Here is a 60444-nt window from a genome sequence, read left to right on the forward strand (position 1 = left end):
CAAAATTGGTCAAGTTGTTTTGGAGAGTTTACATACATGCATACATACATACATATATAGAATTATATGTCATATATAGAAACATAAAAACATACATACAAATAAATTCATGAGATTGCATAGTAAATGTATACATATACATGGAATAATAAAGGAATGACATTATATCAAGCTTACCTTTTTTCATACGTTTTTGGTGAAATCGTTCGTGTATTCATGGATATGTTCGTGTATTGGCGAAGAAAATGACGTGCCACTTTTTGATAAAAAATCTCGGCGCCAGCCTTTTTCCATACAAAATTCTATAGATTTAAGGCTGACCTGCGCCGAATGTCATACTCTCGTGAAAGCATATATAGGGGTATGATGCTTGGCAGCTCGGTTCAAATTGGACGCGTGGAGTGATGCGCTCGCCGCATCGGCCGCGTGCAATAATGCATATCAAATTACATAATAAGAAATGATACTAGGCGGTGCAGCTGTGCGGGTTATACTGCGAGGCTGCTAGCTATGGTTGATTATTCTAAAATATAGGAGTGGCGCAGATCCGTGTGTCGGTGTAGTGCCTACTCATATATCAATGGTGGATGCATGGCAAAATATAATTATAATGAGAATGTGCTTCGTGCACTTTACCTATAAATAATACAAATGATTATTACAAATGACGGTATGGCAGGCCGTCATATGAATGAGTGTTCTCAATGAGACATTATATTTATTATATAAAAGCGATATAAAGAAGGTCGGGGTTAACCTCGAATAAAATATAATAATGAAATTAATATGATATAGAAACGGTTTGATGGTAGCCGTCTTGCGATAATATCTAATTGCAAAAAAGTATGTACTGGGCGATGCATACTGATAGTAAAGGGTTACCACGGTGACTATTAATTATGAAATTTAAATCAAGTATATTAACAAATAGCAATAAGGCTATAAATAATGATTGAACTTCTTTCAATAATAATTAATTTGTAAAATAACTAAACATATTGCTTGTCAACTTTGTCTTCCATGTTGCAGATTCTTGTAAACCGTAAGCGGAGCAAGTTGTAGCGATATTATATTGTAAAACTGTGACGATCGACGGATGTAAGTTCGTATAGCGGTCGAAATCAATAATCTTCATGTAAAACTGTGACGATCGACGGATGTAAGTTCGTATAGCGGTCGAAATAAATACTCTTCATGTAAAACTGTGTCGATCGACGGACGTAAGTTCGTAAACCGGTCGTTCTAAAACTCCACAATTATTATCTGTAAACAGATCCAAGTTTGGTATAACTGTTTGATACGATCACGACGACAACGATCTAATGATGTTGATGTTTTAAGATTTTTATTGTTAAATAACAAAACCTTTATAATATATTTGTACTATGCACATGCAAAATGATCGCGCACGAGTACTGTACTGAATATACTCTGGTGGATTCTTGATGATTCGACGCGTGGTCTGAGGCTGTGTGGCTCGACCGAGAGTCGCTGCATTAGTGTCCCTCGTGGCGATGTCGTCTTGAATTTGCTTAGGTGATGCAGTTGCGAGGTGTGATGTTACTGTATAACGTCTTCGGCGATACGGTAGTGTCCCTCCTTCTGTTACCAATGAGGCTGCCTACGTGAGATAGTTTCGGGGTTTGAGGTTACTGTATAACGTCTTTGGCGATACGGTAATGTCCCTCACTCTGTCTTACCGGGTTACTAGAGTAGTGTATGTGCTATGTGGTACTGAGCTATGGCTGGTTGACGTTACGATGTCGTTATTGATGTCTCTCATCAATCGGTAGTACCAGAATCACGACCGAATGTTGCAGGGCGTTGCGGAGGCTGTAATAATGCTGAAGTGATACGTTCATGCAGTGAAGGACCCAAATAATGGATTTCATCCAGGCTGGCATCACTATACATATATGGCGCACTAATCGCTTTATACGAGAAGTGTCGTTTGTAGCAAAATGTTCGTCCTTTTAGGGACGCCTCCTTAGCCCAGTGTTAAGGATATTATAAGAAATATTGTAGTAGGACACCTAGTTTAGTAATAAGACTGCGTATATCTCTTTGAAGTTAATTATCACGTGCAAATAATGATCTGAGTTCGAAGCTGGTTTAGGTAATCGACTGTCGGGTGTGTGCCTGTTGTAGAGTTAAGTATATCCACTGTATAGTTATAGATTTAAGTATAACGTGATACGCGAAGCGTATACAAGGTTTATAAGCTAGTTAAGAAAACGTTCGATTTAGTGATAAGTCTTAGTTATAAGAAAGAATACGATTATACGTTTATGATACATGATATATATATTCATACTTTATAACCTACTACGGTAGAAAATATAGCAAATTATGCTAAATCCACTTAAATGATTCCTACGCGGTAATCTATGGGTTTAATTGAATATTATTCCACTATGTTTGGAATTAATACGTATTATCTTACGATAAAACGACACTTTGCGACAGTGGATATAGCAACGAATAACGTTGTGCTTGCATTAGGCCGCCTGATGGTCGTGCACTTGAACTGGTATGAGAAACAGTGATTTAATGCAATGATAATCCAGGGTTAAACCCATTGACTACAGATTTCCTCATCTATGACTGATTGACTATTTATGGGACTTTGATCCTTGTTTTTATTATTATTGTTGTAGCATTGGCTACTTTATAAACACCGCAGTTACGACTGTGAAACCCACTGGACCACGGTCTAGTTTGTTGATTTATTTTTAAGTCTAATCGTCGATTTGAATAACATAGTTATTACTGTGCTATCCGCTAGACTACGGTCTTAATTTATTTATAAGACTATTAGTCTTTTATACACCTCAGCTACGGCTGTGATACCTGCTGGACTTTAGTTCTAGTTCATATATTATTTAATAAAGTGCTAGCACACTATAAAATTGCACTTCCCATGCTCGAGGAAGGTTCACCGATCTATGGTTGGAATCTACAGTTGATGGCGGGCGCGGGGCCATTTCAACCTCCTCCCCCTTTTATATTTTTCAAAAGAGTTAAATATATAAAGATGGGTAGGAGCGACATCCTTCAGCTACTCGTAAGAGGTGTTAAAGGAAATGGGACCGGTATCTCATACATTCGATTATTATTATTTCAAATATATTAAACAAAATATTTATATTAAAAACGCATTTAAAAGATAAACCTGGTTTTATTTGACTCCTCTATAGTCGATTGAATTTATAGTCTCTGACGCTCTAAAAGAACACGGTTATTACACAAAGTCAACGTTATATGGATCCTAACTAACTAGACGAAATCACGAGCCAAACCGATATTTAAATATAAGAAATATAAACTTAAAATTATATTTTAAGTAAGATAGGCAGGGAATAGTCACAGAACATATTAGAAGTCGGTTGTAAATCTAACCGAAACGAATATATTTATATGTATACGGTTTCAGTCTCAAATTGTATCGGACGAAACATTCCTAAATACTATTTATTTATATTGTAGTTCTCCTATTTGGCAAAATTAAGTATCTTCTTCTTTAAATAAATAAAATTAAAAAAAAATAATGTATCAGTACAAGATGAATTAATGTTGGTAATCAAAAATTAAAATGTTGTCAGGATTATACTACATGCTTAATAATATTTACGTACACAAGAATGACTTTATTTTTATTTATATTAATTTTAGTAAATTATTTTTAAGTACGTTCAAGTCTTTAGACATTTCCTTTAAATACATTAAAGTAAAAAATTACTGAAATTAATATAAATAAAAATAAAGTCATTCTTGTGTACGTATGACACTACTAAATAGCTATAGCTAGTGTATTATAAATATAATTTACTTTGAAGAAAATACATGCGATAGAAAATTCAACACGCCTTTGTGTTAACACCTGCTCCTCTAAGTCACTGTGTAAATAAAGTATAAGGCTTCATTCCAACAGAAAAAGTGTGGCTTAAGCTAGCTTAACACTGGAAATTTGATGAAACTGTATTAAATTCTAGTAACGTATTTTTAACATAGAATATTCCTAAATTTAAATCAACAACAATTACTGGCAGCTTTTTTTTCTACTTTCATAAATATTTCTTATATTTAAAAAATATATTTTTTATACTTACTATATGCGGTCGTGCATTGTTCATCGGATTGATTTGAAACTTTGCGCAGTTGTTCTTTGGTACTTACGACTTCTGCCATAGTATGTTCAATATATAACACGGTAGAACATTATTATAATTTTACAAGAATTAATTCAGTTCTTATTTATCTTTTAGATATAAATCTAGAACAAAATGAATTCGTGTGTAACTCTAAAACTGGTACAGAACATTTTATATTATACTTGTATGTGTAATATTTTATTTAGTAATTTAGAAATACATAACAAAAGCCACAAATGGTATCATAAATAAAGTAAATCTCTTTTGTTCTACATTTTTATGTTTTTTTATAAACAAACCAACCTCATTTAAAAAGTCCGTTAAGTGGCAGACAGACGGATGGAGACAAAAAGTGACTTTCTTTTATAAAAGTTAGTATTTATAGACTACATTTCAAATAAAATTATAATCTATAAAATAGTATCGATAACTCTTATGTTCAGCAGCGCATTGTCAGGTTAACAAACAATGTATAAAAGTGCATTTTTGATTGTAAGATGTCATGTTTAGCTATATATGTATAATGGTAGCTTTCTTCGATATCAAAGGAGTGCAAATTCTGTCCGTAATAGTATTATTTATTCTGTGCTACTACTTGCACTAGATGACCTGCAAAGAGCGCACTATAATTTAACTGAATTTTCTCTTATTTACGTTTAATTCTCTGTGCGATCAAGCGAATATAATAATAATGAAATAGCCGGTTTGTTAATTTCTCATCAGAGAAACAAAGTTGGAATTATATATTAAATTATGCAACGTAAGCGAAATTGAACTAATTTACAATTTAAAACGTCAGCAATAAGCGTTGTGGCATTTCGGGATACTCTGTGTTTTATGTTCACTGTTTTTTGTTTGAACTTTATGGGCTTATTAAAATAAGTTGGGTGTATGCTAAAATGTTTGAGGGAAGGCAAAAAGTTCAAAAAATGTTTTAATGACAAGATTTTACCAAAGTTATGGTGTCCTGTTATAGAAAATTACCATTATTGTGATGTAATTTTTAAAACAAAATTACCCTGAAATCGTATGTTACAGTTATTTTATTTACTTAAAGCGAAATATAATTTCTTCGGCCGACCGTCATCCGATTAAGATCTTCAATTTAAATCGTATCATGGCATAATCGGCAGTTGTCATGAAACTGCTGATTATGCCATGATATGATTTGTTTTCTGTTTGTACATTTAGTCTAAAATAACGACGCTACACTAATTGTCAATGTAATTGCAGCACGTAATTATTTCCGGGTTACGATCACATTTAATATCGGCATCGGGACGCATCGTCATTGAGGCATTTTAGGGGAACGAATACTGACTGGTTTTATTAAATAACAATAATAAAACTTCCAAGTTAAGTTCGATTAGTATTATATAAGAATTTATTAAATTTTATCGCTTCAGCAAACATCCCTGAAGCGTTACATAACCGATATAGCACCATCAGTAAAAGTATTGTATAATTTAAAAGTATAATTAACCCACCGAGTATATACATATACACCATATAAAAAAGGAATACAGTAAGTGCGGAATAATGTGATATTTACAGTCCGTGCACACGCATACCTGTAGATAATCATATCTTTTATCGGTAGTGATAGTAGCAGTTAAAGTTGATACAACTACATTTAACAATTGTAGTTATATTAAAAAAAAATTATATTTTATAATAAATTATTAATTTACAAAGTGAATGTAAATATCCATCTTAATTTTGTTAAATTAATTTATCATTATGGTATAAAATATCGATAACGATAATTATTGATTGTCAATCACTAGTGTAATATTTTAGGATTCCGTATCCAAAGGGTAAAAAGTACACTATTATTAAGACTCCGCCGTCCGTTCTCCGTCTGTCTGTTTGTTTGTCACCAGGCTGTATCTAATGAACCGTTATAGTTAGACACCTGAAATTTGAGCAGATAATGTATTTCTTTTGACGCTATAATAACAAATATTTCAGGGGGCTCCCATACAACAGACATGACTTTTTTTGCCGTTGTTATAGATAACGGTACGGAACCCGTATGCGAGTCCTACTCCCATGCAACGAATGGAGTGAAAATACTAAGAAATGACAAAAAAATATTGTTTCAACAGTGACATGCAAGATTTATGGAAGATTCGAGTACAATATCGAAAATGTCATTTATTCAATGTTTCAATTGATAGGATGGCCAAAACTTTTTATTGAATATTAACGCTGGTCGATTTACGACTTTCTAAACTTATGGAAAATACAGTGAAATATTACTCTAGTAAAAGTTCGTGAAGGTTGCTCGTGTCGCGTACTTTTAGAAACTAATATATGCTTATGTATACGGAAAGAATTTTCATACAATTTCCGTAGTGATAATTCACTGTCAAAGATGTTTTCCTTGAAATTCTTTGTGTAGTTTAATAAGCGACTGAATTTATTCAAAGTCATTAAATATGTCTTACGGTCGGTAATGTGTGATACTTGACTAAAAATATATATAAGCTAAATACCACGAACTGACTGAAATTATAGATTCGAATGACTTGAAAATTAGTATACTCCTTTCACGGCGTAGTCGCGCACCACGAAAGGAGTTTTGGAATTTACACCCACGATTTAACTTTGTATGAATTTTAACCTTATAAAGTTGGGACGGATTATTAATTATATCACATTTAAGGGGTATATCCAATCTGTGCTGTAATGGTTCTATCTGAGTACGTTTCTTTTCTTCGGTAGTCGATATTGAACTAAATAAAAAAAAAATTTAAAAAAATATATAATATGTTTACCTACATTATCATTATCATATAAAAGACAGTTACTCTTTTCCAAACAAAATTAAACCCAACTAGAAGTAATAAAAGCAAATATGCAAAATACCCTCTCATTTTGTTACTTTTATTTCTAAGTTGTGTATCAAAAAACTTTTTTATTTACGTTTGATTATTAAGTAATAACATACCTATGGGACCTTTGGCTTAATTTTGCTAAATATCTTCTTTGATATATATTTTTTTCGATATTTGACGTAATAGATACGCGTAAATCCCTATGCAAATACTCTGTCGCCTAATAAAGCAGTGCGATACTAGACGTTGTGCTGAACAGACATGTGACACTTTTCTCCACATTTTCAGGACAGGGTGTGAGGTGTCCGCGCGGCATATTTATCGATAACGCTCAATTGAGCATGGCCAATGACGTTTATCCACCTCTTAATAAATGCTTTTCATTATAAGCCCGTTATAATTTATTAAGAAATAGTGAAAGAGCCTCTGAACCTCTACTATTGACAAAATATTTAAAAATCAACCAAATTTCATATTTCACCCGCGCGTCCATTACACTCCCCTCTCGTAGTCACATTTTTTTTGGTGGTGTAGTTTTTGAACTACATATAATAGGTAATATGAGTTTCATTTTGTGATCATAATTCATTAGTGCTCAACGGTAAAGTGTCACTAAAACACACACATAAGACCAGCGTGATGGAACAAACTCAACAAGCCTTCTTCTCAAAAAAAGACTAAGTCCAACAGTGCAACATTTACAGAGCTTATTTTAATTTGAAAATTAATTCAAATCGCTATAATCATTTTTTCCTCTCGTCTCAATAATTATGCAGCTAATGTTTAAAACAGATATTTATGTTAGAAGTATGGGTGACATGCGATAAGAGCTGCGATTTATCACGAAAATAAAATGTAGTAAGATCCAAAATATTTGTAGTGGATTTACAAATAACCCCCAATATCCCCAATAATGTTTTTAATTTTAAATGTTATATACTTATATATAAGTATCCAGTTGTTGTCTTAATAAGTAGAACTGAAAAAAAAAATTTATATACAAATAATTTAAATTGAATACATTTATTGGCATATATTTGAAACGAGTCTCGTGAACAAGACGTTCGTAGAAAATGTCAAAATATCGAACTCCACCAGATAAAAAGAAAATACATGGTAAATATCCCGTTTTAAATACATAATAAAAATAGCCATGTTAATTTAAAATCTTATTTATTTGCATGCTTGCCAAAATCAAGTATAACATTGGCTATTTTGATTCTCGTCCAATTTTAAAATCAAAAGGTAGTAAAAAAACTACAAATTATTTTTAATGATGTATATTTATTTTTTACAGTTAAATAATAACTCATTACATTTATTTTTAGTATCACAGTTCCAAAACTTTATCATTACATCGATACAATGAATGATATAGAATGTTGATTCTAACAATCAAAGTGTTTAATTATTATTAAAATATAACAAAATGGTGCGATCAATAATGAGAATTTTTTTTCAAATTTAGAACAAAAACTTTAAAGGTGGCCATAAAGCAGTGCAAATAACATTTTTAAATGTCTCATCATCAAATAGAATATTATAGCTGAACTCATCTGATACAACAAAAATAGTTTTAGTATAAAATTAAACATATGATTCGTTTTATTTAGCACATCAGATATCAATTGAATACGATGATGAAAAAGAAAATCCCTTTTAAAATATCTTACAATAATCCCTTGGGCATGTTACGGCCACTGGTATTTTGACTGAAACGAAAGTCATTATCGAATGAGGCTTATTAGTACGCGCAAGTACCGTACATAGTTGGTCTCATGTAATTTAATTACACAAACATTAGATAACGCATACTTTTATTCAAAGTATACTTTGGATTGTAAAATATTAAAGTTAGAACAAAAAAAAAGTCTTTTTATTATATTTTAGTTATTAAATTTAAATAACGTGTCTTATTTAACGGTAAACCACCAAATTTTAACAGCTGATTTTATTTACAAATGTTGTACAATAGAAACAGTCATACTTATATAAATCCACAATGTATGTCCACTATCTACGGTCTTATGTTTAAGAATATTCTATTTCACAATTGTGTCACTGCTACCTGCAACAATAAAAATGATATCGTCATGTTTACGAAATCGAAAATAAAACCGATTCGAAATAAACCTATATTAAAATAGTCGTTCGTAGTTATTCAACAACTCGACCTACTCTACTAAGATGCTTTATATATATTAGAATTCGCACAATGGTCGAAATTCAACCAAATTAATTAATGAAAATTGAAGGATTTCTTTTTTCTTTTCTTTATTGATGACAATAAAACTTGTCAATTATATAAAAAAAAAAAAACAAAAGAAAGTCAGAATAATTTTTCATATCTGCCATCAAAATAGAAATTTACTCCTCCGCTCGTGTCGTAGATATCAAGTTTCCACGGAAAAAGAATAAAACTTTTCATTCAGGTATTGCATTCACACAAGAATGTTTTCAGTTCGATGAAATGTATTGTAAATATTTTGTTGCATTTGATTTCATTGAATCTATTAAGTATATGAATTTACACTGAAATACTGTATTTAGAAACATACGTTATTATAATAATTAAATATCGAATCGTTCATTGCAATAATTTGAAGTTTATCACATACGACTTGATTAGTTAGTATAGCAAATTGTTGTTATTATAAAATTTCTTAAGTCTTACCTTGGATAGCTAGCGTGGACATCAGGATGAACTGGTATATGAGTGGCTATACGTGAGTGTGCGTGTGGGGACAAAGCTGCCGCGTTGATTGCCCGTATGCGCGCGCGCAGCCTTTCGTAGTGCTCCGGTTGATATTGTGCGGCTATGGTGACAGCGCTGCCTGAATACTGTTAGACAAATCGTGTTATGTAACCACTTTTATAATTTCGATACTCACGTTCATAGTTTATTTTATCTTAAATTGTATGAAAGAACATTGCAAATTATCATTTTTAAATACAACGTTGTCTGTTAACACATTTATCATTTCCAGAAAGTTAAGTTTTTTTCTTTATATTTTATATTCACAAATTGAAAGGGTGTTTGTAAATGCTATTATTCTAGTAAATGAATTATTTCATATTTATTTTGATAAACCATTTATCATAAAATATCCACAAATATGCAACGGAAAACTATTTTTACTTGTTTTGTGAAAAATAATACAATTTATACTTCGCAATACTTTAAACTTAAGTACGAAAATTACGAACATCGTATTGCTAATGAGATTAATAGTTGGTATATTATCAAGAATTAACTTCAGAACTTAAAAAAAAACCGCCTAAATAGATTAAATTAAATTGTTTATTATCAAAGGCATAAAACACTAAAGCCTGATACATTAGACGTGTAATATTAATTAATCATACGCTCATTCTTTGATACCTTTAATGCAGCTGCCGCCTGCTCGTGAGTCGCACGTGTTAGATCTCGTCCATCAACACTCAGTATTCTATCACCCCTGTGAAGCAATCCATAAGCCGCTCCTTCGGTTGACACGCCGGATACAAATACGCCGCAGGTATCGTCTTCCGGACCAATGCTACCATCGACTTCACCTCCTAAGCCCCCAACTATATCCATTCCCAATCGGGAACCCGTACGTACCAGTCGCACCATGCGCACACATCTGTTCAATCATAATTAAACAATAAGTCGTTATTACATACGCTAATCAAATTACTGAATCATACACTGTATAATTCAAACTATTAACTTATTAGGGTTGACCTAACCCTGTTTCTCACAGCTTTACGCTTATTATTCACGGCCCGTGCCGACTTTGAAAATAAAAACAACGATATCTTCCATTTAAAACCCTTGAAATTTTATGAAAATTCTTTTCTAGTAAGCCTCTGAAAGTACTAGTAACTTAGCTAAATTTCAAGTCAATTGGAATTATAGTTTCGGAGATCGTGACGAGTAATTATTGATAAACAAACCGAAAAATAATGCCGATAAAGTTGTATATTATTGCGTTTTTGTTTTGTATGTGTTACAAAAGAAGCGGAATGAAACTTCTAGCATTCCGATTGTACTATTATATTTCATAGTTGTACACAACGAATGTTAATTGGATCTGCCTAAAATATGAGACAGCTTTGTCCACTCAAAAGACTCATTTTATATTTATTTATTTCAATTTTATCCCCCTTATAAAGATTTCCTCATAATTATACAACATTATGTATAAAAAACACTCATCGATCCGATCTTAAGAATCTTAAGTTGATAAAATTTCGAAAAGTTAAGAATATTATATTAATAAAAGTAAAAAAATACGCCATTAAATAAAATAGCTTAACCAAAATAATAAATATTTTATTTGTTTAAATTTTTGTACCAAATAAATGTTACCTAACTTAATTTTACTGAAAATAGCGACGTTTTGAATAGGTGCCAATATGCATTCGGTTGCTACTAAACGTGCACAGCATTATAAAAATACCTGGGTATTTTATTGAGCTCCTCTTCGGATAGATCATGAAGGGTGGAGCAGGATGTGGCTTGGGTTCTTGCTGTGAATATAATATTATATCAATCATAGCGTATGTTTAAATTATTTTAATTTTTTATAAGTACAACAACTATTGTGTGGTTGCAGTTGACATTCGAATCATCTAAACTCTTACATATAGCCCATCGCAAGAGAAGTAAAGAAAAATAAACAAGTTTGCAATTGAATTAACGTGATATCATTGGTCGTGATCTTGAATAAGTTATGTGAAAGAGGTATGGATTCGTAAAAAAATTACGTTGGGCGTCGGTGAATTTATCGGAACTTTAAAAATAGTAAAATTAAATCTATCTTCATTCCTACTCCAATCGTGATAGGCTATAAATAAGCTCACTTATCAAAATCAGGTATCTATTTCAAAAAGTGTAATGGAATAAACAGACTAGGTATCCATTTAGCCAGAGAATAAATCGGCATTATCTTAATAATACTTATTTCAATTAATATTGTGTGATAAATGTATTTAATCTGTTAAGCTTACTAGAATACAATGGTGCGGTCCGAGCAACGGGCGGAATAGACCCAGCGGCTGGCAGAACCACTAATGTGACGTGATCTCCTGTACTACGCAACGCTGAGACGGCCATCGCATGAGTAACTCCTATCAACGACGTTTCAATTCCCTGATTACAAAAAAATATCTCATACGATTTGTCAAAGTTAACTACATCAATTTTATGTTTCTACAAAATTATATGTTTACACTCTAGAATATTTTTTATCCACTTATTTATTTATTATTCAAAAGACACGTGAGTGAACAACCCTATTATTACTTCTAATGTTTCCTTCAGAGTTCACTTGACTGATTAAATTGATTGTTACGAATGAAGGTCAAAATTCTCATTTTAACACATCGTTTAATCGTGATCTTTTCAACCAAATAACTGATATTACTCATATTAAAATGATAAAATTTCGGATTAAGCTTATAGCTTTTGTGTAAAATACTTACATTTTCATCTTTGACGGCTAAAATTTTATCTCCTAGCTTTAATCTACCGTCATGGTGGGCGGCACCTCCAACAGCAATATGAGATATGAAAATGCCTTCACCTCCTGCAGCATCGTCCGCTCCACCGGCGATACCTAATCCTAATCCCCGTATTCCACGACAAAGTGTTACAACCATTGCTCTACGAGCTCTTCTAACTCTCTGTCAAATAAAATGCAAACATATAATGCACGTCATTTTTAACTACAGAAAAAACTATTATAAATTATTATTTTTCTTTCATGGTAACTGTACATTTTGATTTAGCTATAACAATGGTTGTATAACTATTATTTTATTAATATTTGCTGTTTTTTATAATTTTATTTAATATGATATAGGTAGCGGCAATAAGGCTTTAAGAAATATCAACCATTGCTTACATTGCAATGCGCCCGAAACCTTGCGATCTAAGACGTTATGTTAAAAATATATATTACGTAATAAAATGTTGTTGAAAAGAAATATAATACTTACTAATCTCACAACATTTCCAGCCTTTTGTAATGCATCAACTGCAACAGAGTGTGGAGCACCTTCTACGGAGATGTCGTTTACCTAAATAATCATATTCATAAACAGAAAATAAACATTAATTGACGATATAAGAAGCCGGTACTATCCAATATCGAATTATGAGTTTTTAAAATTTCCTCAATTATTTTAAGACCGAATATGCCTTATAAGTTAATTGCTGTATAATACATTAATTTGAATAATATAGACCTCGATTCGTCGGATGTCGAACACGATTTAACTATTTTATGAAGCAGATGGGTCACGATTTTGTAAATCTATACCTTTGTTGTTGAATCTTGAATATTTTAAAGGGATCAGACAAGCCATATATTGCTACAAATTGTTACAGACCGTTGCTTCTATGTATGGGTTTGATTTCTCTAACTCATTTACCCTTTAGAATATGTAAATAAGCTTGTTGCTTTGCGGTTAATTAGTTGCCTTTGTTGATGTTTTTAAAATAGCACATTTTTTTTTATATATCATGTTTTGAACGAAAATTATTTTCTAAGTCGTAGGTACGATCCTGACCCCTCGGCCTATATAGCTTTGATTAATACCTTAAAAATACGCATTGTTACTATGAGTCTTATTATTATTATTGATTATGATAAAAATATACTAATGATTATACAAAAAAAATGGTACTCAATAAATTAATGTATCCTTTACTAAAAATGTTTAAGTAAGCTTATTATAAAACTGAACAAAACAAAGTTGTAAGCGCTGAAACGAATAATTTTGGTGGATCGTACAACAAGAAAATTTCACGCCAAGATCTACAATAAAGCTTGAAATGCTATGAAATATCTTTCAACACTGCGAAAGTTTCGAAATTTGACTTAAATACTTTCATAGCGGCATTTAAATCATGAGAATGCTTATTAATATTTATATTCTTATCTTTACGTAGCACATTGATTTAATTCTACGTCATAATTTAGTTTCACAAACTTTCGATCTAAATAGGTTAGCATAAATCTGTAGAATGATTATATTCAAGCGAATAGCAGTTGATTCATTGACATTTTTGGTTTAATTGCTTCGAGTACCGTTCACGTTTGTATGTTTTCAAGAACGCTTGATGTTACGAGTGTATTAGGTAATACGAAAAAATTTTTTTGAATACAGAACTTTAAAACGTATAGGCTGCTAATATTTCTATTTACTTTAAACATAAAAAACATGCTTATCTCATATACTTTTTCAGTCATGTATTAAGCTAGATAACAAAATACAATGTGGAACATTTATACGTCCCCTGATGTGTGTATACGTTGGAATACAACAGTTCGAGCATAAATTCCCATAGCTATTTTATTCATGTAATCTCTAACCGGCCTTAAATAATTCAATGCCTCGGATTAAATATATACCTGCAGCAAGATGTCGCCGGTTTGCAGACGGCCGTCGTTCTTGGCTGCGCCATTTGGTGCTATTCGAGTAATGCTGACGTCACCGCCGCTCTCACTACCCGCTATACTCAGCCCTAGGCCACTAATACCCCGTTCAAGTGTCACATCCGTCGTTTCCCAAACATCGTCGGGATTAGATGTACTATGATGCATTAAATACTGCAACAAATTTTTTACATTATGAAACAGAATGTTAATACGGAAAGTAAATCAGTTTGGTTTTTAGTTAAAAGGTTTATGTAGTTTTTAACAAGCTTTTTTGATATCGGTTAATTGAAAACATTAGATTACAGTCTAATAAACACATATTTCATACCAAGATACTTTTACTTATTTCGGAAGACGCTTTATATATTTTTTAATATATTTATGAATTACATAATTTTGTAACCAATCTCAAACTTGTAACTTTAATTATATGCGCGTCATTTTCTGTTTAAGCTAAATAATATGTTTTCAAAATAACAGGAGATTAAATCTTAAGTTTTTTCTTTAATTTTTTTGTTATTTCGGAGGTTCTTTGGCACTATTGGTCCAAGATATGTATTTATATAGTCACGTTGGCGAAGCAGATCATTGGCATTTATTTATGTCATAAGTAGACGGACGGGAATAATATTGTATAAACCAATATCTCTATTGAAAAAAATTATAAATGCAAACGTATATAAAGAATCAAATAAAGCAATTAACAACGTACATATTATCCCTGTCTTAGGTATTATCTTAAATTCTTAACTAATTTTAAAGATCGTATTGAAGACATAATAAACTCAGTTTTACGGTCGTTAGAATTTATATTGAAAAATTCAAAAGTTTTTCGGAAAGATTCATCTGTGGCGACAGTTTTTATGTCGTTTTGTTTTGTGAGAAACAAACTCGCGCTGTTCTTGTGTCTCAATACAAATAAAAAAAAATGACAGTGTTGAGTCCAAAACTCATGCTTTAACCATTAATTACGTTCTATTTTCTATTATTTACCTCAATTAAATTGTTTTGTTTTGTGGGATGGTGACAGACCACTAATGTGTGACTTTATTGAACTTATGTAGGTTTCCTCACGATTTTTGCCTTCATCAATAGATGAAATGTAAACTTTTGTGTGTGTATGTGTTTTAAAAATTTAGTAAAACATTTTAATTCGTTATTTTAAATACTATGTTATCAAAAAGAATTTTTTTTTTTTTTTTCATAAATGGGCAATGTTACATTACAAAATTTTTATTCATCTTTGATGTAAAAATATAAAAAAAATTAATATACCAAATTATTTGTTTACATTAGAAATTATTGTGAAAATATTACAAAGTTTGTTTAATAATATTGTGATTGTTATAAAACGTAAAAGAAAATTATTAAACACGAGTAATAAGAAGAATTTCTTCGACTTCACGAAACAAGTTCGTTTTCCAGTAGTATAAGTAGAGTCATGAAATAGGTTTTCTTATAAGAACTTAAAAAAGCTATTGTAAGCGCTCCACTGTAATAGAAACGCTTCACCGGAATAGGTCGGATATTATGAGATCCTCAGCATTTTTTAAAGAAGCCATTATACTTTACTAACGTACGAATACACTATGTTTTTTACTTGAATATTGTGTATATTCTTTTTGTATTAGAAGGTAATTGTGGGATTTTTGATCGTGTCACAAATCTTCGTTTACATTACCAAAAAAGGAGGTCGCAAATGTCTGTCACGTATGCCGGAATTGTCTACGGTCACACGTTCTTGCGTACACATATCCCTTGGGTGACATTAAATCCAGGATGACTCTGGACTATCGATGAATTAAAGATCTCGTTTGTATTCTTGTAAAACGTTGAGATTACAAAGTGAGAATTTCTTATGTACGTGATACATAGTGTACGAATATAGATAAGCTGGAAATGAATTGTAGCTATAATTGAGTGTACATATAAAGTAATCGATTTTAAAAAGTTAAAATGGTTACCCACACAGTTGAAAATGTAAAGTACAAACGGTTGCATCTAGTTAGCCAGTGTTTATATTTTTAATTGAAGATAATCAAACCAAAAATCTAAACAAAAAAAACAGTAGAAACATTTGTTTTCATTCTGATAAATCAGTGGTCAGCTGAGCCAATAAGAGACAGTAAAAAAAATACCTGAAAGCTTCCTACGACCTTTTCACTGGCTTCCGGACTCAGCGTCGATTGTTCACGCCCGCTTTCGTAGTTGCTAACGTTCGCTGCAAACAAAAGCAAAAATGTCACAAAATGGAAAAGTCGTGTTTACGCGAGCCGCCTTGTAAACGTTAATTTAAATGAAAGAAAACATCTACATTAATTCGTGTGAGTGCAGGGGGTTGACTGTGATAATTATAATCACTATGTTTATAGGAATATTAGAAAAACTTCAAAAAATTTATTTTTCATGAACTATTGGCAGTTTAATTAGCTCTCGTTTCAAACTCAGCTGGATAACTGATAAGTTATTCTACGTGGTCAAAAAAGCAGTATGTAACGAAAAATAAAATCATAGATGCCATAATTAGGTTATCATTGACGGCGTAAGGGATTCATCACGTGCGGCTCACATTAATCTACATAGGCCTTCCCCCCGACGCGCCAATTCTCCTGAATTGGAAATAATTAATACTTAGTCATATCAAAATGTCCGTACATTCCTATTCATTAAACAATTATTCCTAGCAGATGTAAAGTAACAGCCTGTGAATGCCCCAGTGCTGAAATATAGCCTCCTCTCCTTTTGGGGAAAATGTTTGGAACTAATTCCAGATTAAAGATTCGATCGCTTAGAAATAAGGTATATTTTTTAGCTATTAAAAATGACTAGACACTTAAAATTTAAATAGCCATCGTTAAGGGTACGAAATTACATCACAAACATTCAAACGACTACAATTACTCTTATCAATTACGATATATTTGTCTATGCTATTACAATTGATCTATAAGCATCATTAAAATAAACACTATTAAATTCAGTCGTTAAGAAAAAATGCAATAAGTTCAGTTAAATCCTTAAATATATTAGTTTTTCTAATCTAAAAATTTAAATATAATATCTATGTTATAGTATTTTTTGTTTGTCTTGTTTGATTCAATAATAGATTATTTATCTACAGAGAAGTTAATTTTTTTTTTGTAAATACTATAAAGATATATGAATAATCCATTTTCATATTCTGGTTCTGCTAAAGTTATTGTGAAATTTTTAATTAACATTTTTTATAAATATAGTGGGAGTTAGAAATAGCGTTACAAACTTACTAATTACATTTATACTCAATGAATGAATTATATCAAAATGAATGTTTTTATACAAAGAGTCGAGTGAAATATTTCTACTATTAGTACACTTTTATAAATCTTTTATACATTAAAAGCCGTTTTACAAAAACAAAGGTATTAAAGCGTATTTATATACATGGAATATTTACTTAATTTGTTTTCTTTATTTAATATCTCTGTTTTTTTTATACTCTGTTATATAAATCTCTTTGCTTAATTAGTACCATGTTATTTTGGTGCTTTTAGTTCATTGGTTTATTTCTTTTTAATTTGTTGTAATTTACGTTCTTTCATATTGTGTTCATTTTTTTATTTAAAATATTTACAGATATTAATGTCAAAGTGTAGTATTTAGTTTTGTTGTTATAATATAAGCGCCTGCAGTGGTACATAACACTGTTCCAGAACTTGTTTCCTACTTTTACTAAAAAGTCTTTGAATATGACGATAGTTTTGAAAATTTATAAAAAAATAAAAGAAATAATCCTGCATTACTACTACTAGTTACAATAATGACCGCAGGGTCAATTTACTTGTTTCATAGCTGAAAATTGTAGCTACTTAAAATTATTATACATATTTACGTATACGGGCTTAGGATCATCTAGCGTACTCTAGAGAGGTTCAGCTTACACAGCACGTATAAGTCCTAAGTAATTATTATACGTTGATAGAACGTCAGGTAAACAAGTGTTTGATGCTATCCTCATACTACAACAATCTAGGAAAATTCAAAAATCTATTTTTTAGAAATGATTTACTAATAATTAATGTAAGTATTAAAACTGTCCCAATTTTCTGCCCAAGCAAACTCTAGTCCATTTTTGTAAACTATTTACTAAGCTATGTATGTTTTTAAAATATTAAAAGCGTCCATTGACCGCTGTTTTATTTCATTTACTCTATGAGCTTCATATTCTGAATACACTATTTTTTTAAGTTCAGTAATAAAAATATACTTATAATTAAACTACTCTTTTGTAAATAAGGACTCGTCACTCCGCAGAATGTTAGTGTGCGCTAGTCCGTGTAACTTTTCTGAATACATTAATCTCGCACGATCCAGACTTCCACCAGATGTGATACAAAACCGCACCGTTGCTAAATACTCCAAACACAATATTCGTACGTTTACGAACACGTGCGGCAAAAATTATATTATCATAACGTCTAACCACTGTAATTAATTTCAAGAGACTAGTTTCTTAGATAGACGGTAGACAAACTAAGTTTACGTTACACAAAGTGCCGCAAGTAAAACGGGGTGTTTAACGTCGTTGCGAGTGCGCAACGCGTAAATTGTAACTTATTTTTTAGTATTAAATTTGTTAGGGTGGTAATGTATTGGAATTTTGTTATTTTTAGTATAAACACTTTTAATATAAAATAATGGTAGTAGAAAAAAGATAAAAAAAATAAAAGAGTTACGATGCCATTCGTTTCGATTCCATTTACCCATCCTAACCATTTTTTATGGACGATGATTAAATTCGTCCAGTATATCCATAATTAAGGCTGACAGGCTAATGGGCCATTCACATAGCAATTATACGTCTCTTAGATCAATAGTTAATAACTAATAAAAAACAATTGAAATTCTCGGACCTCGGATTAATTGTGCCTTTACTAAAATTATAACACCTTCACACCTTATTGCTTCCACTGGTGACAGGAGTTTCATTTTTGGCAGGAGTATCAGAATTGCGATTCAATGGTTCCCTATTGATTGATGCTGCTAGCGTTTTAGTTACCATTCCACGCGGTAATGATTTGTACAATAACTATTTTTTTATTTTTAAATAATGAACTTAATTTTACAAATAAGGCCTTCATGTTATTATATATTAAATTTTGATACGTTCAATTATTATACAAATAAATAACATAACACAATGAAATCAATAAATTACATAGATTTTTAATTTGTTTTTTTTTTTCAAATCGAATTTTGGCAAAATTATTTTAACAATTTGGTACGAGCAACTTTACCGTACCGTCGCGATGTGGTCGGTCATGTTCATAAAAACAATGTTTGCCGATGTACAAATATTAAATCTGAAGTACTATAGCTGCTATTTATAAAGGTGTCCCTTCTTTAGAAATATTTCTTTTTCCACCTAATGGTACCCTAAAATTATCTTTATTCAGACATATTAAGAAAACCAGCTGCAATGCGTCACTGACAATTTTACACGGACTAAGTGAATATGTGAACGTTATGTGAACATTTTATGCATTTAAGATTACAAAAATTGAACTATTAATGACAATTTTAATTAGTAATACTAAATAGCATAAATACGAAAACGAATACTATCGAGTTTACTCGATTCTCGTTCTTGACAGAGTATTTGTAACAAATAAAACATTATAAAGGCCCCTGTCTCGTTAGCCGTTTAAAAAAGAAAATATTTTCCTGAATCGCCTGTATTATCTTTTTTGCACAATTATTTCAGGAGGTTTTTCATTTTTATGATACTATTACTAAGTAATTTATGTACCTTTGAAGGGGTTGTAATTATTTTTTTCAATATAAACAATCTAAACAAATATTATAAATTTGTTTGTTTGTATGTAAGTAATCTCTATAGCTAAAGTTCCAATTTTAAAACTAAAAGAACTATATTAAAAATAAAGATGAAGTCGATTAATATGTATATATATTTATATAATATATAAATACCTATAAACTCCGGGATATGTTATTTATATTAGGTCATTGTAGCTTAGAGCAAGCAAAATCTTGAGCGTATATATATATATATATAGATTTATTTGCTCAAGTTTATGGGTTTAAAACGGGCTAGCATCGCTGTACGGATGAAATTCAGCGCAGTGGAATAAGTTCTAAAACCTCCAAGGCTCCAATCTTCGAAGGCCTCCAGCTGCAGAACATTTGTGAACGGTTACTCCACTGTATTCTATACCGATAATGGACAAATTTAACTATTCTATTCTATTCTGTTCTTATTATAAGTTATTAAAATTTATATAAAAATAAAAACAATTTCAAATCATTTCGTTAATATCGATTGTTTTTAAATATTGCATATTATATTCTGTATATCCTTTTTTTATTAATATTAATATAGCCCTTTTAAGCTTAAAGATTATGCTAGGAGCAGAGACGACAATAGACCACGGGTTCAGGATCTTACCTACGACCGTAACCCAATAAACCACGATGTTATTAGGTATATGGATTTGTATTACAAATTATTATAGTCAATATTATTTATTTAGTCCTTCTTACTATAGAAAAAGTTACTTATACCCCTTTCATAAGATAGTATTAAAGTCGTTATATTTCTTGAATGAAATTATCATTATGCTACGATAAAATTAGTGTAGCGTATATCAAACGCTAGTAATATAAAACGGGATGCTTTGTTATTTTAGGTCACGATGTAAGGCATTAAGTTTCTATGAAATTCTTGTTACAGTTACAAAGTAGACAGATTTTTCCAGGAAAAGGAGTTACTCATATTTACAATAAGGTTTTTTTAATGTAATAGCAAATGGACTACCTGATGGTAAGTGGTCCCCAATATCGTTAGACATTGGCGCTGTAAGAAATAATTATTAATATCCATTCCTTACATCACCTTGACAGCTCAGATGTTACGTCACTTGTGGCTTACTCACCTTTTAAACTGGAACACAACAAGACTAAGTATTGCTATTTGGCAGAATATCTGATGATTGGGTACCTTTCAAGATGGGCTTGCACAGACCACAAATTAAAAATGAATTTATACAATGAATTAAATAATAAAATGTATATTTATATTATTACTTTCGTGTATAGCATGGTATTGTAATTTTGAGCAACGTACTGTGATCTACTGTGATCAAATCGACATTCGATTAACCGAAAATATATTAAAATATATTGTGACAAAGGTTAACCCTATTACTATTCGTATTTTGTCGATATTTTAATGAGCTCGCTTGTTTTGTATATTTAATCACACTAATTCAACGTTGAGTATATTATAATAAATAAACGTATATACGTTAATTTAATACGTTAGTAACTTTGAATAACGCATGTGTTTGCGTGATGAAGAATATATATCAACTAGAAAGCTTTTTTTTAATATTTCTTCATAATGGAATTTAGGCATGTAAACCAACTAACTAACGCATTTATCTTATGATATATATGTCTTATCATTCATTAGTTGCACTATCGAGATTGGAAATGATTTTGTAGATTATTAGCAGTATTTTATAAATAATATGTAATAATTTATATTGTTTATATTAAATATGATTTTTCTGACTAACCTACCTTTTTCTGACCTACTTTTTCCCAATAAAAAAGGGGTAAACTGCCAAACCTACTTGGCACTTTTTTATATATGCTAACGATATTAAAATTAGATAAGTAGTTTTGATAATTTATAATAAAACTAGCGACCCGCCCCGGCTTCGCACGGGTGCAATGCTGTTACTAAATATACTACAGAATGTCTTACAGCGTTCACCGTTTTTCAGTCATTATTTGTATTGTACTAACCGCTATGTCCCTGCGTTTTAAATCTGTAATATCTTCGAAAATACTCATTTAAATTAAATGCTGTACAGGGCCATATTAATTTATATTAAACTCAAAATGTATTTAAGTTACTTAATTGGGTAAGGATTAATGCTGTCTGTGAAAATCGCTTCGAAAATAAGCCATTTACATTTCTCATAAAAAGTAAAGGATAAGAAATGTTTATTGTGGGTTATCCTTAAGAGATAGACATATACCATTGCGAACTTTTTCGAAGATCTTTATACGGTGTACAATACTGTAATACATTACTTTGATCTATCTCATAGGGTTCAGCCAGTGTTTGCAATGTAAGCGCAAAAAAAGGGTTTATTTACGACATCACTTCAGAAACATCTAAAATTATCAGTGTTTCTCTACTATATTGTGCATGTATTATACATATGAATCTTCCTCTTGTATCAATCTATCTATTATGAAAAATCGCATCACAATCCGTTGTGTAATTTTAAAAACCTAAGCATACATAGTGACAGACAGCGGTAGGTGACTTTTTTTTGTACTTTGTAATGATTATATATGTAAATTAATTTTTACTACTACTACTAAAAAAAATACGTATTAATTTTTTTTAAATAATTACTTAACAAAAGCAACAAGTTAAAATTAAGAAATATATATTTTTAACATCAGTCTACTCAAAAAGTTTTACGAAGGCGTTAGTTGTACAAATATATATAGCAAGGTTACAAAAACTACAATGCTCTTTTCACAAAGGATTTTTATTATATTCCTTATTTCATATCAAAAAGCCAATAAAGTACGGAGCTATGATATTGTACGTGACTGAAAATAAGTAAACAGAAGTTGTACTATATTGTAGTTAAATAAAAACACTTCGTTCAAGCAACGGATGACTTCTTTATGACCCTGTAGTATTTATATTACAGTAGCATATTGTTATCGAGTATCCATAGCCTCCAAAACGGTGTTATGTCATTTGATTTTATATAATTAATTATATTATATTGTTATTACATATAATTAATATAAAAAAAAAAATCTATTAAATTTACAATATTATAAATAAATTTATTATTGTAATTAATTGTTCAATAGTTGTAAAACTTTAATTAATATTATTTTATATGGTATAACATTGAATACTGGCACATAACATTATTTCTTTTGTTTTTAAAAGATTGATCTGTCACGAAAAATAATCACATTTACGTGAGGGATTGAAAAAATATAGAGATTGGAGCATTATTATTAAACGTGATTTTATTTCGTCAACTTAATCTACTGAAGTTGCAATATTATTATGCTCTGATTATACTACACAATTTAGCGTTAAATAAGTTTTACACCAAAGAGTATCAATTACGTGTTGACATAATGTTTAGTAATTATTACATAAATGTATATTAAACTTTGAAATACTTACATATTGAATGACAGCTTTCATAGTTTTGCAAAGTGCATTAATTTTAAAGGATATACAAGAAAATTGTATAAATACGTATATATTCTTTAATAAAAATTAAAATATTTCATTTACTGTAATCTCTCTGACTATCGCGTTAATTAAACATGAAGTTATCTACGGTTCGGGATTTAAATTGTACTGAGAAAACCCGAAAGAAACTCAGCAGCTTAGTATTTCATACTTTTTACATAAAGGACATTATTAGGTATACTCGAATTAATATAATTTGTTTCATTTAAGCCTGTTTAGACTTTTTTACCATTATCTGCTAGATAGTATAAAGTTAGTAGTTAAAACTCAAACTCAAACTCACATTCCGCTTACTTATTGATAGTCAAACTAAACACTACCACCTATTCGGAAAAGAAAATATACTGACCTGAGAAAAACCGGCGAATGGAAATCAGCGGGCCTTTTTTTGTCAAATTTATTAAATACATATATTGAATGTATTAGAAATAGCCAGGAGGCGATCGTTTCATTCCCATGGTGTGCTATCAATCATAAACTCATTAATTGTATAACAACCTTTCGCACACAAGCGTTCCTTAACAATTGTATTTGAATTGGGCAACAGAAGCATTTTGAACGCTTTCTGGAATCCTGTTATAGAACCGTATACATTGCCCCACAAAAGAGTTACTGGCTCTATGCAGTCGAGTAACAGGATTAACAAGTTTGTATTTGATCCTTGTACCAATGCTATGAGTGTCACATTTTCTCATAAAATCATTAAAAATTTTCGTACATACATAACATTACGGAATATATATTGAGGAGCAACAGTTAATATCTTGATTTCTTTAAATTTATACCATAATGATTCTTTAGCTCCTAGGTTATAGATTGCGCGAGTAGCCCTTTTCTGCAGCACAAATACAGTATGGATAGTGGCCGCGTTATCCCAAAGCATAATACCGCAAGAAATTGTACTGTAAAAGTAACTGAAATATACTAAAGCGAGCCGTGTCAACATCGATAAATAATCTATTTTTTTGACCGCAAATGCCTCAGTCTAGTCGCCAATCCGTTAATATGTGCGACCTATTGCAACTTGACATCAACAGTAAGGCCAATCCAGCTGATTCAACTGGATCCATTGAGTCTCCATTGATAAGTACATCAGCTTTTACATTTTGCACATTTGGTGTACTAAATTTTACAATTCTTGTTTTTTTATTATTTAGCCTAAGATTATTTACGCTAATCCAATGTGCTATATCAGAGATAGCATTATTTACATGGTCATACTGTACCTGCTTTCTAATAATTTTAAAAACTGAATAGGTATCATCAACAAACAATACTATATCATATTTATTGTTTGTTGGTATTATATATCTAAATAATAAAGTCCCAGCGCCACATCTGCCTGTCTATCCGTTTGTCTGAACTCAAAAACAACCGAGCGGATTTTATACGGTTTTCACCAATGAACAAAGTGAATAAAGAGGCTGGTTCAGGTGTATAATTCATGATTGATTTTGTGTAAATTGACTGAAATGTAAATAAAAATTATATCAAATTGGGGCTTACTGGTTTACGCCGGATAATCCAATAGAGTTATTTTATTACGATATGAAGATTATTTGTAGTCTTTTATCCTAGCCATGTGAAGCGGGGACCGGGGATCTATATTTTAAAGGAAGCGATTTTATGACGGATTCGTATAAAAAATACACTAAGGTTGACAAATAATTAAATTAAATATAAATAAAGATAGAATTAAAAAAAAATCGTAACGGAAATGAAAATTGATTTAAAATGTTAAGAACGTAATTACACGATGTCTTTCTTAGAATAATGTACGGAAAAACTTTAAATCGTCAAATGTATACTGTAATTTTTTTGTGCTAGTTTCGTTTTCAAGAAAGTGGTTTATAAGAAATATCAAAAAAGATCGCAGTACACAATTAGCAGCTCAGTTAATATAATCTATTGGATCATTATTTCAATTGTGACTAAATCTGAAATCAGTACAGGTCTAGCATTAGATCAGCATGCTCCAGGCCCTTATACATTTTTGGAGGAGGCCCTTCGTTCAGCATTGGGTTTAGACGCTATTAGTTTATTTTATGTCATCTTCCAAATTGGACGATTAACAAAAATAATATTTGTGAATGCTATGCAAATATAATATTATATTAACATATAAATAATATTATATCAACGATGTTAAAAATATTTCAACCAACTCTATTGAAGCCGAAATGATGTGTAAATGGAACACAGAGCTGGAATCCATTCATAATCTTGGCTTATCTGTTTATTTTCACGTAATACATAAAGTGTTAATGCGAAAACATAACGAAATTTTAACACTGAAATAATTTCTTTATTATTATATTTTTTAAGTTGATTTCAAAATATTTAATTCAAACATTCGTACAAGTACATAGACGGATTAAGTTTGATCATTTACCATAGCAGGTATTTGTTTTTATATGTAAAAACGTACAAAATTATAAACATGTTAAATTAATATATATACACATATATAATAAAATCTATTGTCATGTGTGTAATAACTAATTACCGCGAGCAAATCCTAGTGTAGCCATTTATATACTAATATTACTATAATACTATATTATAGGGGTATTTAAATGGTACGGATACGAACAAATTAAAGATTGAATGGTAACTTTACCTTATCAAATTTGATTTCTGCTAATTATGATTCATATATATGATTTTAAATAATAAGAAATTATCTATAAATTTGAATTATATATGACGGATTCCCGTGTAATCGCTTTATTTAGATAAAACTGACAGAGCTTTATCCTGTTCGGCTCCTCGTCACAGAAGCCTCCTTTGTGACAACGACCACTCTTATTTATAACTAAAAGAGAGTCCCCACTCTCTTATGATTTTTTACAATTACCCTACTTTACATGTAAAACCGTACTTAATCATAATAATTATAACTTAACGTAACTAATTTTAACAATAAAAGAATAATTTGACAAATAACAATAAACATAGCAATCAGTTTATGATTTTAAAACATAATTAAAATTATTTATAACACATCAACATAAATAAATAATAGTATTGCGCCTATATATATGTATGTGTTGTAGTTTAATTTGTGCATCATTTTAACAGTCACTAACAAAGAGTGCACTTACTATTTTCTCACGACATGACCGGTTTCTGACCGAAAGAAACAGCATCACGCGTTTTCCGAGACACAGGAATTTAAACAGTTATTAGTCTGACGCAGAGTTGGAACCAGGACCTAAGGGTTCTGTAAACCTATAAACTAGTTGCTACTTTAAAAGTAATTATGGCAGTATTATGAGTGTACATATTAATATTTTATAGATTTTTTAAAGAGCTAATTTATTCGTGCGTTTACTAACATTTCGATGCTCGCATGCACAGGAAAAGATCGAATAAAAAAATATTTTCATTTCCTACAGACTAGTCAAGGGTGAAATACCTCAAATTGACATATAAATTCCGCGTCACACGGTCATTGTTCCCGGTTTCCAGTTGAATTTTAAAGTCACATGTATGTCAACATTTTAAGCTATGACAGCTAGTACTATCAGATAATAATTTTTGAGTGTTTTCTACGTAGAAATACTATTGTTGCAGTTATTTCTTTGTTACTTATATTCTAATCTGTAACTCTTTCGTTTTTTAATTTCCTGGAATAAAATCTCCAGTACATAGCAACAGCAAAGGTGGCAAATGAGAATACTTGTATCTTAACCAAAGGTTGCAGGTCTCAATCCCGGGTAAGCACCATTGAATTTTTATGTGCTTTATTAATGTTAATAATTAATCTTATACTCAGCAGTGTGAGAAGAAAACGCGAAAAGAGTGTCAGATGAAAATTTGCCACATATTTATCCACTACACATATTGGAGCATCGTGGTTGACTAAACCGCAAATCTTCTACTCAAAAGGTGAGGAGGCCGCGAACAGCAGTGGGACATTTACAGGGTGTTACTTTTATTTATTACTATATTATGTGTATTATATCAAATGAAAAGAAAAGAAAATGTTTTCTAAAACCGAATTTTCGCTAAGTTCCTTATAATGTGATTGTAATTCTATTTTTATTTTTTATTTTTTAGACTACAATGTCTACGTGCATTGATACTTCATAGCTTAAAAATGATAGAAAGGTTTTTTTAAAAGCTTACTGTTACTGTATAAAAATAAAATTCCAATTTACTAGATCGATACTCGTCGCTGGTCATTCTCAATTTCCCGGGGGAAATGTACTACTGTCTTCACTCAATCAAGTTTTTACTTTATTTTGAATTATCTATAGCCAGTACTTTGACCCCTGAGGGAATATCCCGTTTTAAAATATATAAAATATATAATCCATCTCGTAAAGAATATTCCTTAACAGCCAATAAAGCGATAACTCAAGCTCATTTGTTTTCCGCAGGGGAAATCTTCAAAAGGACTCTTGGGGAACCGGATTATATGGGATTCTTACCCATTTATACCACAACGATAGCCGCCCTCGTCACGAGTAGGAGATGCTGTTAAACTGTTTTAAAATTATTATTTTTTTTTATGGCATTGGTTGGCTGACGAGCATATGGGCCACCTGATGGTAAGTGGTCACCACCGCCCATAGACAAAGCCGCTGTAAGAAATATTAACCATTCCTTACATCACCTATGCGCCACCAACCTTGGGAACTAAGATGTTATGTCCCTAGTGCCTGTGATTACACTGGCTCACTCACCCTTCTAACCGGAACACAACAATACAGTGTACTGTTATTTGGCGGTAGAATATCTGATGAGTGGGTGGTACCTACCCAGACGGGCTTGCACAAAGCCCTACCACCAAGTACCTACGCTCCACTCGTAGCCTGACGGAGCCCTACTCAAGAATTAAGAGTGGCTGCTGATGGCAGCGGTGATGACTGTCCCCAAATCAACTTATCTGACTGGATTCATTCGTTTCCCCTTGTCCCATTCCTCGCGGAGTCAGGTAGGCCATGTTGATAAAGCCCTCCAGTGCTTCAGCTCCTTCAGTGCACTCGTGAGGGGCGCGTTTTGGCCATTCTGCTGGAGAACGCGTTTCTTCTCAAAGACTCTTGCGTTCATACGCAATAATATAAAAAAGAACTAATGCCACCTCGGCTTCTAATTTAATTTTAATCATATTTGTTACGAAGTTACATTTATTTTGGTAACAAATTGAAGTTTATATTTTAATTTCATAACACACAGTACTGAATACCGTAATGAAACAATTTCTATTTTTTTGCACTGATAGTTTTAATCTTTACATAAATAAAATAGCCTTTATTTCGTATTCCAATTTCCAATTTACATATTGTTTTCCTTTCTTCGTCAATCTTTGCATAGCTTAAAACAAAGTCGCTTCTCGAAGATTTTTTATTTGATATAATCCAGTTGAATGCACAAGAGTCATATTATATATATATAATGGGTTGGCAAATAATTCATAGTAAAGTGTTTGCTTTTCTGAAATAAACAAAAAAAAAAAAAAACGAAATGATTGGCTTGAAATCCAATCAATATAAATATATTTTATATTTATAAGTGTGTTCATGCAATTAATCAGTAAAACATGTATGTATATTATAATTATAGGAAAGTAGTTTAGTGTCCGCATACCTCTTGTGCCTTTGGTATACCATTCTATTGTTTGGTGAACTTTGATGTACACACATGTGTACATATGGCTAAATATAATACTACTAAACAATATACATTACTCAATATTATGCGTTTGATACAGATCAGTAAAGTAATTTTGAATTCGAGAAGATATATAAATGCATAAAAGAAAAAAAGCGAGATAAAAAATTGTTGTTTGATAATACAAGCAATATTAGCAACGAGGCTAAAATATCTCTCTTAAAGGTCAAGTAAAGCAATCTAATAATCTTAATGTTATACCAGACTATAAATTATGTTTCATTTTTTATAATGTCCCAACTAAAATGGCTTATTCATTTAAAATTACAGTTGATTCAAAGTATTAGTAATTAAATGGGTTCATTTCCAAATTCGCTAAGTCCGAACAAATGAAAGTAATTAAATCTGGCATTACTTTCGAGTTCTGACTGGGTTTATATAAATCACTACTTTGATTGAATAACTGGAAACAAATACTGTTCCCCTTTGAACATTTCCCTATCGTTGATCTTTAGTTACTAAGATTTATTAATAACAAACCCCAATTTCAATGTAACCATTCAGGTGAACTATATTGAAGATATTTTATTAATAACTAGTTGTAGTACGCGGTTTGCTCGCGTTTTACAGGTTGTTCATTAGGTATTAGGTATAAAAAATAAGCCCTATTTGCACTTCAAGCTTGCTTCAAACTAAATTTCATCAACATTGGTTTAGTGGTTTGGCCGTAAAAGAGCAACAGAGAGACAGACCAACGGACAGACAAAGTAACATTCATAATAATAGTACAGATTACTTATGTTATTTGACAGTTATTATTTATTTTTCGATTATATATATATAAGAAAAGAAATTAATATGACACTGATAACGTACTTAATCTGTTGGTTATGTCAAAAGTAACACACAATCAAAATAAATTATGAAAATAATATATTATCTTAATGCCAAAAGAATAACTTACTTAATATTTTATACATTGTCTGTTTGGAATATTCTTCTCGATTTTATTTAATTCGACTTCTTAATTAATTAAGCAGCACTTAATTTGACTAATTATGGCTACTAAGCGTAATAATTGAGCAACACAAATATACAATTATTTGACTTATTTGATGTATAACTAATAACCGGTGATGGAGGTCGAGTTGCTAATTAATTTTAATAACCTTTTCACAAGCGAAGCCGTGACGTCATTTGCTCCTTATTATATACTAACCATGTACCCACCCGGTGGGCTATCTCGGAAACATTATACAGAAACCCATCGAGTTTTTTTAAAGAATCGAGTTTCTTGGTTGATATGGACCAATTTCCATATTTAAAATTTAAAAAATGAAGTACGTAAGTAATTTTTACCCTAATAAGAGGTGAATGATGATTTCAAAAACAGATTTTTTTTTTTACTTTAACAGTTTTTGTTTACACATATACAGACGCATAAGCACTAATTTCGATATTGCTAACTTCAAAAATATCGAAATTCTAAATCGAAAAACTATACAACAAGTGTATTTTACTCATAAGCAGAAAACTATAAGCCGAATTCCATATTTGTAACATCCAAAAAGTACTTTAAATTGACACTCTCTTATGTGATAAAATTTTCAAAATAATTTTAACAACTGTCTTGAACTTATAAAGACCACTCTGTGCATTATTTAATCTATTAACTTCAATTTAATGTTCAACATTAGACATGAGGAATTTTAGAGTTTTTCATCCCCAATTTATAACCATTTATTAAATTTATGAATTTTGAAAATCCTTCCTTAAAGCCCACCTACGTTCCTAAAGGAATTCCTGTGCAATTTTCATCCTGTTACACATCCGGCTTATGCGGTGCTTTCTCTTCTCAGTCAGTCATTTTAAAATGTTATTAAGTTAATAAAAAATTAATTAATATTTACGCAATAAACATAATATTTTACATAGTAATCCGTAACTAAAATTCACAAAGTGAACCATTCTAATGAAAAAATTACAAAAACAAATAAACCTTCAATTGAATGACTATATTCCAAATAAATTGAAGAGGTTTTTTTGATCTGTATAGTATGTGAAGCCATACGTTTTGATAGTAAAAATTAAATTATTTAACGTAAATAAATTGACCCAATAAATCAGTCAACAACAGCCCAGCTTTCATCAACTTCACCACAATTGACGTAGTTACATTTGTAAAATAAATTTAAATTTTATGTGAATACGTAAAAACTAGATATAAAATCATAAATAAATGTTACAAAAAAAAATAAGCATAATAATTATAAATAATAATAATTTACATAAGAATTATTAACATTAAATCCTTAAATATATACAAATATGAATTAAAAATAGTAACTGTTTAAATCTTGACCGCGTGGAATGATGGCAAGAATGCTAGTAGGATTTCCCCGTTGAATCGCAATTTCGATACTCTGGGCAAAAAACGAACCAACCCTCCTGTCACCAGTGGAGGCAATAAGGCGATGTTATACTTTTAATGAAGCTTTTTGCATTACTGCTCCAAGGGCCAAGTGTTTCGACAGCAAATGGGACAAAAAAGTAATTTATCTATATTTATATACATCATGAACCACACGAAGTGGCCCAACGCATTCGTGTCATTATGAAGGATAAGATTCTGAAAATGACAGAGTTACTCGCCATAAAAGCGAAACCTTGGCATCTCGGATACTAGGAAACTAGACTAGGTTAATGGGGTATATGTATGTGGAAAAACAATATAGATCATGAATAACTTTTAAACGATACCGCAAAACAGAGAGCAACTGAATAAAGAGAAAGGCTAGCGCAACGCATCGGCTAAAACGTCGTCTATAAACTACACTTGTAAATGTCCTCAATAAAATTTGTGACTCAATCATAGTGGACTGATGAGCCACCCTAGGACAATTATAATGAAGATTAGAATCACTGGTGTGAAGGGGGCCTTAATTTAATATAGCTTACTTATCATAACTACAGATATTAGTCAGTAGTTACTATGCACGCACATAGTTTAATGGACGTAGCGTATGAACATAAAATGTTCTGTCAGTTTAATAATTAGTATTCATTACTAAGAAATACTAATGGTTACATATCTGAGACGGAGAGATACGCTTACGCTATAATTCATATATACCCAGGTGTGTAAAACTCAAATACCGGGAAAAATGCTTTTATAAATAAAAATACCAACCACCTTCTTCATCCGGAAGGCCAAGATTAGTAAACGCTAAAGGTGCTAAGGGATTATACCTTGAAAATGTTCACAAAAAGTTTGAGAAGCTAAGTAAAAACGAAAATAAATAACGAGTGATGAATTTAAATGCAATCTTTTTAGCGTAGCCATTTTATATAATTTTAATGAAAATTACGCATGAAATGAGCGTTTTGTCGTACTGACCACTTTGATCTGAAATATTTCCGCTTTGGTTAAGAATTCCAAATTCAAATTTATACATTCATTTAGTTGGTACATTTGAGTTTTGAAAACGGTAATAAATAACTTGAGAACGACTTTACTGATTTCATTCAACTTTTTAAAATTTTAAGGTTAGTTTAATAATACAAATAAAAAGATGAAATGAGGATGGTTTGAAAATACTATTGAATCGATTAAAATTAAAGATTTTGATGTACCGATAAAAATACATAAAAAAAAATTCTCATGGCAATAGTAAATCATTATTAACATGTTTGAAATGAATTATGTACAGAAAAGGAACTATAAAAATGTTAAAAATAATACTAAATACTATAAATTTTAACCTCTAATAAAATTTAAAGATTTTTGGAGTCCGTGCAATAGCCCTTACCTGATAGATTATACATATCAAGACATCAAAAATTTAACTGCCCCCTATATTTTTTCTAATTTCCTATTAAAATGTGTTTAAAAGAGTTTAATCATAAGGTATTTTCGTTTGTAATGCCTCTAGCTTTTATATCATTTTCTAATAAAAATTATCACTATCATCACATATTCCAAAAAACCACTGTTCAGATTTCAAGATGAAGTTCTTTGGAATTTGGGATTACGGAAATTTTATTGGAAAACTTATCAAAGAGCAGTATGCATAAAAGATGAACTGTTAAGTGTCTCTGTCAATAATAATAAAAGCTGAAGGGTTTGAAGTTGAGGAGTATACGAATTTTACGTTATTTGTATAGTTTTATCATAACTTTATCTCTTACACCTTTCACATTCACAAGAACCTGCGTAAAGACTAGGGATGCCTCTGTGGTTATTTTTGTAATTTCATATTATGTTAGCTGTTTGTAAACGTGTACTTTAATACCAAATCATGAAGCGTGTAATTTTTTAGTGATGATTTCTTTGTATCTAAATATTTACGAGTTGGAAACATAAATATATTACAATTAACTTATTGAAACAATAAACATTAAGAAGAAACCAAAATCAGCAGGTTTTGTATATTATGTAATAATACTTAAAATAAAACTGATTGAAATGTAAAATCTTATTCGTACTATCAAAACCGAATGTATTAGAAGGTCGACAAAAGTGGATATAAGCAACTTACGAATATCTATGAATATATTTTATTGGAGAAAATAAATCTGAAGTTCGACCATACAGGTTTCAACTATTCACTAAGATTGATTTAATCTTAAAGAAAAATTAACATCTAAAGATTTTTTTTTACAATTCATATGAAGGTGTTCAGTTAGAAACAAATAAAACGAAGTAGTCAATCGAATTAATCAATTCAAGTGGTATCGTTCCAACATAATATAAGTAGTGACTTTTTTTTTCGTGTGACTTTGATCGAGGGTGTTTCGACTTAGACAACAATATTTATCATCTAGTAATCATTTAAAAACTGGAGTAGTGGCAATAGATAAATTTAATCATGACTTTGACATATCAATGTTATTAACGGGATTTCTAAGAAACAATTCTTTAAATAAAATATTAACAACTTTTGACTAAAATTGGAGTATTTAGATTAAATTAGATTTGATTATTATTATAAAAATACTATAGCTGTTATCAACCTTCGTAATGCACGAACAGATTACAGTTATTTTTTTACAAATTACGAATATATTTCACCGTTTTTTATCAGATGACTGTTACAAATCAGAAACAATTACTTTTTGAAAACCCACTCTTAATTATAACAACAACAGTTTGACTTTTGTAAAATGATAAATTACTCTTTAATTAGTACAGCTATCATTATAAATTACTTATACTCTTACATACTTAATGCTAAGTTTCGCCCCGTAATGTATTAAGTATACAATCTTTTTTATTTTTTCCTGAATGATGTAGTGCTCTTGACCCTACTGGCCTTTACATCGTCACCGGACGTTAAGTATACAAATATAATCTCACTTAGGTATAGAATTTTACTGAACGAAACTATAGCGCGGTTCAGAAATATGCCTATATATAATAAGAAAACAAACATATATGTATATCTGTCAATGTCAATCAATGGTCAACATAGAAATAGTATTTTATATCAGTAATAGTAATTATAAGTCATTAAAGAAATAAATAATGTTCAATAAGTAATAAGAAATGAATCAAAAAGATTACTATTATTATATATTACTTAGATACTCATAGTCTTAGTTTTATTCTTACTCGTTTAACCAACATTAAAATACAAGTCAAAAGTCAAAGTCAAGAAGATTACGGTCACCGTCTTTCTTTAATACATATGTTTAGCCACTGAAACTGACGATCAACGAACACCCTATTAACGACGGAGTCCTAAGTACTCGTTTCAGTAATAGTTTAATACTCGTTTCAGTAAACACTAGAAGCCAGAGTCGCAAGATTAATTTTCTGTGTTTCAGAAGCGAAAAAAGATAAATAAATATGATAAGTGTTGAACAATTTCGGGAGACGATCAATTTATATTTTTGCAAACATACATTTCGCTGTATGCAATAAAGCTTTGTATCCCCAGCTGCGTGCACTCCATTCCAGTCCAAAATATCAATTTGCAGACGATTGTAAATCGTTTTTACGCCCAGAATTGTTGGTGTCGGTAGGTAATATAATAAATTGTTTTGCTACTGTAATAATGTTAGGAAACGTAAAACGCAACCTCGAGTATTAATTTACAAGATTAAAGGTGTCGTATACTGAAGACATCTGCGTAGCCGTTCAAGGGTAGAGACGTAATGTTATGTTGTCTTAGTGCCTAAGCAATGTATAAATTTGCGATAGCATTAATCGCGATTGATTTGCTCGCATTTCTTGACTACGTTGTCTGTCTCCGAAACTCATAATATATATGATTTTTAAATGGGACTATATAGAAAAAAAACTACATTCTAACAAAAAATCAATTTTGAAAATAGAAACAATTATTTCAAAAAAAAAAAAATACATGAAAAATTTAGAACATTTTGAAGTCGGTTAAAAAAACAATGAACTGCCATTACGGCAGAAATATTTCTTGATGGGTAGTGATTATTAACCCTTAACCCCTCTCAACCGCCTACGAGCGGTCCTGTAGGACGCTAAAGGCATTAACGAAACATTAGGATAAAGATACTTGTTTGTACTTCAGCTCTTTATTCTTCAGTCTCAAATGAAATAAGTTACAACAATATCTCGAGACATTCTTAAAATCTCTACAAACTTATAATCTTGGCACAAATATATAATATTGAAATTTTTAGTTAGAAAAGCATAAGGAACGAATGATCTCAACTTATCGTGTCAATTCCTATATATCGAGGGAACTAAATAAAATTTATATTCAAACTTTACAAAAGCAAAAAGTTTGAAATAAATTTATAATTTTTCTTTGTAAAAGTTATCATCGAAAAAGAAGATTGCTCTTTCCTGGTGGAAAAACTTGTACACAGGTCAATTTATTTAAACACTAATAAATAAAAAAAGAAAACCTAAAAATTTACTGCAATTAGCAATTACGTTTGTATAAAAAATATGCTATCTTTAAACAGATTGAAGTAAATTAAGCTTACAAAACGTCATTCGCTTGCATTACCTAATTTTTTTGGAATCAGCGCATTGTGTAAACTACAACTAGTATTTGTAGATTTTCACAGAGGGCAACTTGCCTAGCACTGACTCTCCCTGCGAACTTTGCTGGAAGATTAGCTATGCGCCACCATACAAGTGGTTGAGGCGCTTACGTGCTCAATTGTGGGATGCGCTTAACGACAACTCCCTTGAACCAACCCTTATGAGATCAACGGGTTAATTCAGCAGCTTCATTTTTCTTTTCCACATATGGAACTACGACATTTAAAAATAAACAATATTTGTCATGTTGGTAATAATAATATGCGATTGATTAAATAATATTAAAAATTGGCAAGAGCAGGAAGATAAATATAATAATAATAAAAAAATATGTCTTCGCAAATTGAGGAAGTATTCAATGATAATTATTAAACATATGAGTATGACATTTGCGCTGATTATATGTATATGCTAGTATGCTAATTTACGTATGTTAATTTTAATACTTATTCTGATTGTAATTACATGTATTATCAAAATTATATTGAAATAACATGTAGTAATGTCTGTTCATTTGAAATTTCTCTCTTTAAACAAAGCTTTATTAATTAGAATATGGTTTATTATAAATAGTGTATAATATAATTATGAAAATTTAATGAATGACGACCTCCATGGTCGGGTAGTGTGTACACCGGTTTTCATGGATAACGCTACTCTGAGGTCCCGGGTTCAATTCCCGGCCGAGTCAATGTAGAAAAAGTTCATTAATTTTCTATGTTGTCTTGGGTCTGGGTGTATGTGGTACCGTCGTTACTTCTGATTTTCCATAACACAAGTGCTTTAGCTACTTACATTGGAATCAGAGTAATGTATGTGATGTTGTCCAATATTTATATTTATTTATATTTATGTTTAGAAAGTAGACATGTTAAGAAAACAATAATAAGAAACTAATTTTCATTTGTATTTTTAATTACTTTGCCTGTGACGTCAGTCACTAATAAAAAAAACTAGTAAACAAAATTAAATAAAAATAATATTTTACCATGTATGTTCCAAATATGATAACGAAAATTCTACTCAAAAAGTACAAAAATGTATTTTGACTTTAATATTTCTGATGGTATTGTACATAATGCAAGGACTCCTGAAAAATGAACAAACATTATGGAGAGGGCAAAACCTCGCGTATACAAAGTACTGCTACAAGCTATTCTTACGATGATCATTACATCAATGTTATTTTTTCGTATCTCTTTCTTTATTCAGACCCTAGAAAAGTGACGTGGGTAAGGTCTTGAATAATTTAATATGATAACGAGATAAATTTATATAATATTTAACTAATATTTGCAGTGGTTCAATATTTTAACAATTGTATGCAAAATTGGAGATGAACATACATAAAAAAAACTATAAAAACATTATTTACAATACAAAGCTAATTTGTATGTAATATTTAAATAAAGTTTTTTTTCAATTCTTAGATTTGAGTACATTTACGAGGTCATTAATGTAATTTATATATCTTTCATAGTTTAGAGCCGAGATGGCCCAGTGGTTAGAACGCGTGCATCTTAACCGATGATTTCGGGTTCAAACCCAGGCATGCACCACTGAAATTTCATGTGCTTAATTTGTGTTTATAATTCATCTCGTGCTCGGCGGTGAAGGAAAACATCGTGAGGAAACCTGCATATGTCTAATTTCAACGAAATTCTGCCACATGTGTATTCCGCCAACCCGCTTTGGAGCAGCGTGGTGGATTATGCTCCAAACCTTCTCCTCAAAGGGAGAGGAGGCCTTTATCCCAGCAGTGGGACATTTACGGGCTGCTAATGTAATGTAATGTTTCATAGTTTTAAGTGGTCGCAATGACAACCTATTTCTTTTTGAAATTGGTTAATAAAAGCTTATAAAAATGTTCCAGCTAATTTACCATTAACGCACAGTCTAAATTATATCTAATTGAGTGATATAAAGATGACAGAAATGAGGTGCCCGTCTACACTAAGTGTTTTTTAAAATTTTTATTTAAAGTTCAAGGAGATATAATTTTAAGATTTATTATGTTTATTAAGGCTTGGTGGCTGACCTTTGTGCAAGCCTGGGGTAGATACCACCCACTCATCTAATATTCTACCGCCGAAAATCAATGCTGTGTATTATTGTGTTCCGATCAGAAGGGTGAGCCAGTTTACCTACAGAAGGGACATAACATCTTAGTTCGCAAAGTTAGTGACGCATTGGCGATGTAAGGAACGGTTAATATTAACACTTATCATCAGGAAGCCATTGGACCGTCTGTCTACATATCATAAAAAAGACAAATAAATATGATTAAATCGTGCGATGTTTAGGATTATACAAGAGAATATTAATTTCTAAGAAAAAACAGAAAAAGAAATAACTTTAATTTCGGCGGGAGTAGCTGCAGTGTCTGTAGTGTTACTTAAATATTATACGTAACGAAAAAGTAATAAAACTCGTTTTCATACCTTTTTTTGTTAGTAAAATATTTCAAAGCAGTTAACCTAGAAACTAACAGGTATTAAAAAAGCTTTAACGTTTTAAAAACTTGTATAATAAAAAAAATGTTAAAAATGAATATCAATGAAAAGCATTCATCGTTTTTTTTTTGTTCGGGATCAATTTGATCCAATAAATTAATATATATAAAACTGAATTTCAGAACATATATTTGCGTCCATTTTAAATTTAAGAGAACACTAAGCTATGACATTATTAATTTTACTACTGAATGAACCGTACTAGTGCTATTAGTTAAGCCGGTTTCACTTACTTTATTATACGGGGAACGCTAATGTGAAACCGGATTACTAGTAATAATGACGTCATTAATATTTTTTGACAATAAGCTTGTCAGTGCTATTGTAATTATATACACGAATTCATCCATAAATCAGAAGTAGTTTTGTAAAACTATAATAACAGTGTCGACACGCAGTTGAACAATTGGCTATGTTTTAGTTTGGAATTCAATATGAAATTGAGTTATACATATAAATGTTGAAAACGACCCATATTTGTATTTTTCAAATCCAGCTCTGCGTCTACATCGACTGTTATTTATCAAAGCACACGTAAGCCTGGCAATTTTTTACAACTTTCAACAACACAGTATAAAATGATGGCTCTTATTCGACATATTACGTTACGACAAACAAAAACGAAAGTTATGCTTAGATTTTTTTTGCATAGAATAAGTTATCTGCACAGTTTTAAGAATAATAATTTTAATATTTAGTTTTTGAATTTGATGCTCGTATATTTTAATATAAATTTTAATAATTATTTTTCAAATATTATTATACAGGTAAAATATTTATAGTAATATTTTTATTTAATTATATTTTAATCTCTGAACATTAAATCAGATATTTCACTTTGACTGTTATTTGACTTTGGTGTTGAATTACTTTCCTCATAAGTGCTTCACAAATTTAATTCCATCAGTGTCATTTAGAATTTTGTGGTGAAAAACGTGATAAATTTGATAATGTAAATTAATGATGTCCTCTTGACTGGCCACGGTGACCATTTTCATGAGAGATAAGCGCACTGCGCAGGACCTATTATTGTGCACACGTGCGTTGGCAATCCCAAGGAAACCAATGGGAAGGCTATCCGATACGACCGAAAAGATTACGTGCTTTACGACGCATGGAAGTAAAGATAAACAATCTCAACTTCCAGACTCCAGGCTACAACATCGAATTTTACGAATGTTTAATCTCATCAACTTTTTTTGGACCGACTTGGGATTTGAATCTAGGATCCGGAGATCTGTTGCCCTAAGAAATAGACCAACGAGGTAGTCGAATATAAATAACTACCTATAATATAGGAGGAGGATATAAAAAAATGTAGGAGGTTATACTTAAACTTACATTCTTCCTTAATTTGCAGCTCAATTTTGTCTAAGTCCTCTATTTCATCATCATCGAAATCAGTCTGTACAGTGACATCTCTCGTGAACCTCTGTAGTGCGATAACGTCAAAAGTCGCTCGCTCGTTGGGACTGGGCACACGCTGTGTGCCCGATGCCTCTTCGTCAGGACATGGCGTGCTCGAAACTCTCGACGGTCTTCTATATTGGATGTCTTGTGTTTCCAGTCGAGCACGCTTGCATGCTGTGCATCCGCATAAAGATCCGCGTACTCGCAGCAGCCACACTAGCCCGAACAGCGCCATCCACGTGCTCATACTGTGTACACCACCACCATCACATTTCACTGACACTCGCACATATATAAAACGTTTAAAATTTATACACGGGTCATACTTAACTAAATCATATTAAGTTTGTTTTGTCAGTGACAAAGTTAAACCATTCTGCAATTATAAAATAACCAGGGTCAACATACACAAATTATCAAAATTAGAAGAAAATAATATACACGTCCGTTTTTTTTAAATTATGGATACTTATTGATAACATGAAGATTTAGTTTTTTACTAATTATAGTTCTTTAAGTTAAATTTAATCATGGTATCGTGTGAGTAAATATCAGTTATATTATGTTCAAGGTTATGATAAACAAAGACGCGGGTATGATTATGTCGTGCTCGTAGATCTATGATCCTCATCCTAGGTTACCTACTCTTCATGAAAGTTCTTATTGCATAAGTGTCATGGACGTCTCGATAAAATGATTAATGGTGCCTATAAAACGTAACCCAGTTACATCGACAGCAGTGCGAAGTATTCATAAAAAGAATATCATTTCGTTACAAATGTTCGCTGAAATTCCCTCTAGAGTATAAATTAATCCTAAAAATATTGCGAGTTATTGGCAAAGCGTTCTGAAGATATCGTATTTTAAATTCCGTGAAGTAAATTTTTTCGACGCGCATATTGTCTAATAAATAATAGAAAACGATGAAGCCATACATAACTTCATTTTAATGTTAATTTCTGTTAAATCCATCTAAGTACGTTAACTCTTTAATAGCTTTTTAATAAGGATAAAAATGTTTATTATTTTTTTAATCGAACTAGAGTTATAGAGTGAAACTGAGCTAGTCATAAGTGATGGATGGTCACATATATGATCCTACATGTAATTTTCTTAAGATTATTTCCTTCACCGTCAAGTGCGATACGAATTGTAATCATAAATTTCAATAACTTAACAATCCAATAACAGATTTCAATTCGTGACTTCCTTATATAATTTTTTTTCATTCATTTCTTCTTTAACTTTACTATTGTTTAATACCCTTCCTTAATAGTAAAGCTACCCGTCTCAAATTCGTACGGGTAATTCACAAAAAATGACCCGTCCCATATCAAGAGAGGGGCCTCTTAAAGTTCAACGTTCCAAGAATTATTTCTTAGGAGGTTACGTTATAAATTAAACCTATGTCCAAATTTCAACTTACTAGACTAGATAATTTGCACAAACGATTATTATATATATTTATAAACTATGAACAATTGAACATGGTAGATGCTCAACACGAATTTATCCAAAAATGCTATAACACATTATCTTAGTAGAGATTAGCCAACCTTAAACCGCGTTTTACAATTAGCCCACTTTTGCTCCTCACGCTGCTGTATTTACCTACTAACCAAAACACGTGAAACGTTAAATGCGACGTTCGATGTTAGCATACTTATTCGATGTACGAAACTTCCCTGCTCAATATCATGTGAGTGAAACGAATAACGTAGTTAACTATAAATGACCCAAATAATGTCCAATGTAATGTGGCTCTCCCTTTAAGGAGAGCTTATTCCGCCGCACTGTTCCGATGTGGGTTGGTGGATACTGTCTGCTACATATAGCATAATTCCATTGAAATCAGACTCATGCAGGTTTCCTAGCGATGTTTTCCTTCAAGGCCAATGAATTACAAACACAAATTTATGATGAATGAAAATTCAGTGCTGCGTGCCTGGATTTGAAATCACAATCACTATCATCGTGCTATGTATACTAAAGAGAAATAAATATTAAGAAATCGAGAATCATGAGACTACTTTTATAAAAATCGATTTTTAATTATTTTAATAATAGTATTTGTTACATATAATTATTCAAAAACTAAAAGTATTTTAAGAGTGCTGTTTAAAAGTATAGCTTACTTTTAAAATTAAATGACTGTGAAATCAACACTTCACTCAATAATGTTCAATATATATATTCGCATAATGACTATTACGAATTTTATATATGAATGAAAATATTCTCTTTGTCTCGAGCCTGAAAATTAAAAACTTGAATTTTATTTAATTTTAAATGTATTCAGCCCATATTTCTGAGCAGTGCAATATTAAATTTAATTATTCGCTACCAAATTTTTAAAATGTAAAATTATAAATCAATACTTTATTATAAAATGTGTTTAATATATGTTTAAATTCATTATAAGCAATATTAAATTTAATTGAACTGTTATCAGAAAATCATTTTAACAATTCAGTTTTAATTAAAACAAGGTAAAAGATACAGAGATAAATTTGCTGAATTACAATATTAATGACAAAATTGGTTCAAATTCTGATTCGGGTTAACGAGCTACTTTCAAACTTATAAGTGATTCTTGTACTGACTTTAATTAAGACCAGACATAAAGGCTACGTACGGCAGTATAGCTATTTATTAAAATATACAATATTTTATTCAATAAAGGACGTCTCGTATCATCCATTCTTCACTTATTTGTATAAAATAAAAAAGACAGCCAAGAGAAATAGTAATTGAACGGTAGAACATAAATTTTAAACGAACGATAACTTATGACATTCGTTCATTTGGAAAGTTTTGTCATGTCATCATAAGTGGCACAAAATAAATATAAATAAAATTTATTAAAGAGTCCCACATAAATTGGCCTATTTTTTGATCAAAGAATCGTACGATAAAAGTTTTTTTTATTAATTATTTTACAAAAAGTTTATAAATATAAATGTAATACAAGTATATTTATTAATATCATAACAAGTATCCATAATAATTTTCCAAGTCGAATGACACATCAAGTATTGATGTTTTATTTTTTAAGAATTTAATTTAATTAATTTACCGATGTGTTTTAATAAATATGTATATAACATGTGTTTAAAATATATCCATATATACTAATATTCAACAGCGATGATACTCGTACTTGAAAGGGCCGCAATAATCCCTCTTTTTATCAGCATACAAATTGAATATTGATGATATAATGGTATGTCGTTACTTTATCAATTGTCATCAAAATAATATAATCCAAAATCTATAATCATGACATCATTAAAATTTAATATCCTGGTGGCTTTATCAGTAAATAGAAACTACTAATTTACATAATCCTCAATTCTGATTAAATTAATAAGCTGGATATTTTGTTTATAATAAAAAAGTATACATAATTATAATAAACATTCATAATAAATAAAACTTTTGTGTCTCAAACATTCTGTATTTTATTAGCGACACAATCTATTTTATTTTAGTGATAAAAGTGAAGTATAACATCATGTATCCTTCTATGTTATTGTAGACATCACCGTAATTTTTGTTACTGTCATAAAGATCAGTATTTTAAATAAAACAAAATGCATATTAAATATGCAAGTGTGTCATATCAGGCAGGATAATTTATAAACAAACACAATCTTATCTTAGTTACTTTTAACGCTTAAATCAAATCGAATTAATTTATTAAGTTCTTATTAATTTAGTAACAGGTTATTTGTTTAATACTTTATTTCATAAATTAAATGATTAGAACGGAATTATAGTTATAATTCTTATAATTAATACTATGTTCGAAGTATAAGTTACTTTTAGTCCCATTAAAAAACATAAGGAAATTATCAATTCGTTTTTATTTTTTTATCTTTTGTTAGCTCTGATCTCCATCATTTATAGCCTGTTTTAATTTATATTTTTCGTTTGGATATTCAAAATTTGGTCTCATTTAAGTAAGTTTGAAGAAACAAATTGAAGTCGTTTTTGTTTGTTTCTTGTTCAAAGTTAGTTGTAACGATTGTAAGTAACAATCAATCATATAATACATGTATGATTAAATCTTATACATAATCCATTATGTATAACTTTCGTGATTTCGGTGAAAATAATAGCAACCAAAATTTAAAATAACAAGCAGACAATATACAGACTGTGGAGTGTTTAAAACGTCAGTATTTAACATAGTCGACTGATTGTTATGACGAGCCGACGGCAAATTTCCAGTTTATAAAGAACTTTTCTTTTTTTTAAATAGATAATTAAAATAAAAAACTTTTAATCGAAACCTTTGAGTGGTTCTTATAAGTAATACTTAATTCTTATCAAAGTTCACAGTTATGTATTTGGACTGAAAGTTTCATTAAGTGATAAAAAGGTCATACATAAATTCAAATCAATTCCCATCCTATCAAAGTAAATGAAAATATCGAGACTTGAAACATTCCCTGAATAATTCTGGAAATTGTTATCATTTCAGCAGACGTTTCAATTTAATCTGATTGGAATTATTCTAATGAACCTATGAAATATATGAAGAAGGTAAATTTCACGACGGATTACTTAAATAAAATATTGTATGTATTATATAATATTTTTTGTTACCAAAATCATTTAATATTTAATAACTTAAAAAGTTTATTCTATTTTGGTTTTAATTAAATTCTGTAAAGTTAAAAAGTTATGTTCTCTATACTATTCGATCTGTTCAAATGGTCACGGATTCTATTACCGTTGATAAAAACTAATTATACTGATCAAAGTACATTGTCTCGATACTTATGATTTCTCGATACTTATGATTGTGTATGTTTACCGCTTATATACGGCGAATAAGGTCAGATGTGCTTATTATTCCCAATAGCTTACTTGTTATAATACCTCAATTAAAAGTCTATATAAGTGTGTGTGTGTGTGTTTTTACGTCAGTTCCAGTTTAAAATGTAAATTGTTATTCGAAAGCAATGAAATTATATCCAAATTTTGAATTGGCTTTAATAGTTTTACTTAAAGTAATAAATGAAACACTAAACATGTACCTACTATCAGACAATAATAAAAGAGCTGAAATTTACGTAAATACTAAATTATATCAAGTGGTTAGAAACGTCAGCGCACATGTTGGCTCATTTTTACATAAAAAAGCTTAATAAAGAGCGCTGCAGAATTCTTCGCGTTGCAGGGTTACAAATAACGGGCTTGTGAAAAATATTTGAAATTATACTCTTAAATTATGTCTTTCAATCTTAAAAATATATCGAAATCAATGATCCAAATGGACAAAGTCTATGCCTGTTTATTTTTTTATTCGATCATTATAATATAAAGGATATATAAAGACAAATATAACTATAATCATATCAAATGAGAATCGAATCAAATTTAGATTTAAAATTAATCCTAAACAAATTTAAAATATTATTTATTTAAATAACTTTATAAGCCCTCTAGCACTTTTAAGCCGATATGTTAGTATTAAATTTAATGAAAAGCCACCTTATAGATTTTAGGAGGATGTTTAATAGCAAGTCTTTAATTTACACATCAACTAATACGTAAGCAGGCTAAGACCATGTAGCAACCGTATAAAATGTTTAACTTTTACATTCAGAGTGAATATTTATGAGAATCACATGACCCAATGAAAGCGACAACGAGGACCCAGCTCGCAATAAAATCTTACGACTATTGCTTTGTAGGATTTTTGTCGTTTCGTTTAAAAATTAACATTGTCTCGTAAATCACTGATCGATGTATTAATACTATTACTGTCGCTAACAACTTTTATATGATATTCGTTATAAAATAAACGTATAAATAAAATAGTTAGTTTTTATCGTCATATAAAAAAAACATCGGTAAATATTTCCATTGGTTCAATAATATTTTTCACATTACACACTCATCACAGTTAGTTCGATAATGAAACGAATACTTCGCGATCGCGAACAACGATCCCCTTCGGTAGGAACGACCCTCCTGTTAAGTCTCTACGATGGAACTGAAATTCCTGAGAGTAGATTGCTTTACGCATGCGGATTGCTCTGCCTTAAGCCCTGATGAGGGAACGGATGTTTCATAATTAAACCCAACAGTCACAATTAAGCATAAGCGAGTTTTCACATCATGTATTTTAAAAATATTTACTTTACTATATAAACATTTTCATATTTTTTTCTTAAAATATATTAAAGTAACATATTTGCAGAAACATAAATAATAATAACAATCTATTTCTCGAAAAACGAAACTGTTTATTAAAACCATCTTACTTTACTCTGTGGTAGGGATTTGAGCAAGCCCGTTTGAGTAGGTACCACCCACTCATCAGCTATTCTACCGCCAAAGATAATAATTAAAATATTTAGTATTGTGTTCTACTTTGAAGAGTGAGTCAGTTAGTGTAGCAAGAGCATAAAATCTTGTTACCTAAGGTTGGTGGCACATTAACGATTTAAGGAATGATTAATATTTCTTACAGTGCCAATGCTAGGATGATTTAGACCACTTACCAATGTGGGCTCAATTTGGCCCGTCCACCTACCTAAACCATAAAAAGATATATATTTTTTCTAAGTCGTCTTCACAACTTGCGTACAATTATCTGTACTATACTGTACTTAGTTACAGTTCGTATAGCATTGACGGTATATTATTTCATCCACACTATTGCGATAACATTCGAAATTGCTAAAATTAAATAGGGTTCAAATACAGAATTTAACAATAAAGTTGACATAGCTTATCATATTAAATACTATCGCATAGAAATGACGGTAAATTAATAAGTTCCGACGTAGAGGGTAAGCACCTTTAATCTTCTCAGGAATCACCATAATCATGCTCTTGCGATGCTCGTTGAGCGCACATGGCTCTGTGGGGAAATTGTTCTTCCGACCTAATGACATTATCGTTACCGCCAGGAACCCCTTCAATATAACCTTTGATCCTATTAACAAGCTAATTGATATTAAAAACTATTTAATCAAACCATCCGTCTTATTAAAATCGATATTTATATAAACAAAAAAGTATATACTATTTTAAATCAATAAAATCAAAATTAATATACAATCGATTACTGAAATTCGACTGTTATAATACGAGTATAGTATTTTAGTTTCAACTTGTGGACTTCTTCTCATTTTGATGACGATGTTGATGTTCCACATGTGTAATTAACCATGGATGCACATGTGATTGACTTTCATACGACGTATGCAGGCAGACAATGCTCACATAGTCTCTGTCTCCTTAACTACTGATCACGAAATAAATCGTGAATTAAAAAATAATAATCTCATATAAAAAAAAGATAAATAAGGCATATTACTCAATACAAATTATATTAAAGAAAAACATGCGTGAACTTAGTATTTATTGACTTCTAGGCCGGATATATAAAAAATATATTGTTGTTTAATGACATACTCTGTAATTGAAATAGTGGCAAAGAGTAACTACTGAGTTTCCTGCCGGTTCTTCTCGGTAGAATCTATTTTCCAGACCGGTGGTAGCTTTAAATTTACTCAACAGTGTAACATGATGAATCAACGGTTCTTATATGAGCCTACTTGAATAAACAATATTTTGATTTTGATTTAAATGAAGCGCATGAAAATATTGTGCTTCCAGGCTTGCCATCTTACCTCGTATACCTGCAATTTATGTTCTTCATATACTTATTCTGACCACTGGGTCATCGCAGCCCTATTTTATAATGGTATAATATAATTTTAATTTACAAAGAACATAAACATTCTTAATAGGTATTATTTTATTTTCGTGTCCGTAATCGAGCGGCAAGACTACGGACTCATTAACGAAGTGTCCTCTTCTTAATTTTGCGAAGCGCCTTAATTAACAAATCTAATAACAAAAGAGTTTTTGCTATCATTTATCTTTAAGGATCAGTACGCTGACGACATTAGTAATTTATGTAGAAATAAGGAATTAAATCGCATAGAAATAACATAGTATATATTGCATTGTACTAGTTTTAGAGAAGGAGGTTTGTGCGCCTAGGGTGTAAGACCGACTCGTACGCCGTGACGGTAAGCGTAATTACGTTTTTTTTATCGTATCATGCGCCTTCTTTACTGCTCTCTAAGGGTACTTGCTATATTATTATAAAAAAAATTGTTATTAACGAAGCTTGTTTTGATTTATTTTAATAATATATATATTTATTTCTAGTTTTTTTTTTCACAAACCATCAATTTCGATATTTCACATATGTCGTACGTTCCGTGACAGCCATTTTGTTAAGTCTGTAAGCTGATTTCACTGAAATAGATTGGCCAATTGGAATATGTAGTTGATTCAAAATGGTATCTTTCATTTTTATAGTTGTATTTTCAGAAAATTTTGAATAATGTTACCGTCATTAATAAATAATTTTCATGGGTTTTGTTTTAAAAATCAATAATGATTCCGATGTATGTACCTAAATTATTAGATATATTTGTAGAAATTTTCGCAATTTAAAACCATTTTGGTTCGGATTTAAGTTTTCTAGTAATGCAACATACTACATGAATCTTACATGTTATTTATAAAATTTAGAAAAAATCTACAAATTATTAAATTTTGCAATTCATACTATTTTTTCAGATTAACAGTAATGTAAGACGTCCAGATCAAATTTTATTTAAAAAAAATCTGTTCGATATGTAAATATTACGTACAAATACAGATGGCCTCTCATTCAATACACTGAGTTGGTGAAGATGCATCTGTCTGCCGAGCAGCATGATATTATATTATATACACAATCAAGTACTTCTTCTTCAAAACTCAGCGGTACTTGCTCAAGATTTAACTCGCGATCTTCGGAAATATCTTAATTTGCTGCTAACTAACGGTCTGGTTCATAATTGGGCAGGTTTACATATTTGTGTATATTTCACTAACGTTTACACAACCTTTCAGCGTCTGTATGATAGGTTCTTTTGACGAGGCTGAATCTAACACAACAAAAAAATAAAAACATTATAATGATCATCATCTTAATATCTTATATGAGACGATATTAGTCTCACCTCACTTTCCATCCGACTTTGTTGCCACTTTTTTTTTTTTTTTATGGTATAGGGGGCAAACGAGCAGGAGGCTCACCTGATGGAAAGCGACTACCACCGCCCATGGACATCTGCAACACCAGGGGGGTTACAGGTGCGTTGCCGGCCTTTAAGAAATAAGTACGCTCTTTTCTTGAAGGTTCCCAAGTCGTATCGGTTCGGAAAAACCGCCGGCGAAAGCTGGTTCCACAGAATGGTTGTGCGAGGCAGAAAATGCCTTAAAAATCGCGCTGTTGTGGATTTACGGACATCTAAGTGGTGTGGGTGAAATTTAGAATTTTGTCGAGATGTCCGAAGATGGAATTTAGCTGCCGGGATTAATCCAAACAATTCCTCGGAACACTCCCCGTGGAAAATTCGGTAGAAGATGCAGAGTGATCCAACATCTCTACGTAACGCCAAAGGGTCGAGCAGATCAGAAAGGGCTTGATCGTCGATAATTCGAGCTGCTCTACGTTGGATACGGTCAAATGGAAGGAGCTGGTACTGGGGAGCACCCGCCCAGAGGTGAGAGCAGTACTCCATGTGAGGCCGAATTTGCGCCTTGTATAGTCTTAGGCGATGGGCCGACGTGAAATACTGTCTTGCCTTGCTGAGCACACCAAGCTTTTTTGATGCCAATTTGGCTTTGCCTTCCAGTTGACCGCGGAACTGAACGAGGCTCGAAACATCAACGCCAAGTATTCCGATACTAGCTGTGGCGGCTAACGGAATGTTCTCGAATCGTGGAGATACGACGAATGGTGTTTTTTTAGCGGTTAACGCGCAAACTTGCGTCTTTTTGGGGTTGAAATGGACTAGGTTTAGCCGGCCCCAGTTCGAGACTTCGTTTAACGAAGACTCGATTTCAGACACAAGTTTGTTCCGGTTTTCTTCGACGTTTTCCCGAGAAATATTAGCACGGCCGGTGTATGAGGTGTCAACGGTACTGTCGTCTGCATAGCAGTGAATGTTCCTGATTTGCAACAAGTCATTGATATGCAGAAGAAACAGAGTGGGTGACAGAACGCAGCCTTGTGGAACACCAGCGTTGACGAATTTTTGGTCGGAGCATGCACCGTCGACAACGACCTTGATGCTCCGATCTGCCAAAAAGCTGGTAATCCAACTGCTTAATTTCCCGGGAAGCCCATAGGAAGGAAGCTTCGAAAGAAGCGCTTTGTGCCATACGCGATCGAAGGCCTTCGCTATGTCCAGACTGGCTGCTAATGCCTCCCCCTTGCTCTCAACTGCTTCCGCCCATTTATGAGTAAGGTAAAATAGAAGATCACAGGCTGAGCGACCTCGACGGAAACCGTACTGGCGGTCACTAATCAGCTGGTACTCCTCTAGATACCACAGGAGCTGACAGTTTACAATGGACTCCATTACCTTGGAGAACAAGGGGGTGATGGCTATAGGCCTATAATTGGACGGGTCTGAGCGGTTACCCTTTTTGGGAATCGGATGCACTAAAGCAGTCTTACAGGAGATCGGGACGACGCCTAATGCGTAAGATTGCCGGAAAAGACGCGTTAAGACCGGTGCCAACTCGGGAGCACATGTCCGTAGCACGATTGGAGGGATGCCATCGGGTCCACTCGACTTATAAATGTCCAAGGAAAAAAGTGCTTTACGAACTGCACTTTTTCGGAATTTAACCTCCGGCATCGTGGTATCACATCGCGGTATTGTTGGTGGTGGATTTCCTTGGTCATCCAGGGTCGAATTCGACGCGAAGAGAGAGCCTAAAAGATCAGCTTTCTCTTTCGCGGTATGGGCCAATGACTCACCGTCCTTGTGCAGAGATGGAAAAGAAGGCTGACAGAAATTCCCAAGAACAGCTTTAGCGAGAGACCAGAACGCACGTGTTCCTGAAGGGAGACGCACCAGTCTCTCGCCAATTCTGCCAATGTACTCCGTCTTCGCCTTAGCAATCACATTTTTGAAAGACCTAGAGGCAGAGTTATATTCCTTTCTGAATGCGCTGGTCTTTACATCACGAGACGCTGATGCGTTAGCCCAGTCATGGTAACGTTCCCATTTTCGGCGTGAGGCCGTTTTGCAGAAACGACCAAACCAGGGCTGGGACTTGCCACCGATGGGCACCGCAGAAAACGGAATGAACAGTTCCATACCCTGAAGCACCACATCGGCAACAGAGTCGGCAATAATGCTCGGATCATCCAGCGAGAAACAAACCTGCCCCCATGGGTAGGAGGCAAAGAAGGACCGCATCCCATCCCAATCCGCTGACTTGTAGTGCCACACGCGGTGGCAGCCCATGAAACGAGGTCGTGAGTACCGCATAACCGGAACTGTACTCCGAACGAGACAGTGGTCCGACGAGCCCAGAGGGGGATCGACGATAACCTGATAGCTATCCGGATGAGAAGTCAGCAGAAGGTCCAACAGAGAAGGTGTATGATCCTCCACGTCCGGTATTCGCGTTGGCGAGGTGACCAGTTGTGTCAAATCATATGCTAAAGCGAAGTCGAGAACAGATCTACCCGCATGATCAGTAGTACGTGATCCAAGCCATTCGGCATGGTGGGCATTAAAATCACCAAGAACCACGATCTCTGCGGATGGGATCTGCTGCAGTACGGAATCTGTAGCCATTTGGACGTGCTCAACCAGTCGGTCGGTTTCGGCATTACCGCTATGGGACCTATAAAGGCAAGCGTAGATTCGCGGATGGTCGTCACAATCTACACGCAGCCAGATAATTGATAGGTCCTGTCCTTCAAGACTGCCGAGGCGTCGAGAGCAGATATCATCTCTGACGTAAACGCACACCCCAGCTCGTGGTACAAAGGAATGTTCCAATTTATACCCGGGGTAGGAAAGAAAAGTCGTATCGGCAGGAGAAGATATCTGAGTCTCGGTAAGAAAGAGCAAGGCCGGCTTCGCCGTCTCAAGGTGAAAGTGGACGGCGTTCAAGTTCGAGTTGAGTCCCCTTATGTTGCAGAAGTCCACAGTGAGGGTGGTAGGGGTTGCCTTATGATGCCTGCTCCGCTTGCCCCGAACAGTGGCGAGCGCAAAATTGCCCCCCCCAGAATTCGGAGGGCAGCCTGGGCATCCCTGCTCAGGTGGTGTACGTCCTGAGCATGGATGCCCAGGGAGGGATTCTCCACCGCAGTCGCTGATGGTACCCTCCTGGGGTAATGTAACCAAATTCTGCACAACCATCATGTTTAGGGGGGGGGGGGGATCGGGCCTCCGGGACTCTCACATACCAGACGAAACGCGGTAACATAGCTACCACTTCACGCTGATTTTAAGTGAGAGAGTGGTACTTCCCCGGGCGTGCCGGCCCATTCGGCTGCAACCCGAAGGTATGCAGTGTGGCACTACCACTTCCTTGCCTTCTTTATTTTTTACCTCTTCTAGTAATATTGACATTCTGAAATTAAATAAGCTACTGTTATGTTTACTATCAAGATTCTACATAATCGTCCCATATGAACTAAAATTTCCTCCAATATGTACCACACATATAAATTATTATGCGTCACTGGAGCTACCAACTGGATAGTTCAACTATAAGCTCGGTAGAACGAGACGTTACAATAATTTTCGAAATTATTAATTTAGCTATATAATGACGTACTTACTAAAATTAATTAACCCCTACGTGTAATATTTTATAACATAATTAGGTTCTGCGTACCACATGATATCAATTTATTTTTTGTATTTTGACATATTATAACTTTATCATTTTAATTATAATCATTACTGTATACATGTAAGATAATAATATCAACACAATAATTGTTAGCAGGGCAAACAATATTCTATTTTAAAATTAATTCAGCTTTGAGATAGAGTGACCCATTTGACGAATACCCTTAAGGTAAAATTATGCGCGACAGACAGCCTCAATCGAGCCAATAATATCACTCTACCACAACCAACCTCTGCTCACCGAACATTGAATATATGATTACACTGATCAAAACATAAACGACAGTAATTATTTGACTTAGTATTCTACGTGTATTTAACTCCATAACGCGTCTGTCTTGTATTTTTTGTATGATGTAGGTAGATGGACTAGTAATTGGGCCACCTGATGGTAAGTGGGCACCACCACCCATAGAGAATGGTGCTGTAAGAAATATAAACCTGTGCATCTATGTGTCTGTTGTTACACTGGATCACTCACTGCTTTTGGCGGTAAAATATCTGATGAGTGGGTGGCACCTACTCAGGCGGGAAAACATAAAGCTCTACCACCAAAAAAAGTTATTACTTATTTACTATTTATGATATTATTTTTCGCATGCTTATTCAATTATGGATATTTTTTCTGCTATCAAAAATCAAAATCACAATCAAAATATACATTATTCAAGTTGACTTTTACAAGCACTTTTGAATAATCATTTAACAAACTATATTAAGTGAAGCTACCACCGGTTCGGAATAGAGATTCAACCGAGAAAAACCGACAAGAAACTCTTTATCAAAATTTACAAATACAAAGTCATGTTAATTAAATACAATTACATATGTATATAATACATCCTGCCTGGAAGTCGACGAGTATTAACTCCACGCTTTTTAATCATCTATATAATCTTGTATTGAATAATATGCTTACTTTACCAATGTACTTTTTACAAATGATTTGGATACATGAATCGCCAAAGTTAAAAATATCTGCGGAATTTTACTATAGAAACGGATACCATGCCCCAAGAAGGATTTATTGACTTCGCGGAGTCGGAAACTTGGTGTTATAAGCTTATCCTTACGCCTGCGTGCGTGCGTGCTATGCGTGCGCATACAATGATTATCACTTATTCTATCAAAGTGATCAATGTTACTGTGAATATACATAATATTGTTTTATGACATCAATACCACGAAATGTAATATCATGGGATATAACATCCAGTTGTGTCACATTATATATTATGTGAATGATATATACGTGAGCGATAATCTATATACTCGTATATACACTAATATTACAAAAAATTAAATTTCTTTGTTTGTATATATGTAGGGAGTAATAATAATCTCCGGAACTTATGATTCAATTCTAATTTTTTACTGGTTTAAAATAATATTGTTCCTGAATGCTATGTGGTATAAATTATATTTATATCATATAATTTTCTTTATTAATAAATGCACCCAGGTCGGGCTGCCAGGTCGCTTACCCTAATAGCCCAACAGACCAGCCAGTTTGGCCGCACATTTACCTAAATGAAGTAAAACGTATCTTGTTTGCGAAATAAATAAACAAAATGTATAAAAAAAATACCAAATAATTCTTGTTGCTTACGCTATTTGTCAATGTAACAAATAATAAAATTACTTTAAAATGATTACAAGTAATCTATGACAGAATTACTTTAGCTGCTTTTGTATTTGTTTTGATATTTCAATATACAGAGAATCTATCAACATAAAACTTGAAATACTTCTCGTTCCTTTATGCATTTCTCGCTCAGAAGTTATATTATAAGTGCTTCCACGGCCATTGCACGATGTAGACACATATTGACCTCTGCAAGTTTATTACAAATACTTGCCCAAGAGAATGTTATAATAATATTTCAACAAGATAATATATTATAACTCTTTATCTGATACAATGATTAAAAATTTAAACCTTCATCTCGTATATTCGTTTTTAAATGTAGTGTATAAGTGTAAGTTTATTTATACTCGTAATCAAATTAAACTGGAACAAGTTGCTGGAATGCTCGTAGCTTAAACGAATCTTCCCAGCGTGTCGATCTCGTTATGAACTTGGATGAGCCCAAAATCATGTCGAAGGAAAACCTCGCACAATTGTTAATGTATATAGTTACTTATGACATAAAGTTTGACAGAAACAACATCGAGAATGAAGCTGATCTAAGAATTCGCTGGGATGGGATGTAGACGGTACATCACCTATAGTGCAATGTTTGAAGATGATTGATTTTAAACATTTTTTTCTTAACTGACGTAGTGTCATACACTAATTGCGGGATGAGTGCACAATTTCAAGGTCACTCGGCGTGCTATTGCGCGAGCTATGCTTGGAGTTTTTTGAGGCAAATGATCAAAAATTAAATTATTTAAAATTATTGTGGGTATAATTTTCTTAAGCACATAATATTTGAGTTGTACAAATTGTTCTTAAAAACTATATAAGTTAGTATGTTGGTTATAGCATATTACTTCGGGATAACGCTACAGCAAAGGATAATGGAACAATTCTTTTAAATAGGGCTAGATCGAGACTCACTTAAAGATGCTTTAACACAACACAATTAGAGTACAGACAGCGGCAATACTATATATTTGCTACACGTATATGAATAATATTATAATTTTAATAGGAAAATTTGGTTTTAAATAAATAATCGCCCTTTATCATTTAAATGGTTCAATACTGAGTTCCTTGCTATTTTTACTCAGTAGCATTTAAAATGAATTACCGAAGTGGTGGTAGATTTAAATTAAATTATATATTGTAAAATAATAATTTTAAAGCACTTGTTAAGAGTCTTCATCAATAAAATATACACGACTTAATTCGCATTTCACTTCGACTACTCTGATATAATAATTATTGCAAGTTATTTTTTTTAACATATATTTTCTTAATATATCAATATTAACAAATTCAACATGAGATTAATCTTAAGGTCTAAGCCAAATTTTTATTCTGACCAAATCAATAGATGAAATCATTTCATAAATCTTTTGAAACAAAGCATTGCTTACCTCTTAATAATATTGGTATTTTTACAGAAAAGATGTGGATGCGGCAATAAAACAATAAAATTATAACAATTCTAATAATAACAAGGAACTCAAGTCAATACATTCGAAAGGCCTTAAATCGATGTAGGTTCTACCAGGTCACCATAAATATAGAGTGAATTGCTAACTCCGAGCGCTGTTTCCCGACAAGTTTATTTCCGGAAGACGAGTGATGTAGTAACACGATACAAATCTGCAACTTAGCTAAGCGCTTTCTACATTCCATTTTAGCTTTGTTCAAAATCAATATATTATTATTTAGATCATATTTTTCGAAAGATTAGTAGTTTACTTATATATAAAAAATATATTTTATATAGATTGAAGAAATAATATAAAATACCGATGCAATAGAAATTTTATAAAAAAATATTTACCTTATCGATCGTTTAATCTAATGAATTATCTATAAATGTTGAATTTATTTGATGTATATTAAATTTTCATCAGAAATTCGATTCGATCTGAAAAAAACTAACGCGATAAAAAAAAATTGTAATTATAATAATGCCGAAACTGAATACTCATTTTGAGCGCAAGAATTTCTTCAATGATAATATAATTGATACTAAATAAAATCTTAAAATGAATTGTATAAATGCGGTAAGCTAGACAAATGTTAAAAAAATAAGAGAAATAATTAATTAAACTATCAAACATTAAGAAAGCAATAAAAACACCGTTGATTTTTTTTTGCTAATAGATTAATATTTTTGTATTACCAACAATAACGCGATATTACTTTGATATAACTACTACATATTTAAAAGTTTAAGATAATTGCATTGCATGCATGCAATGATGTATTCTTAAATTGCATTGCATGCATTTTATTGTTTTTTATGTATTGTATTTATATTATGCGTCTAGAAATAACTTTTCCTGTATCAATCTTCGAGCAACCCCCAAGTTAAACTATATTGCTCAGTATTAACAATATATTTTTTGAATTAACCTACCTATTACCTACCTTGTGTTTTGTTTTTGAAATAAATAAAATTTTCAATAAATCAGGACATAATTCCACATTCACTGATTTTTTTAAAGAAAGTGAAATTTATATTATTTCTACGGAACCATAGCCTTTAAGCTATATAAGAACTATTAACGACAAATGATAATACAATTTTACATTTGAAAACAATTAAAATGGAATAGTTATTTTATCGAACAATTTATTTTATAAGCTGAGAGTAATTTAATCTTTCAATAAAATTGAAAAGATTCTTAGCTGTGAGCTGTAACTGATAGTCGGATTATCATAACTTAGTTCTGCCGGCGATGCAAATCTCTACAATATTCCTACCCATCTTCATGTCTGCTGCCTGACCAAAGTGCAAGATTAGAATTTATAATGCTAGATCTGAAATGGTCCGGTGGTTTTAACGTGTGAATTCTGTTGAAAATTACAGGTTCACACTCAGGCAAGTATTTCTGAATTTAATGTGCTTAAAACATTTTTTTATTTATCTCGAGTTCGGAAATGACGATGAACATCTTCGTCCGCATGGATTGTTGGTTATTGTTGCATTCTGAAACATTACGTGTATCCTGCATTAAAAACAAAATAATATTAATTACTTTTTAAGTTAAGTTATTTTTAAGTGTAAGAAAAACATTATATTTTATTTTTTTTACTATTTATACATTAATTAATAATACTTGATTTAAATATAATATTGAAATGATGGAAGGTTGTATTATTCACGTACATTCGACTGACTTAATCCACAAGCTTTCTTGTTTTCATTAAATAATAATTCTCCAGCAACATACGTCAACATTCTTGCCCATATTGAAATTCAGTATTGTTTGTTCACATTTTTGTTAGCCTTAATCTCAAAAAAAAATAGGATCACAGTATGCATGATATGTTTATAATAGACATTTAGTACTTATAGAATTTCTTCTACGTAGAATGTGTTGCTAGTTAGCTAGTTAACTAATATATTTATTGTACCATAATATATTCTAGTATCCGTCAAAATATTAGTTATATTTTAATAAATACTTTCGATTAGAAACAAAAATATACATCTATATATTTGTTCATATAATCAGCCTTTTATTCGCTTAAACTTGAACTTAAAGAGCACTTTGTGAAACCTTCTTTTATTAAATTTTGAAGTGTCCGATAAATAAGATTAAGCACAAAGACAGCCCGTCCAAGCTTAGGTCTTCGAATCGAAATATTGTAGCTAAGAGATTAGGCTTAAAAGTAAATTTCATTAACAAAGTAAAATGTTCTGAAGGCATTGAAACCGAACTTCTAAAATTCATTTCCAAATGCCGGATTATATTATAAACGCGATTATATTGTATGAATTTAAAAGTGTTGCGCTAAATACTGCTCAATGAAATTTAATTAAATCTCTTCCAATTCATTCACCTGTAACGAGTTGGATGATATCGATTCCAAATCAAAAATTAAATCATTCATTTCATCTATATATACACACACACGCACAAAAACAAATTACATTATAGGTTTTGATTTTGCACTAATTAATCTTTAAGTTTTAACTATTAAATATTACAGTGGACTTATTACTGGAAGTCATCGGAAGTTTCTGATAAATGTTTTTGGATAGAATCCAAATTCTAGCTGTAGTACTATGTATACATATTTACGCTATTAACTACTTTCATTAGCTTAACGAAGTTGTTATTTGTGAATACATACGGTTATATTATTTACGTGGATTGATTACACTCGTAATCTCGGTTCTGATTTGAGACGGAAGTAACTAAATAATACGTTGATCACAATCGTGATTCCCTGTATGAAATATGGGCGAGAACTACAAAGCAGATTTCGAGAATCTATATTTGAAAAACCTTTGAAGGCGAATATCTTAAGGAAATAACCATGAACTGATTGACATGTTTTCAAACATCAAAACCAAAATAAAAATGTTGCCTATTTAATTGCCTACTCAAATGAGATTCATGTTGATTTTGATTTCGATAAACAGTATCTTTTTTTTTAAATAAATGCTCCTTCAGTATATAAATTACCGACAATAATCGCAAGAAACTTAGTTTTTAGTTTATTTTCACCATATTAATTAAATAACCATGTTTTTTAATATCAACGAATACTAACTCCTTCCAAAAAAATAAAATAATATTGTAAGAAAATATTTAAATCTATTGAAAAATAACTCTCTTTAGAATTTAATAATAGAACATAAAAAACATTTAGAAGTTTACATTTATAAAAATTAACTACACCTTTATAAATTATAACTTCAGATCTCAGACATTACATAAATATATATGTACGATTATATAACAAGTTAATATAGCATGATTTAAAATAAATAATTAGATATACATACAAACATATTTGAAGAAGTTACACAACAACAACCAAGCTCTGTGTAACTAAGCGCTAATTCTTAAATAAAATAATCATTACTTTTAAAATGTGTTTTAAAATTAGTTCGAGAGTAAAGATAATCTTGTTTTTATTTAAGCATAATAATGCTGTATTAATAATATACATATAATATTATATCATTTTACTGGTTTTTATTTTTTGTATATAATTTAAATTAGTGTTTCATTATGATAAATAAAATGAAAAATGACTGACTGATATACTCATACAATGAACTACCTAAGCCGGTGGGTTTAAGAGGTTGAAATTTTTCAAAGGATATCCTCTAGGTACGTAAGTAAGCATTAAGACAGGTTTTTTTCAAAATTATTCTCACAAGGGGTTAAATATATGATGAAAGTTTTCCTGATTTATTCAATTAATGTACATTTATTTATTTAATGTTTCCCATCAAAACATATGACTTCATGTAGTTATATATAAATCTTCCGTACATGTTATGATTTTTTTTGTGCATGTGCGTAATTCCTGTATGTTTACATTAGTCCCGGTAAGTACCATTGCAACCTGGATGTAAATAAAAATCTTGTTTTCATTCTGAAAAAATCGGGATGAGCTCAAAGTCTATTTTATTGAAGCTAGACGTTAGGAGATATTAACGCTGGGAAATTAACCATCCCTAACATCGCCGATGCGCCACCAAACTTAAGAGCACTAACATGTTAAATGCATTGTTATAGTTAACCTTCAAATTGGAACATAACATACATAAAATATGTCGTAAGTGGCTAGTACCTACCCAGACGGGTGTGCACGAAGTCCTACCAAAAAATTTATGTATTTATCTATATATAGAAATATGTAGGTACGTATTTACATACAAAGATTTGTGATTTGATTTGCTCATCTTCAAAACATATACCTGGTATATATTGACCCCAAAGATTTAGTCTGACGCGTAA

The 60444-nt window shown here is 31.5% G+C and overlaps 1 protein-coding gene across 2 annotated transcripts; it reads right to left on the reverse strand.

Moving 5' to 3' along the window:
* Positions 1-8531: 8531 nt before the first annotated feature.
* On the reverse strand, positions 8532-40670 carry LOC125065287 (discs large homolog 1-like protein). 2 transcript variants are annotated; one of them, XR_007119610.1, is made up of 11 exons: positions 40232-40670; positions 16560-16642; positions 14395-14592; positions 12977-13057; positions 12461-12661; positions 11987-12128; positions 11437-11506; positions 10374-10617; positions 9666-9832; positions 8979-9059; positions 8532-8703 (listed from the first exon to the last, which is right to left on the reverse strand). XR_007119610.1 is itself a non-coding variant. In XM_047672820.1 (10 exons), exons 1-10 carry the CDS (start codon positions 40545-40547, stop codon positions 9056-9058), a joined length of 1506 nt encoding a protein of 501 aa, XP_047528776.1. In that variant the 5' UTR covers positions 40548-40670; the 3' UTR covers positions 8913-9055. The 2 variants fall into 2 exon arrangements, 1 of the variants encoding a protein (XP_047528776.1); XM_047672820.1 differs by lacking the exon at positions 8532-8703 and having other exon boundaries at positions 8913-9059.
* Positions 40671-60444: the final 19774 nt, after the last annotated feature.

Source organism: Vanessa atalanta, chromosome 7 (assembly GCF_905147765.1).
Source record: "Vanessa atalanta chromosome 7, ilVanAtal1.2, whole genome shotgun sequence".
Lineage (NCBI taxonomy): Eukaryota > Metazoa > Arthropoda > Insecta > Lepidoptera > Nymphalidae > Vanessa > Vanessa atalanta.

Excerpts from the sequence above, each read along its gene's own strand:
- LOC125065287 (XM_047672820.1), bottom strand. The coding sequence starts at position 40,547 with ATGAGCACGTGGATGGCGCTGTTCGGGCTAGTGTGGCTGCTGCGAGTA. Across the intron at positions 12,662-12,976 it reads CTGGAAATGTTGTGAGATTA|AGAGTTAGAAGAGCTCGTAG; the intron begins GTAAGTATTATA and ends TTTATTTGACAG. Across the intron at positions 12,129-12,460 it reads TAGCCGTCAAAGATGAAAAT|GGAATTGAAACGTCGTTGAT; the intron begins GTAAGTATTTTA and ends TTTTGTAATCAG.